Genomic DNA, 60,573 nt, shown 5'->3' on the forward strand with positions numbered 1-60,573 from the left:
AGTCTACTGCAGTCTCTGTGTGGCAGCCGTGTCTACTGATGTGTCTGTGTGGCAACTGTGTCTCTGTGTAGCAGCTGTGTCTACTGCAGTCTCTGGGTGGCAGCCCGTGTCTACTGATGTCTCTGTGTGGCAGCCATGTCTCTTTGTGGCAGCCGTATCTACTGACGTGTCTGTGTGGCAGCCGTGTCTACTGATGTCTCTGTGTGGCAGCCATGTCTACTGATGTGTCTGTGTGGCAGCTGTGTCTCTGTGTGGCAGCCGTGTCTACTGATGTCTCTGTGTGGCAGCTGTGTCTCTGTGTGGCAGCTGTGTCTACTGCAGTCTCTGTGTGGCAGCCATGTCTACTGATGTGTCTGTGTGGCAGCCGTGTCTACTGCAGTCTCTGTGTGGCAGCCATGTCTACTGACGTGTCTGTGTGGCAACCATGTCTACTGCAGTCTCTATGTGGCAGCCGTGTCTACCGCAGTCTCTGTGTGGCAGCCGTGGCTACTGCAGTCTCTGTGTGGCAGCCACATCTACTGACTTGTCTGTATGGCAGCCATGTCTACCAATGTCTCTGTGTGGCAGCTGTGTCTAACGATGTCTCTGTGTCAGCAAAGCTTTCCAACAACTGGGAAGTCTCCTCAGGGTCCTCAGTGCAGAGCCAGCAGCTCTCTTAGGGGCTTCTGCCACCAGGAGACCTGAGGACCTTCTCTGATTATTCTGTAGAGAACCCCAAATTGAGAAAAGAATCACAGGATGTGGTCTTATCAGAGGTGTTTTCAGTAGAATATGAAGTAATGATTTTTCAAAGTCACAGTGACTAAGAGGTGAGGGGAAAGTTTAGCTAGGGAACCATAAGAAGCGTTTCTTTGAGACGAGTCTTAAAACATACACCACTTTATTACATAAATGTGCTTTGTTACTAATAGAAAACAAAGCAAAAAAATCCAAGGAACAAATGTGCATGATTGATTATTTTTAATGATTCTGTGCTATGGTTTGACCACAGCATTAAGAACAAGCAGAAAAATCTGAATTCATAACTAACAAACAGCACTTAGAGCAACATCTTTCTTTAAAAGTATTGCAATTACAGACCTTAGGTCTAAGAACTACATCACCATTGCTCAGTTAAAAGAGGCAGATACATAACAGTTGGAAATATTTTTCTGTATATAACTGGGAATTATGTTGAAAAGAAAGCACAAATGTTTGTTAAAAAAGGAGACTTAATGGCTTCTGATTACCGTAGCTCGAAACCAACTATTTAAAAGCTCAAATACAGTTGTACTTTTTTAGTAAATTGCTTTGTAATAAAAATTAAATGAACTAAATACTGTAAATAATATTGTACATATTTTAAAACAACTTTAAACTGAAGAGTATACAATTAAAAAATATTTTTGAAAGCCTTGAAATGAAAAATAGCTATACACCAGCAAGCACATGGAAATGAACCAGTATTATCAACAGTGAAGTTTAAGCCTCAATTAATTCTGTAGAAAGGAAGCAATGGTGTGGTAACCTCTAAGTCCAGAACATTCTCTTGCTCACCAGTCCTCCCAAGATTCTGAACCTGGAGGGTGGGAGCTTTGTTTCCGACACAAATGAGCCTCAATTCTTAATGCTGATTCCCAAGGTGCACCTGTGGTACAAGAGGGAGCTGAGACCAGTCTGGACATGTGGGCTCCAGAGTACATGAGACCATCATCTGACGGCCTCACAAACACTCAGTAAGAGAAGGGGGCTGCCTTCCAATCCATTCAGCATTAAGAGTTGATGATAGAGGTGTTTTACGATTAAGAATAATTGGCAAAAACTTGCTTTCTGGATGTTAGGGGTATGAGTCCACTGTGATTTTCAAAATCATAACTATATACCACAGACCAAATAAAAAGGTGGAATTAATTAGAATTAACACCATATTCAAGTGGCAGAATAAACTGATATTGTAGATCAGATGGGCAAAATCCCACAACACCAGGAAGGATGCTGACACCCACGAATGAATAGTGGTTTCAGTGAACACGGTGTTATAGGTCTTTCTTTTTCTTTAAAAAAAGTTTTAGAATTGGCTGCGCACCCATAGTTCAGTGGTTGTAGTTAGGGTGCCAGCCACATACCCCGGGGCTGGCCCAGGGCCAGCTAAAAAATAAAACAGCCAGGTGTTCTAGCGGGCGCCTGTAGTCCCAGCTACTAGGGAGGCTGAAGCAAGAGAATTGCTTGGGCCCAAGAGTTTGAGGTTGTGATCTGTGATGCCATAGCAGTCTACTGAGGGTGACAAACTGAGACTCTGTCCATATACTGGAGGTGGTGGATTCAAACCTGGCTCCGGCCAAAAAAAAAAAAGTTTTAGAATATTTGAACAGAAATGCAGAAATCAATCAGACACTGAAAGTACTAAAAGCTGGAAGAGAGGTGGAGTTTAACATACAACTGAAAATGTAATCTCAGCCTGATGGCAAAGCCTCATTTGCATTTTGGGTCTGGGTTACAATAGGACACAGGTAGGAATGGATCCAGGATTCACACAGCAGCCAGCTCTCTTCTAGTGCTAACCCATAACAAAACATTTCTGTAAAAACAGGGTCTCCTCTGAATAGGATCTCTTTTTCCTGAGGTATCTTTCCCTACAATCTCTACTGCTAGTTCATTGGCTCCACAGCTTCAGCGTAAAAGAAAAAGGCACAGAGAGACTTGGGACGTAGGACAGACATGAATGCCTCTGTAGCTGAACAAAGCCCTCTGCTGCAGGCCGACATGCTGACGCACTCTCTGCAGTAGTCACAGCAAAGTCTGCACTCTTCATCGAGGACTAACTAACGTCTCCACTCTATAGCAGGAGATAATGTCTATGCATAAAGCAAGCTGAAAAACATCAACATTTTTTTCTTACTGAAGTACAACTAATGCTGGTCCAACTGAGCATTACTAAAGTGATTAAAATGAGAAGCATCTGGTGGCAACCAAAAAACTGGGATTTAAAAACAAAACTTTTTAAAAAGTTTTTTCACAGCAAAAATGCAACTTTCAATTGCTATATATACGCTGGTCATGAACTGTCGCTTGTTTGTTCAGACTTCTTTCCCTTGTGTTATAATATTGATATTTAATAGGAAAATAAACTACATAGACTTTTATCTGTATGCATCCATTTGCAAATTTCCTTACAAAAAAGGACAAAGCACATAGGCATTCACAAATTCTATGCCATTTCTGTTAAAATTGGTATCTATACAGTATATTACAGTATTAACAATTTTTTGTTCTACCCATTGGGTAGGATATGTGCATAATATATGTGACTTATATACAGCACCTTACAAATAAAAACATAAGAAAAGACAGACAACTGAAAAAGCACCATTGTAAGTGAGGCACAACAAAGGTGGCATTGACTGAGTGCAGGGGCTGCTCAGGTCCTTTGTCTGCAGAGACCAGAACTGACATGCAGAGCTCTATGAAATGACGGGAGGGGTGTGTGTGTGTGTGTGTGCACATATACACACATATGGTGTGCATGGATAGTGTAGTTAATCTGTAGAGTGCTAGCCCCTCTCCCATGTGACAAACACACGCACGCTGAAGGAAGAAAAGGATGAAGGAAGACACTGCTCTCTTTGCAAGACAGTCCCATACCCGCGGATGGCAGCTTCCCTACGCACCCATCTTGCACAGCTGTGGCAGCAGCAATTGTCTAACCCGGCCTGACCAGAGACGTGAGCCATGCAGAGCACACAGTGTGCAGAAACCTTGATTCCTAAAACTCTGTAGCTCTGCAAGCCTAAAAGCATCTTCCAGGGTCCATTCTCTGGTCTCTGGAAGGTGGTGGCAGCTGGCAGCAGGGCCTGATGGAATTGGTGAAAGTTGGATAAGGCACGGAGCCACTGAGAACTTTCACTTGTAATCTGGGGTTTGTGATTTTAATGTGCTACTAGTAGATAAAGCGTTCCTCTCAGTGAGAAGGGAGGCTCCATCCCAGCCAGCTTATCCTCCAGAGCGTCCTTTCACCCTCACTATAGCAAAAACGTGACGGCCTCTCTGGCAGTGCGAGCAGAAGCAGCTCAGCTTACACCCCTAAGTGAAGGCTGGGGGTACATAGTGGGCCCAGGGCACACTCACAGGGGAAGGCTCAGCCCAGAAACCTGGCTTCAGTCACCTGGGCAAGGAAAGCAAAAGTCAACATGAACCAAGCATCCTTCCCAGCTTTCTCCCTCATATACTGCTGAGCTTTGGGAATTTTAACAAAAAACATCCATGGTATACAAGAGTTAAGACCCCTGTTCTAAATAGCAAAATTGAGTAGGCAGGGAAGCACCAGTGCAGCAAACACACCATGAAGGGGCATTCAGGGCACAGCACAGGTGGCTAGGCTCCCTGTGCCACCCACGGTACCTCAGCAGAAGCCTGGGAGCCCACAGGGTTGAGCCACAAGACGAGGGCAGGCCAGGCGCATGTCCCTGAGACAGCAACCAGCGTCTGGCTGAGAATATGTCTGAAGGGCTCTGTGCCAAGCATCTTCCTATGAAGAAAAGCAATTGGATGAGAGATAGAGGATCACCACTGTGGAGGGCACTGAGGGTTCAGATAGGAAGGCAGGGATTGGGATGGAGACTTCTAAATTGGAGGAGCTTTCTGTACGTGCTTCCTTTTGAGCCCCTTTTCATTCTTACAAAGATAAAGAAGAAGATGAAATGGAGATATTCAGAAATTCAAGAAGTACTAGTATGTGTCCCATTTCCTATGCTGGTACCAGGAGGCCTCCCAGCATTTTACCTTTTAAATATTCTCCTCTACTGTCTTGAAATTTCTCGTGGATTGGTTGTGTGGCCATGTGTTTATGTGGGGGAGGCAAAGGCATGGCTTCTTTATCAGAAAAATTTGGACACAAAAATTAGATTAACTCCATAAATGCATATTTGTTTCATAAGCTCTCTTTTCCATCAAGGATTGTATCAGTGTTTAAAGAACACTAGAGTTTCTTAAGTTAGAAGACCATTCCTATACATGAGATTCTAGATGCCTTGGGGTCCCCACTCCTAGAAGGCTCCCTGGGATGAGGGACCAAAGTTGGAGGTATGCCTAGGAGAATTAGTTCCTATTCTCTGTTCTTCCAACAGTGTAATCCTCACTGCAACACTGCACTGGAATCTAGGATTATAAACTTATCACTGATGGCCAAGGCTCCTATAGATTACATCACTTGAAAGAACAGCAGGCTCTACTGTGAAAGTGCCAACTGCCCTCCCAGTACTGCACTGGCCACCAGACCATGGGGCATGAATAAGGCAGCTGCTGCCTTCAAAGGAGCTGCTGATGTCCATCACCCTCCCCTGCATCAAAGGCAAATTGACTATTAATTCAACTTATGACCTTAGCTTTTAAAGTAATTCATTATAGAGGCCCGGCCTCAAAGACCTTTCAAAGTCATGGTTTCATATGTATGTCTAACTATTTAACTTAAAAAGCAATTCTCTAGAATGGTTGAATGGGAAGAACCTCTCCTTTGAAAGACAATTCTAGGTATCTGAATTAAATAATTGTCTTGCCAATACCATGGATGTCTGCAGAACATTCATCTACTTGCAAAGTAACTAAGGAATCTGATTGATGTCTCTGATTGGAGCTCATTCCCGTGACAGGCAGAACAGCAGCGACTGCGAACCCTTTCTGAGCTGGAGATGTGGGGCTCACCTGCCCCGCCAAAGCTGTGGGCTAGGCCTGAAGTAATGAAGTCACTTGCTCACTTCCTCACCTTCGTGTCCTGGGGGAAAACTGACCAAGTTTCCACTGCAAGTCCCCCAGCAAGGCCTGACTCATCTTTCCCCAATGCTCAAGCAGGGGATTCTGTGACAGAACCCCCCTTTTCTCAAGCATGGACATGAAGTCCTGGCTCACAGCTTGAGGGAGGCCTCCAGGGACGGGGAAAGGTCCTCTCTGGCCTCGAGTCAGCCTCTGCCCTGCCAGCAGTCTTCTCCCTGATAGAGGCCTTCCCAGTGTCTTGGAATCCCTACGAGGCCTTCAGATCAGGAAAACACAGAAGGTCTTAGGACAAGCTGCCGGCTATGCCCATCTTTCTTTGTCTCCTGCTTAGAGTTCAGCTAGTTCTGTGGATGTTACTGTGTGAAATGGATGAATAGACATTTCAGTCCTCAAAACAAACCAGCCAGTGGCCTGCCTGCTGCCATACCCAGCAGAAGAGAGCACAAGGACCCAGCTGGAGCAGCCTCTCCGGCTCCAGCAGCCTCTCCAGCTCCCGGCAACATGCAAAGCTGCCTCACTGCAGAATCACCTCCAAGACCCAGACAGACACAGCCACACACACGCCCACTAGGGTTTTCAAGCTGCATAGACAGTGTCACCCAGTCACCATTCCTATTCATGTAATTCCTGGGGCCAGAGAGGGCCCCCCTCCCACTGCAGAGAAGCCGTCTCCGTGTATAACTTTGCCAAGCCTGTTGGCTACTATATCACAAGGCCAGCACTCACATAGCAAAAGGTTTTTTAGTTGTATATAAGGGTGAATACTTGTAAATATCAGGAATATTAAAACTAAGACTAACAATATTTAAAATTAGTTTTCTAGTTGCATTTTAACTGCATGTTGTGCTTTTTATCCTGTGCTGTTAAGTCCCTCCAGTGCCTGCATTGTCCTCTAAATGACTACCTGGTTCTTGCCATAAGGATAAAGGCTGACTGGAGCCCACCATGAGCCTGGGTGGGCTCTGAGCACCGCTTCCTCTACGAGTGCTGTGCTCACACAGAGAGAGGTGATGGATGACTTGTTACCATCAGCAGCGTGGCACTTGTGAGCTCCAGGGGCTTCCGAAGCATAAGAAACCACTGCCAACATCACGCACACACAAGTGCCAGGCAGGCAGTTATCAGGCTGACTGCTGCTGCCTCCTGTTGAACTGACTGGTCCTGCAGGGCTACACTGGGCTGACCAGGAATGGGGGCCATGGGCACACTGAGGGGCCAGAGAGTTCAACAGGCACAGATGCCACCTTGCATTTTAAACAATTTATTGCATAAAGTAAGGTAAGTATCTGAATAAATGTCATGTTATGGTGAAAGAAAAAAATCTAAATTACTGAAGAAATGGCACTGCTGGAGGGTGAGGGCAGCACTGTAGGATACTGGATATTGAAACACATGTGTCAGATTTATTTTCAATAAAATACGCAGCCTACAAGTAGCAGAGTAACTCAAATAACAAGTCAGAAATGCTGAGACTTACTAGTATTTCCTATCTCCCATCTAAAAGTTTCCAAATACTTCAGCAATGCATTGCTATTTGCTGCAATTTTTTGCAACAATGACCTTTTTGATTTACGCAAGTTGGTAAGTATTAGGCTACACCCCCAGTGATCTTATATGAGTCTGGGGTACACTCCAGGACATTCCTTGGGCCTAGTAACAATCCACAGGTGAAAAGACAACATACAGAACTTCCCATACAACAGTTCCCTCATATATATTCAAACATTAAGATAGTGCAACCTTTGAAACACATCATCACAACACAAATTAGCTCCTTGCATTCATTTAACTTCTCCACTTTATACCTTGGCACACAAAACAGGAATTTTGATTTCATATTTTTAAAACAAAATAAAAGTTCCACACCTTGGGAAAAAGCAAACTGGCTGATTCTTCCCCATGATAATATAGAATAATGCTTCCTTCTTTATTCAGTTTATTATAAAACAGGCCACTCCGGCCTCATTTATCTGCAAAGTCTCCCTTCAGAATTAAATAAGTCAAATACCTCTGTGGGTTTTATTTCATGATATCTTCAAAGCATCTCTTTCTGTTTTCCCTGACCACTCCCCGATCCCAACCCCTGTCCCCAGATAAACACTGTTCACGGTCAGACAAGATGGAAGTTTGTATCTTTTCAGTCTCGTTTGCATGCAATTCCCCCAAAAGGAATCGGAAACAAAGACTGGTTTGCTCGTGTGTTTTACTTAGCTGTACCACGTTAAGACTGAACAGCACTGCTCAGGAGGGCCCCCAGGGCCTCTTCCCTCCTTGGTTTCTCGCTCTGTGATTCACATGCATGTCGGAGGGAATCAGACCAGGTTCCCAGGCTTCCTATCCTTGCCTTTGATGGGTACTATTGTGCTCTCCGAATTGCTCTGCTGCAGCTGCAGTCTGCTGCCTCTCTGTGCATTGCTGCGCTGGTGGTAGAGGAAAGAAGACCCTGGGTGGTGGCCCATCACCTCACTGTATGTAGGGGGTGGCCCCTCCATCCTCCCATTACTGCTGCAGGTGGTTGCGCTGATGCCCGAGTTGCTACTTGGTGGGCACGGGCCCCCGCTGTACATGGAAATATCTATCAAATCACTGTCAAATATGGTCCGGTTGGGTGGGGCCCTCACAGACTCCCGGTTGAGCTCCATCTGCTGTTCAGGGTCTCGGAGCTGCAGCGTGCAGGGCCCCTGGTAAGGAGGCGGCTCTTCGCCATCAGACAGGGAGATGGTGGGAGGAAGGTCAATCTCGTGCTGCACGTAGGGGTAGGTGGGCTGGAAGCGGCTAAATCGATCCCTCTGGATAAAGGACGGGGCAGTGAACCGGTCCCTGGACCGTGGGGCATACATGATCTGGAAGGAAAAGGGGAGAGAAGCCTAAAGATACTCTTGGCACAGTGACGACCATGAATGTGATGGGATCAGGGAATTCATGCTTGGTCGGGACTCTCACCAGTGTGAACACCACTTCCCAAACAAAGCAGAGAGAGACTATTCTGGGGCGTTAAAAGCCATACTCTTTTCATTCCTCAATCCTACACACCCTGTCCAACTACAGTATGTCAAGATGGCCAAATAATGGGACACCTGGGTTTAGGGGACCTACAGTGCATGCTGTGTGTGCATTTTCTGAGAATCCAAATAGCTACAGCGGTAATTCTAAGAGTGTCGTAATCAGTGACAGCACGGCACAGACCACACACACCATCACCAGGCCTCGGCTTCCTCACAGGTCAAGTGTGAGCACAGGGCAGGGCCTCCTGCTGCTCAGGCTCTGAAGAGCTCTGGCAACTCTGCTGCAGAATGGCAGTGAGGAGCTCTGAGTTGTAATGGCAAGTGTAAGTTGTAACTTCACACTTGGTACATGAATGGGTAAGGGCACTGAGTCCACTTATCAAGTACTTATAGAAGCTTACTGGCCTATCAGTTATCTTTTTAAAAATTAAAAAATCTAACTTTTATTTCTGGCATCTTTTTTATATCAATATATATTTTAAAATACATATATACACACACATACACATGCACATAATATATACACATATGTATACATGTACACGTGTATGGATACATATGTGCATATATGCATGTAATATATACATATATGTACACCATTTTTTTCTTATTCTGCTGTCAACTTGCTGTTAACAATCACACTGTATTTTTAACTTAAAGGCAAAAAGTTGTCATTTTAACCTCAGAGTTGTGGGGATGAATCATGTCCATACTTGCCAAGGCAATTATGAGAATGGGATCATGCAAAGATCAGTGATTCTCAACATGTTTTCTGTAAGGAGCTTTAGATGAGCACAAATAATCCCCATCAGGTTCCAGGGGAAACCCTCTGTCCCTGCTTTTTGCCATAGTTATAGAGAATGCTGTAGACCGGGAGCGTTATCTCCTCAGCGCCTTCCACTGGTGCTATGGCTGTCACCACCCCCACCCTGACCCCTCTGGCTGCCCCCACGTCTACTCCTTACCTCAGAGGGCCCTGGCTGTGGCACGGAGCTGTCTGAAGGCCACAGGCAGCCTTCCTGATGGCAGGGAGTCAGGGAGGTGAGGAACAAGAAACAGAAAAGAATCATTAGTTTCATGCAGCAGCAGCGCCCGAGATGTTACATACAGCCTGGAAATAGCAGACCTGTTCAAACCCTGGAGCAAGAAAGAACTGGTCCCTTCTGACCCCTCACATATAAAGGGAAGGTTGTAAGCAAAAGGGAAAATAAGAAAGTTTAGGTCTGGCCACGACAGACTTGCAGTAGAGCTAGTCTTGGTCTAGCTCTTTGTCTGTATACTTATATGCTTGAAACATTTCAAAAAGGTCATCAAACCACACTCAGCCAGCCCCAGGCAAGCACACATTATCACAAAGACACGTAGGCTGGCTCTCAAGCCGAAAACCAAGTTCCCAGAGCTAAATGCCCTTCTAGGGTCCTGCAGTAAATTGATTCTTTAGTCTGTGAGATGTACCTTGACATCTAGTTGCTTAAATTTTTTTTTCAAAAATGTTTGGCCAAATTGACATGTGACAAGCAAACATCAGGCATTATATTTTTGCAGGTTTTTTTTGTGTGTGGCCGAGGCCAGGTTTGAACCCACCACTTCTGGTATATGGGGCTAGCGCCTACTCCTTTGAGCCACAGGCACTGCCCCAAACATCAGGCATTATTAAGGGTCATTTTTAATGCCTTGAACCCAAAGCTTTGGCTATTAGCAAGGTCTGTTCCCATAATTAAAATGGGGCAGGGCAGAAACCTGTATTTTTGGATGCCCAGGAATGGGCATATTTGACCTTGTGTGATCACTGTATCTCCTGAGGGCCCAAAGCATAGCTAAGTAAGGGCCTCCATGGTACAACACCCCAGGCTCCTCTGACACAAAGACCACCCTGTTCTGTCCTTTGGCCAGCACTGTGATATAAATACACACCCCTTCATTGCCCAACAGGGTGTTCACCCAGCAATTCGCCTGTTCCCAAGATACTGTAGAACATCATGGAACCAGCAGCAAAAATATATTCTGAGCCAGCTATGTTTTAGAGGAAGGGCAAGCTTAAGGGTCTGACTATAAAACTGTGTAAGGGTCATGCCAGTTCTGGCATGGTGACAGGTGACAGGCAAAGTGAAATCAAACACCCACCCCCTGTGTGGCAGCTGCACAACCCCTTGGGGACCTACTTCCCTGGCAGAGCATCTGTCTACGCTCCAGGCAAAGCATCTCTAAGATTCCTCACTTTGCCCTTGCTGCCCTCACTGCCCCCACAGGGGCCCTTCCCCTCCAGACTGAGGTCTGCCTCATCAACAGTGACCTGAAGATCAAAGCTAGGTGGGAAAGGCCAGACACACAGCCATGCAGTTCATAGCAGAAGGGAGGGACTAACATGAGGGATGTGCATCTTCAGAACATGGCAGTAACTATCCCCAATGGCTTCGTTTCCTTAGAAATGAGCAAACCCAGCAAAGCGTCTAGAAGAGCAATGCACCCCAATGTCCAGCCTCTGGCTCCCCTGCCTCCTTAGAGCTCTGGCCCAGCCCTGCCCTCACTGCAGGGGTCCCTGCTTCTAAGAAAAAAAACCCTTGAAGTAGACCCCACTGGTTGCTCAGCCCTCTCTTTCTGTGTCGCCAGCCCCCTCCCTTATCCTGCTCTGACCAGCTGTCATTCACCTCTGAAAGCCCATCCTTCCTCCCCACAGTCCCTGACCCTCTTGGGGCTGAGGCACAGGCATCAGGTAAGCGGCTGCAGTGGGCACGCCTGGCCCCAGCTTGGTCCCTGTGGTGGGATAGCATCCGCATCTCCAGACTCTCCAGCCCCTAGGGTGACCCAGACAGAGCAGACTCTTCTCTTTGGAAATCACAGCACCCCTGCCACGCGACTGCTGACACACATGCTTCATCTTTTCCCCTAAATGTCACTTACAAACTGACACACACAGCACATGGACACACAGCAGAGCCATGTGATGACAGGATCCACTCTGGCCCTGCGTCACTCCTGCTGCCTCGGGCAACACTACCAGGAGTCCCGGGACTGTTTTTTTTAAATAATGCATTTCCAGGACTTACATGCTTGCCATAGGCATTGTTTAATTTGTTAAATAAGCAACCAAATTCTTTCCTTAATAAACTATTTTTTGTCCTTCTCAGGCAGCCTCAGGAGCCTCAGTTTATAGGGAAACTCAGTTCTCTCTCTCCCATTTGCCTTAAAGGGCATGCTTTTCTAACCGTGTCCCACAGCGACTTCCTGTGGTCGAAAAAGGGCCTAAGAGGAACTCCTGCCTTCCTCAGCACACCTCCGCCTTACCCGGCCTGTGCACAATGCGCAACCATCTGCTCCTGCTGTTCTCAACCAGAGCACCACTGTTTTCTAAACATTTTTCTAGGTGGGATAAAGTGTCCTGCCTTGAGGTCCCCCAAGCCTAGGAAACAAGCCTGGTTCTTTCAAACAGGAAGAGCGTCAGGCACGGGTAACAGAGTTCAGGCCCTTCCTGCCTTGTTGGGACACTGCTGCACATCTGCCAGTGGGTACGGCCTGGAGATGGGGATTTCCTTGCCTAGATTTTGCTTTTTGCAAGAATAATCAGCAAGGCCAGACATGATGGCTCACACCTGTAATCCCAGCACTCTGGGAGGTTGAGGCAGGTGGGCTGCTTGAGCTCAGAAGTTTGAGACCAGCCTGAACAAGAGTAAGACTCAGTCTCTAAAAATAGCTGGGCATTGTGGTAGGCACCTGTAGTCCCAGCTACTCGGGAGGCTGAGGCAGCAGGATCACCTGAGTCCAGGAGTTTGAGGTGCTGTGAGCTGTGAGGAAGGCACAATGCTCTACCCATCACCCTAATACCAGGACAGATTTCTTTGTTCACATGCCCATTCACTACCACGTGTTAAGTCTGTGCAGCTACAATCACATGTTCTCCATGCGTAGACTATCAGTCCTTCCCTCTGCCACCACTACTTTTTCCAGCTTTATTGAAGTATAATTCACAAATAAAAATGATAACTACAAAATAATTTATTTTCTTTTCACTGAGAATGGCCCCTCCCCCAAATTATTCACTTTTATAGGAATTATCTTTTCATGCCTTCACCCACATGGTAGGTAGGGGACATAGTGACTATGAGCCACTGTGCTGAGTGGATTGAGGCCAGCCTCCAGGAAGGCTGTTGTCCCAGTTCTGTGCCCCAGGCTGCTATGCAGAAAAACCAGACTGAGAGACTAACCAGAGTTCTAAAAGTTCTTTAGCCTCTCTGCATGTTTCTTATTCCCCAGTTTTTCCCTGGAACAAAGGCACTGACTATTAAGAAAGGACATACAGGCCCAGCATGGTGGATCGCACCTGTAATCCCAGCACTATGGGAGGCTGAGGCAGGTCGATCCTGTGAGCTCAGGAGTTTGAGTCCTGCCTGAGTTAGAGTGAGACCCTGTCTCCACTAAAAATAGTAAAACTAGCTAGGCATTGTGGTGGGTGCCTGTAGTCCCAGCTACTAGGGAGGCTGAGGCAAGAGGATCCCTTGAGTGCAGGAGTTTGAGGTTGTGAGAGCTATGATGCCATGGCTCTATCCAGGGCAACAGAGTAAGACTCTGTCTCAAAAAAAAAAAAAAGGAAATATAGATTATCCACCAAGAACATAACATTACACAGTGGAGGGTGTGGACCGGAGGACAGGCAGACCCCAAGGTAGCAAAGACCCAGGCGAGAACCCTGGCCCTGCACTCTTCAATATGTGGCTTCACTTGGTCTCTCCAAACAAAGAAGTTGCTGTGAGGCTCAAATGCCACGTCTTCCTTGGCCCAGCACCTTGAGTGAGCACTTGGTAGACAGTGGTCGCCTGTAACTACTAAGCACAATGAAAGAGAGATGATTTTCCACTATCTCTTTTAAGAAATCCCTTTAAAAATAATGAGATCACTGACATTCCTTTTTATGGATTAGTTTTTAAACAATGTCCCAAAGGTGGTATTTTGAATGGAAGGGCTCAGGGCATGCAGATGGCTCATGCCAAGCTGTCTTCATTTCCGATACCCCCTGGAGTTCTCCTCAGGTCTAGAGCTGCAACAACCACTAGCCCCTCATGGGCAAGTTCTCTGAGGCTCCAGACTACTTGGTTGCAACAAAACCCCAGGTTCCGCACAGGCCCCAGGGCCACTGCTGCGTGGTGGCAATCGCACTCTTAGCACATGAACCCAGCGTGGGGAGACTGCCCTGGGCACGGACCTTGCAGCTCATCTGCACCATGCAACTGCTTCCTGACATCATGGGGCCAAATAGGGAGACACTAGACAGGGGAAAACACAACTCTGTAACATTCAATTTTGTCATAAGCTTTTATTTTTGCTTGGATTTTTTTCTAAAAGAAAATCTTCATTGTGAACGAATACACTTGACCCTTGAACAACACAGGTTTAAACTTCAAGGGTCCACTTACGCATGGATTTTTTTTTCCACAAAAAAACACATATTTGTGGGATGCCAAAATCTGCCCATATGGAGGGACCAAGATTTTCATATATGCAGGTGCTGCAGGGCCCACTGAGGGACTGCCACGTTTGGATTTTGGATAAGTCAGGGGTCTTAGAGAGTACTCCCTGTGCGTACTAAGGGATGCTGCACTCTGCTATTTGTTCTTCTCCTGTTAGTGTGACCAGTGGCAGATGATCACTCATGCCCCACTGTCCCTGGGTTGAGTGAGAGTGCTTTTCTTCTATATCTACAGGGTAGACAGAATCCTGGATGGCACTGACCATGCCCAGGGAGATGCTCTCCTCTGACAGTGCCCAGCCTTCGTCCAGAGAGGCACAATGGCATGTGTGGGTAGTTGGTCATCTGAGGCACTTTGGCCTCTCTGAGTTCATCTTAGAAGCTGGCTCCCAGCAAGCACAGCCCCAGGCCCCAGGACCAGGGTCCCCGAGAGCTGGAAGCCATCAGGAGGTTCTGGAGAGCCTGAACTTCTAGTTCTTGCTCCTGTGGGAAACAGACCCAGGACAGCTGCACCCCCAGGACAGCTGCACCCCAGGCTTGGAGATGTGTATTTTCAGGCTTCTTGACACTTGAGGAATCTACTTCACATTTTTTCCCCCTGAAGGGTGAACAAACAGCCACACTGACAGGAAGACTTTCCACAAGCTCAAGCTCTTTGACGCTAAAACATGCATAAAAGAGAAAAACAAAATTGCCTACTTTCTGTATGAACATCTCCAGACAAGGGATGGTATGTGCAGATGTGGAGCATGGTGACTGAATTTTTTCTCTTTAAATCTGACCATATGGCACATTTTTGGGGTGGGGGAGGAAGTGAGAAGTGCTCCCACTATGTTGGTGTCAGGAGGGGGACTGATGTCCTTTGGGTATGTTTCCTTTCCTGAATGGGACCAGTGCCCTAACGAGAAGAGGCCAGAGGGTGAACTCCCTTTCCTCTCTGTGAGGATTTGTGTGATGCTAATGGTCTGCAGGGCTGCAGCAGAGCCTGACCGCACCAGCACCAACATCTCCGACATCTGGCCTCCAGAGTGAGCGGCAAGTGTCTATAGGTCATAGGCCACCTAGTCTTTGGTATTAGGCTATAGCAACCAAATTAAGACTGACTTTAAAGTTTTAGTTTTTACATTCAGGTTTCTTACCCACTTTGAGCTAATCTGTGCTATAAAATGAGGGTTCAGCATGACATCCAGATTTCCTACCATCATTTTTGAAAAGACTGTCCAACCCCCACTGAGTGGTCTTGGAACCCTTGCTAGAAATCACTTGAGCATGTACTCAAGAGTGTTTTTGAGCTCTCTATTCTACTTCATTGGTCTGTACATCTGTCTTTATGCTAGTGCCATATTGTTTTGATTACTATAGCCTTGTAGTAAGTTTTGAAACTGGGAACTGTGAGACCTCCAACTCTATTATGCTTTTTCAAGATTTTGGCTATTTAAGATAACAAGATAATTTTATAATGGATTTTTTTCTGCTTCTGAAGAAAGCATCGAGATTTTGATAGGGATGGCACTGAATCTGCAGATTGCTTTGGGCAATATTGATATCTTAACAATATTAAGTCTTCCAATCCATGATTATGAGATGTCTTTCATTTATTTGTGATTTTAAAAATTTCTTTCAGCAACATTTTCTATTTTTTAATGTACAAATCTTTTACATCCTGGGTTAAGTTTATTTCTAAGCATTTATTTTGATGTTATTATACAAAATTCTTAATTTATTAACTGTTGTTAGTGTAAAGAAATGCAACTGATTTTTGCACATTGATTTTGTATCCTGCTACTCTGCTAAATTTGTTTGTAAGTTCTAACAGTGTTTTCCCCCAGTAGAATCTTCAGGGATTTTTACACATAAGATTATGTCATCTAAGAAAGGAGTTAATTTTACTTCTTTCTTTCCAAGAAAGAAGGAAAAGGTTTCCAGAGGAAAAGCTTTCAGTCATTCACCACTGGATATGGTGTCAGCTGTGGGTTTTCCATAGAAAACTTTTATGATGTTAAGGTAGTTTCTTTCCATTTTATTTTATTTTATTAAGTGTTTCTATCATGAAAAGATGTTGAATTTTGTCAAATATTTTTTTCAGTTTATATTTTGAAGCTAAAAAAAATATTTTTTCTATATCAGTTGAGATGACTCTGTGTGTGGTTTTTTCCCCTTCATTCTGTTAATGTGGTATATGACATCAACTGAATTTCATGTACAGAACAATACATGCGTTCCAGGAATAAATCCCCACTTGGTGGTAGTATTTAATCCTTTTATTATGCTGGTTATTGCTAATACTTTGTTGAAGATTTCTATATGAATATTTAAGAAATATGAATCGTCTATAGTTTTCATTTTTGTGTCTTCATCTGGCCTTGGTATCAGGAATGCTGGCCTCAGAATGAGTTAGTTTCCACTTCAATTTGTTGTAAGTTGGAAGGATTGGTGACAATTCTTTAAGTGTTTGGTAGAATTCACAAGTGAAGCCATATGGTTATGGGCCTTTCTTTGTCAGGAAGCTTTTCATTATTCGTACCATCTTTTTATTAATTATAGATCTATTCATATTTTCTATTTCTTCATGATTCCATTTGATAGGGTGATTCTAGGGTTATCCACTTTGTGGGCATAATTGTTCTTAGTACCTTACAATCCTTTTCATTTCTTTATCTCTTGGGTCATCTTTCATCCACTGATAGGTCTTACATTATCAAAAGTGAGTAATCCATGGCCAGGACTGAAATCTGTGGGTGGGGTCTGCTGCCTCTGGTCCATGGGCACTGTGACCATGTGCGAGGCTACCCCCACCCCCTGACCCCCACTGTGTTTATGCTCTCAGCTAAACTCTCCTTTCCACACACACAGGACCACAGGAATCATTAGACTTGGGGACCAGAAACAACCAGGGAAAGCATGCAATGCAATGTTTTCCAAACTGTGTTTTGCAACCTCTCAGAGAGATGGAAAATCAATTTATGTGGGTCATGGACAGAATTCCAAAAAATAAAACATAACAGAACCTATCTGGGTACCCTGTAAGTATCATTCTGCAAAACTTTTGCCTTCATCGTGCACATGAAGATCGCATGTCCTGATGTAGAACACGTTTTTTCCTGCTCTCCACAGCCAGGGGCAGCTGAAAGGCCTCTGATCTAAGCCAACAAGGGGAACAGGAGGACAAACTGAGGTCCTGTCTCTGCAGCTGACACAGCCAGTATGTGCTGAGCACAGCCTCTGTGGGATATTCTGACTTCTGTCCACGGGTTCCTTCCAGAGAATAGATGTATTATTTGACCTCAAATAGTTGGAAATATATTTTTCCCCCATTTAAGGTTGAGAATTCCAAAGCAGAAATAGAATTGATCTTTGGATGTTCAGCAACACCTCTACCTTCTGATAAAATAAAATTTCTCTTGGTTCCTCCCTTTTCTGGTGCAATCTCTCCACCATCCAAGTCCTTGACTGCCGTCTTTGCACTCTAGATGGCAGCAGCAGCACCGTCATGGAACTGGTCCTCCCTCAGCAGCTGTCACCCCAGCATCCCCGCACTTCCCCTTCTGGGAACCCATCAGCAGCCTTCTTCTAAATGCTGTTTCCCTCCCAGCCCTACTCAATCTAGGGCACATCCCTTAAGAGAAAGATCATCCAGGAAGGTCTTTTGGGAAGAAGAGAAAGGGAATCCTTTCTATCTATAAAACAATACAGTGAAGAAGGTCTGCGCATGGTGCTGGGGGAAGGGAGCAGTCAGACTTAAGAGCAATGGGCCTGGGTGTGAGAAAACTCCATGGGGAGCTGCACCCCAGCCTCAGCAGGCAGCAGGCGCAGCCCCAGAAGGACACCAGGTATGGAGAGGGATGCTTCACCCTGGTCACAACACTGAGCCAGAAGAGAGAATTTTTTTACTTTTTTATTTTTCAAAACAAACCTTTCTGCCTTTCAAGGACTACATAAAAAACAAACTTTACTATCAGATTACTAATGCTATGCCTTACATGTTTGAAAAGTAATTACACATTTGTTTATAAAATTTTCTGTGCATTTTACCTAAAAATACTATTTTTTTTTTTGCCACAATACAAAGTCCTGTGGACACTATTGATTACTGGAACTGCCTTCCATACCAGTTCATGTAAAAAAAAGCATTTTATAACTGCAGCAGTGATACAGGATATGTTCCTATGAAGAAAGGCAGACGGACACAAAGCAGGGCTGCCTTGTCCAACCCCCTCCCCAGAGACAGTCATTTGCCAGGGGGCCGTCTTGTCCTTTCTTCACAGTGCCAGTCTGTACCTTAGAAAACATCAGTGTTAAAGAGTCACTCTGACTTTGTACCAACACTGCACCATTTAGCTCAGTCACCCAAATCACACAGTAGACATAGTTCTAAGTGGATTTTGGTTGGTATGAAAAACTTATCCTCAGGGAACAGAGAGGAAAAAAGGAAGACATGACATCACATTAAAAAAAACACACAAAAAACAAAATACACTCCCACACACAAATGACTCTAAAAGTATCCCAGAACTGCAGTGACAGTTCAGGTGGAAGACCAACCCTGGCTGCTGCCGGGGTCACCTGCTGCTACCAGGGACCTGCCAAGTGACAGCTGTGATCCAGCATTTTCATCCAGACTCTGCCTGGCCTCTTGTTTCTCTTATTTGAAGGGAGATGTTCTCATTTTGAAGTGATATGAAATTATCTATCCTCTAATGCTTCAGCTGGATACACCAAAGGGGAAACCCTATCCAATGACCATGTTGGCAGCCAGATCTCGGGCACAGCCTTGCTCACTCAGAGAGGTGCAGTGTGGCCAGCAGCTGGGGTCTTCCAGTGAGGCACTGACTGCCCCTCACAGCACATTTGTCTCTTGGAAATGTAGTTTCCAAGACTCAGGAAATAATGGAGAGTTGTTACTGGACAAAGGCAAGAGGTAGCCATGGTGCAGGAGTCCTCCTCCCCAACAGGCCCCACCAGCTTTCATCCCAGCAGCAGTGCCAGAGGGAGTCTGTGGCCTTCTTTCCTTTACTGCACCGTGTCACAAACACATTGATTACAATCACATCGCAAGCCCACTAGTTTGTTCTTTTGAACCCTACTGCAAAACAGGTCTCTTTTGTTGTTTCAGGACAGTCTGCAGCAGGCCACAGTGAGCCGGCTCTGCGGGAACAGTGGGAAGGGGCAGCAGTGTGGTGCCCTGCTGCTGTGCCCATCACAGACACCCCTGGGCCTGGGGGCCACCTGCAAGTCCTTCTTGGGAAAGGCTGTAGGGGGACATGGCCAGAGGCGAATGGGTTCTGCACACCTACCCCACCCAGAAAGCCCAGCAGGGGGCTCCTGCTGTGGGCTACCTACCCAGCTCTGCCTATCCTCAGGCCTCCCCCACTGCCAAGGCCAACAGACAGGCCACTGGTGGCCAGTTGAGCTGCAAATAGCCAGAGAGCTCACACTGCCACCCCTGCCCTCTCAGCCACAGGCTCCAGGCCTGCCTGGGAAGATGAGTGGCCATGTCAGGCTGGGCCAGTGAAGGACACGCCGTGCACTGCTGACCCAGACGTCTCAACTCCTGGTCTAGGAGGAATGACCTTTACTTCTACAGCAATATTCTTGCCCATTTTTCTGGAAACCAGTGGCCTTCTTGGTCTAGGCCTGATTGTAGAATATTTTCTCTAGAAAACAACCACTATGTAAACCAAGAAATGCCAACAACATGGCCCCAGTGTCAAGGGGCCACATAGGGCAATGGGATCACACCAAGGGGAGCACAGGCTTGGCCTGAGTGCTCCAGCCTCAGGGCATGGCTCCAAATGCTACCTTTTCAGAGAAGGTGGAGATTCCAATTTTTATGTGAAATATCCTGATTATAAAAGGGTCAGGTTTTGTCAGAACACCCCCTGGGGTGAGCCACACACACCAGCCACACTCCAGCTATGCCTGTAAGTCCTGTGGAGAAAGGCACAGTGGGCTGAGGAGCACTCGCCCCGCACCAGGAGCACCATGCCCACAAGGCCTCGCCCTCTCGCCCAGTGGCCTATGCAGCTGGTGCCTGTCGGCCTTACCAGGTACCAGCCTGTTGCTGCTCTTTCTAGAGCTGCCAGAGGACACGCCCCACGGGGAGACCAGGCACCTGGACCTTTGCAGTTGGTTTAAGCATGGCCACAGCTGGTAATGAAGAGATACCTGCCTTAGTTCATTTTGTTAATTTTTTAATTGAAATTACTGTTTTATAGGTTAAAAACAGCTGGATATCCACAATTTCAGTAAGGGTCCTGTCCCTCTCCTGTTCCTCTGTGTGGGCTGTTGGTATGGGGTTCAGGGTGTCAGGAGGACACCCCAGGCCCTCAGGACACTGTGTCTGGAATACTTATGCACCTTTATTGTTCTCCTATCACCTGGTGGTCTACAATAATGAAAAGAAATCTAGATGGTTTCAAAGCTCTGAATCACATAAACCAGACGCTAAACAGCAAGTTGAGCCCCCTCAGAAAGAACACATAAGGACTAACGTTTCTGATAATTGAAGCCTGGGCTGCTATTTTCCAATTTCATCCAGAAATGGCAGCTTCTAGCAAATTCAGGGCTAGGACCGTGCCACCCTAGGCTCCTCTGGAGCAGACAGAGTCTCCAGACACTGCATGGTGACAGAGACTGATTGGCCTTGAGAGACACATTGTCAGAGACAGAAAGCAAAGGATTGAGGAGGGAGGTCACTGGAGCGTCTGGGGCACTATCACTGCTCCCCTGTGACTGCACAAGAGCAAACCCCATGCACTTCCACAGGAGAGGATGGGGCAGCAGCTGGCCCAGCCACCATTTCTCATAGAAGGACTGTCCCCAAGAACCAAGGGTGCTCAGAGTTCCTGTAGTCCTATCTTGTCAGCTGTTCCTGCTACTGAGGAGAGGCCCCCATGCTCTGGCAGGGAGGCTTCCTCAACCAAACCTCGGCCTCCTCCTTAAAAGTGAGACCCAATTGTGCTGCTGCTATTTCCCTGATAACTATTTTTCCAAGGTTCTAGATTGGGGCAGGGGCAAGGGGTGTGGCACCAAGGCTGCCCACGAGCAGGGCTTGTGGCTCTCAGGAACATGGGGTGCTAGAGAGGGGTGGGGAACTGGGGGCTCACATGCTGACAAAACCTGACACATGGTCACCCCCACAGACTGCTTGGCAAGATGCAGAGCCTGGAAGGCCAGTGGCAGTGGAGCTGTGTCAGTGGGAACAAACCCCTGATGCCACCTGCTCAGCCCCACCCCTCCAGCCCACGGAGGGAGTCGGTGCTCATGGGATGCAGTTGCACAGCCTGGGATTGCAACCTGGAACAGCCCACAGCCAGGCCCAGGCTGGTGGAAGAGATGCAGTGCCCTTCCCAAACTGCCCCGCTGCCCCCAGGACCCCTTCCCCACCACACACATATGGCCAGCAAGATGGAGAGAATGGCAAGTCTGCAGATGCTACTCATAGTAGGAACAGGGTATGACCACTGTGTCCTCCTTAACTTATTCCGTGCCCACCACTGACAGTGTCCACGGAGTGGCTGGATCATAGAGGCCATTAGAGAGACCAGGAGACTGCTCCCAAGGCAGTGGTCCAGACTACTCTGCCCCTGGGCTGTCAGGCCATGTGGACACCTTAGAGCCGGCCAGGCAGACCAGCCGTGGGAGCAGGTGGCTTCTCCTGCCAACGAACGCCTCTGGGCTGGGCAGGCCTCGCACATGGCGGGATGGGTTTGTCCAGTGGCACTGCTCACGTCTGGTCACAGAGTTCTATGTCTGGGCTGCCCATGCATTGTTTAGAGCATCCCTGTAGTACCCTTGGGACAGCAAAAAACCTGTCCAGAAATTGTCAAATATGCCCTTGGGGATAAACTTACCTTTGGCAGATTCTCTGACTGCTCTCCTAGGGTGGTGGGAAGGGGAGGGTGTCCCTTCACAGGGGCTCGGGAGGAGGAGGAGGGATATGGGAGCAGGAGGCTCAAGTAGGTGGGTACTCTCAGGGCAGGGCTGCAGGGAGATGGAAGGTCCCTTCCTCTGCTCTCTTGTCTTTTTGAGAGCCATCAACCAGGCTAACGGTCCTGGTCAGAGGGTGGAGCTGAGCCTGGGCCAAGCTGCTCTGGCGCCCATGTGACGCACACCTGAGTTTTGTGGACACTGCACAGAGGCCCTGTGGGGGTGACAACTCCCACAGTCCCATTTGATTGAGGGGGAGACCCATGCCTTGGAGAGTAACAGCACCCAGTTCTGGATCACTCAGGAGAAGCAGCACGCAGCAGGAGGGCTCCCCCAAACTCATAGACACAGAGGGGCACTGCAGAGAGGGCTTCCCCAAACTCATGGAAATGGGGGTGCAGCAGGGAGGGATTTCCCAAACTCATGGCAATAGGGGTGCAGCAGGGAAGGCTCCCCCAAACTCACAGAAACAGGAGCGCACAGCAAGGAGGGTTCCCTCTAACTCAGAAACAGGAGGGCACAGCAGAGAGGGATCCCCAAACTCACAGAAATGGGGGGCACAGATGGGAACAGAACCACTGCAGGTATACTGCTCCAGACACTGCCTGCTTTCACTTGCTGCACAGAGGGCAGCCCTGGGGGCACCTCTACAGCTTGTGTGACTGCCTTTTTGATTTCAGAAAAGGGAGGCCCTGCTGGCTGGCCAGCTTGCCAGCCCTCCTGGTAGGGGGCCTCACACACACCCCTGCCAGGAACATAGATGACGCTGTTCAAGTAAAGGCACATTTAGATTTTTGCTTTTCTGTCTTTTAAAAATCACCTCCCTGCAGACCTCTTGATTGGTAAGGGTGTGGCTGCATGTGCCAATGCCTAGACCTGAGGCCACAGAGATGGTGACAGCAAGAGGACTGTGCCTGCCGAGACGCGGGGAGAGGGAGGTGACAGAGAGGCCTGGGCCAGTCCGGGAGTGCTTTTTAGGGGACTGGGGGAGCTCTCTGTGACCCCTGTACAGGGACCCTGAGTGTTCTGGAGCTCCTGGAGCAGAAGTGGGGGCTGTCTTATTTTCCCTGAGACTGGAGTCAATGTTCACAGAGAATCAAGGCAGAGCAGTGATGTCTGAGCCTTCTGTGGCTTTGAAACTGCTATTGGGACAATATTTTTCTCCCCATCTCCCTCTTGATACATGGGGAAATTGTGTGCACAAGTGCACTCACAACTTTGGAAGAACTAGCTCTCTCCCTGACAACCCATAGGCAGGAGGATGCCAGAGTGCTCAGCACATCTGGATGGCGCAGCCCTGTGGCCATCAGACTACCCAGATGATAAAGGGTCCTGGGAGCCATTGAGGACACAACAGGACCAGAGGGACTGGTGGGCTGCTCTGGGGATGGAGGGAGGTAACACGATACAGGGAGGCAAGAGAGGAAAGGGCTGTCCCTGGGTCAGGCCCCTCGCCATTGCCCCATCCAGCCTTCACCATAGTCGGAGGGTGGCACACAGCGCCCAGCCTGCTCCTGCCCCTGCTGTTGAAGGCTGCAAAACTCATGGTGCACCTCTTCTTCACCCACAGCTCGCCAGGCCCATGCCCCGTGAAGCACAATACCCCCTGGATGCTATACCCCATCACAACGGCCTCCCTCAGTTAGGGCAGGAGTGAGAGTTGCATGGCCTTGGCCCTGAACAGAGATGTCAAATAAAGATGCTTCCTGCTGTCAGCAAGCCCAGCACTGAATGGGGCAGGGGTGGGGGGGATTCTGCCACCACTAACCACTAACCATAACTGAAGTCAGGGCTGGTACTCACCTGAACTCCCCGCCCTAAACCTCTGGCCAAAGCCACTGGGTCACAGTATGACAGGCCCGGGACAGCATGCTACAGCAGCCCTCCTCTCCCAGGGTCAACAGCACTGCTGTGTGACTACAACCCCAGGAGGCTGCTGGGGCCTTGCCAAGTGGTCTGTCATGGGAGGAGCACCTCCAGGACCAAGCTCCTCACAACACAGACCATTTCACAAACCCAACACTGGTGACAGAGCCCACATCAGAGTGCATCCATGGTGTGACCCCTTGGCCAAAGCCCAACCTGCATGGACCCCAGGAAGCCTGGGTGCAGCTGTGGGACTTCCAGGGGTTGTCCTGTTTCTTCTGTGACCAGGTGCTCACCACACGACCTATACACTTTGCTAAACATTAGAACATCAACAGAAAGTCTCTGCTGAACTGTAGGGACTGACCCGGGGGGCCACCTGCATCCTGTCCTCCTGCACCTGCCTGGCAGCAAGAGCCCAGGGCAGCCAGGCACTCACCTGCTGCAGCCCGTCCTCCTGCTGCCTGCCCTGGCCTGGGCGGTGGATGAAGGAGCGCGTGGAGACTTTGTAGTGATTCAGCAGGCAGACGATCACCACGACCATCACTGTGACCACCACGACAATGATGATGATCTGGGCAAATTCCAGCTCCGCTGCAGTGGGAAAGGAGAGTGAGTGGGTTAGACAGCTGCCCACTGGCCCACACCTGTTCCCCAGCTGCTGCCAGCTCCAGGTACCAGCCTGGCTATGGCCACTAGGCTGTGAAGGGCTCCTGCAAACATCTGGTCCTCAAGAGGACCTCGTGTGTTGCAATGGCCCAGCCACAGTGGAGAGGGGGGCACTAAGGCAGGGCTGAGGCCATGCAGGGCTGGGCAGGGTGTCAGACCCAGGACTATGTGCTTCTGGCCATACATGGCACTGGACCTGGGCTGCTGCCCAAAGCCAAAGCCCCCAGCAGATGTTGTTGCTTTTTTTTGGGGGGGGGGGGATCTTTGCCTTTTTTAGTTTTTTTGGCAGTGATGGAGTTTGGCTATGTTACCCAAGCTAGTCTTGAACTCCTGGGTCCTAAGTGATGCTCTTGCCTAGGTCTCCCTAGGTGCTGGGATTACAGGCTTGAAACACTATGTGCAGCCAGTAACATTCTATGAACACTTTGATAAAAGGGAGACCTGAGAGTGGGGCTGTGCCCTGCAGACTTTGGTGCTCCGTCTGATGCACAGACCTTGTCTTTGCAACTGTGATGTAGGGGACTTAAAGAAATGTGTTCTGCTGGCCCTACAGACCTCTAGAGGTATTGCTGTCACTGTCCCCAGATCCCACGCAGGAATTCCAAGTCCAGGCCAGTGTCACTGTGGGACACTCTGTGCATTGGTCAGGCTTGGGTGCCACCTCCTCTTGAGGGTGGAAAGCCTGGGGCTCCTGTCACCTGCCCCCTATGCCAGATGACACCTCCACTCCCCCACCCAGGGGAGCTGAGAAGGTCTTCCAAAACTGGAGCTATTTCTCCCAATGTAATTGCTCTACAAAAATTAAGTCCATCTTTAAGGTGAAGCTGTTTCTCAGAGCACATCCACTTGGGAACCAGCAGACTGACGGGAAACCAACATTACCACAAAGACAGCACAGCACTCAGGCTGCACCTCCACAGATGAGCCGGAAACATGCCTGCACTGTTCCCAGTCCTGTGGAGGCTTGGTGAGCAGTCAGGTCACGTCTGTGTTTCTGACAGCACCATTACAAAAGGATCCTGGACACCACTGACACTCGCCTCCCACACACTGACTCCAGGCCACAGCACCAGAGGCTGGTGGTCAGACACAGGTGAGTCACACCTGTCAAGGAGGATGCAGGTCAGTGCTCAGGCCTTCCTGCTTTCTGCTCCCAGCACCAGCTCTGCTGAGGACGGCCCAGCTGCTTCACTCAAGCCCCCAACACTGAAAGGGAGGACTAGGGTAAGAGGTGGGCAAGGCTCTCCCTTGCTTTCCCCTCTCTGTGAGGAGGATGGGGCCCAGCTCTGGGGAGCTATGAATATGAAGAAGGGATGGAGAAAGAGGGGAGAACGCTGTCACCGGCTTCCATGTCTTGGACTCAAGGCACAGACCTATACACATACACACACACATGTCTGCCACAGTTGCAGTCCAGGCCAGTGGGGAGGCACATCCTTCAAGGCACCCACACATGCCCAGGGTGGTAGCATGAGCAGGGGCTGAGCTCCCTCCCGAAGAACTGCAGCTGTGTGTGCACCTGCCACCCACACCCTGGGCACCAGAGGGGCTGAGTGAGGGCAGGTGGAGAGATTGGGCCTGGGCTATCCCATAGAATGAGAGCCACATACTGAGCCCAGCAGACCTCCTAGCATAGCCCTGGCAGCAGCAGGAGGCCTGGGGATATCCCCCATCCCTGCAGACATGGGCAACTCGAGGGCCAGGGCCACTCTAGAGCTAGAGTGGCAAGGCCATGTTGGGGGTCACTGCATCCCATGAGTGCTGCTGCTGCTCTGGATGTCAGGGACCCATCTCTAGGGGAAAAGCTCTCCAGGGCTCATAAACACTGTTCCTAGCAGGGCCTCTGACAAAGGCCAACCTTGCTCCTGGTCAGCAAGCAAAGACTTGGGGCCTACGCCACTACGTGGAGATGGGCTATGAGGAGTGCTGTGCTGTTACCCAAGGCACTGTCTTGACCCCTCTACCCCTGCAAGTGACTGTCTTGTGTCTGGGATGCCCTGGCTTTGGCCCTGTGTTCCTCAGGACTCCACACCCATACGCCATGGGACACTTCTCTGGGCACATGTCCAGAGCTGCCACTTCATTCCTTGGGATGCAAAAGGCAGTTAGGAGGTTCAATCAGTAACTTGTGAATCAGTGAATGACTTGAGAGCACACCCCAGCAGGCCCAGATAATAGGCCACCTGCACAGGTGGGAGCCACTGCAGACAGGACTAGGCCCCTGGGGTCTGCAGAGCACCAGAGGTGCCTCCAAGAAGCCCTGAGGTCTGTGCAGGAGACACCAGCACAAGAGCCCTTGCCCCGGGACACACATGAAAGGAAGTGGGGAGCTAGCTCTGTTTAGGGCAGAGACTGCAGATATATGTTGAAGGCTAAACCCTAAATAATGCCCTGTTTTACCAATGCTTATTTTCTGAATAAATAGCAGAGTATTCACAAATTGTCTCTCAGGTTAAAGTATGCCCAGGGATGCACAAACATTTTCTTGATGAAACTTCATTGTTTTATGAACATGGAAAGAGGAGAGTGATGGCGACAGTGAAGGATCCAGACCCTCACCCGGTCAGTTCCTCCCACAGAGGCTGACTTTGCACCCTGCCATTGCCTAAACATGAAAAGCCATGCAGACCAGCGTTGGTAGCAAAGAGAATCAAATTATATTTTCCTAAGTCTATGGGCATTTTTCATATATTATTTTAAAAGTATTTTCATTATAAAAGTAATAAAAACTTCTTGAAAACTTAAACAATACAGAAGGCGACAGAACCCAAAGTTCCCTTTTCCATCCCCACCCATCCTAGGGAAGTGCCCCCACTGCTGAGTGTGCAGCTGCTTCCCAAGTGAAGGGTCATTGTATAAATATATTGTTCAGCTTTTTTTCCACTTAATATATCACAGATGTCTCTAAACAAGACACACATATACCAACTCGCTCTTTATGGTGGCTCTTTGTGCCACAGTATAAATGTACTAGAACTTCTGTTCTCTAAGAAGTGACTGTTCAAGTAGGTGGTTTTCTCTCTTTCCTTGTCTTTTTCTCTCTGTCTCTTTCTTTTTTTTATAGAGATAGGGTCTTATTCTTGCTTAGGCTGGTCTCCAACTCTTGGCCTCAAATGATCCTCTCACCTTGGTCTTCCAAAGTGCTAGGATCTCAGGTGTGAGCCACTGCGCCAGCCTCTTTTTTTTTAAGTTTTGGGCCAGGGCCAGGTTTGAACCCATCACCTCCGGTATATGGGGCCAGCACCCTACTCCTTTGAGCCACTGGTGCCACCCTTTTTTCTTTTTTCTATTATGACTCAAGGATTGTGTGTGTTGCCATGTTATTTGTAGGAAAGATTTCTAAAAGCGAAATTTCTGAGCAAAGGGCATAATCATTTTTAATATCTATGGCTACTGAGAACCTATCTTATTTTTATAAACTTGCCTGTGAGAATTTAGGCTCTCACCAGGAAGAGGGCATATTTCCCACACCAAAAACCAGTCCTTTTAATTTGTTCCAATGTGATGGGCAAAAACGTGCAGCTGTTTCCATTTGTATTTCTCCAAGTCCAGATAATTTCAGATCTTTTGCTGTGGCTATGGTAATTTGTATTTTTCTTCAAGTATTTCATAATCACATTAGTTCATATTAGCTTAATTGTAGTTTTCTCATTTTACACGTATTTATAAAAAGTCTTTACATATTATGCCTGCAAATCTTTGTTACATACATTGCAAATGTTTTTCTCCCACTCTGCCCTTTCTTTAAACTTGGCTGTGAGTTTCTTTATAGATGACTTAAATTATTATGCCATCAAATACTGCCTTTTCCTTTATGGTTTCTAATCATTCTGTTTGATAAGGAAAGCCTTCTTCAATTTTCTAAAAATGCTTTTGCCTAAGAGTTTTGGGGTTTGTACCTTTATGGTTAGATTTCCCTTTGCGCTGGTTTTCATTTCTCTTTTGGTCTGAGACAGTACATAGAATGTTTGCTGTCATCTGAAAGGTATACATCATCTGATCTAAAATCTTATTTAAAAATTTAAGCAAGGTTGAGAGAGAGCTCAGCTGTGTGGAACAGCGTATGGAATGACTCTAAAAATTAAGTTCCCGGCTTGGTGCCTGTGGCTCAAGCAACTAAGGCGCCAGCCACATACACCTGAGCTGGTAGGTCCGAATCCAGCCTGGGCCCGCCAAACAACAATGATGGCTGCAACCAAAAAATGGCTGGGCGTTGTGGCAGGTGCCTGTAGTCCCAGCTACTTGGGAGGCAGAGGCAGGAGAATCGCTGGAGCCCAGGAGTTGGAGTTGTGAGCTGTGATGCCAGGGCACTCTATCCAGGGGGACAGCTTGAGGCTCTGTCTCAAAACAAAAAAAATGTTACGTTCCCACCATCTTTCTTTCAAGGAGAACCACATGCTCTCAAGCTGAGTGTCCCCTGCATTCTTATAAACCAACCACACTTGTGGACCTGCTCTGTCCTTGTGGTAATGCCTGCACTTGTGCTATTGCCCTGAGTTTTCACATGAGTCATACATGGCCTCAGCAGGTATGTCTCCAGCATGCAGGAAGCAGCATCACAGGCACTCAAGTAGTGCAGAACTTGCCTGGCTTAGGTTGAGGTCACAGGGTCACAGAAGCAGGTACAGGGTCCCCAGGGGGCTCCGCACTGAGCCAGTGGCCTCGCAGGAATGCCTAGCCAACACCCTAGTGTGGTAGGAATCTGGCAAGAGCCTGACACCCTGCAGCACTGAGCACCGGGTATCAGAGGCAGCTCTTACTGTAGGCAAGACAGACCCCAGTGATACCCGGGCGCAGAAGCCACCATCCTAACCACTAAGTCTCTAGTACATGTCTGGGTGGCCTGTGCTGCTCCTGAAGCCCCACCATGTGTCGGGGGCTGGCGAGAGCCTGCCAGGGGGCTGCCATCCTGCAGGCATATGGGCAGCAGGCCTTGGCTTTGAACTCTGGGCAAAGTCATCACCAGAAACAGACGACCTCCTTGTCCTTTAATCTCAGGAGACAGATCTTAGAAAGCAAGAAACATGGAAGTTTCACTCTCTTCAGGGCTATAAACACTCTCCCAAGCAGGGTCTAGCACACTCTCCAAGTGGGAACTTCAGTGAACAGAGAGAGGGTCCAAGAACAGGCAGGACACCATCCAGCCCTGGAGGCCCTTGAGTCCCCTTCAGACTCACGATTGGGTGTGTAAGCAGCCCTTGCCCTGCGCGTGCTATCCCATACCTGTTCATTCTTTTTTTTTTTTTCTTTTTTTAGACAGAAACTAATTCTGTCACCCTGGGTAGTGTTGTGGTATCATAGCTCACAGCAACCTCAAACTCTTGGGCTCAAGTGATCCTCTTGCCTCAGCCTCCTGAGTGGCTGGGACTACAGGCGCCCACTGTGACACACCCAGCTAGTTTTTTTTCTAATTTTAGTAGAGTCAGGGTCTCACACTTGCTCAGGCTGGTCTCTAAATCTTGAGCTCAAGCAATCCTTCTGCCTCAGCCTCCCAGAGTGCTGAAATTATAAGCTTGAGCTACCGTGTCCAGCCTCCATTCATTTGGAACAGGAGAATCATATTGCCTGCCTGTGGCCTGTCCTCATGCAGTGGGACGGGGCTGCGCATGGATCAGAGAGAGAGCTGGGGTTTTGATTTGGGGGGTATTTTTGGAAGGGGGCTGTAAAGGGAAGGCAAAGAAGAGAATAACTTCTAGAAAAACTATTAAAGTTTTAAAACCCGCAAGAATAGTAGCATTCTGGGAAAATAATAGGATGCTTTGGGTTTTCATGCGTCTTCTGTGAATTCTGAACACAAACCACTAGTCAGTTTTCCTTGATTTCAATAGCCCTTGATGTCCACAGAAAAATGCCAAAAAACAGGGCACACAGGGAAGAATGTCAGGCCAAAGTCAAATTTTCACCCCTCCTGTCTGGGGCTGTAGTTCAAGAGGCGGCAGGGAGTGAGTCCCGGTGACCAGGAATCCAGCTTTGAGAAGCAGGAGGGAGTGTAGCGTCTTATTCTCTCACTGCACATGGTGATGACAGCAGGGATGGGGTCTCTCTGTTTCCATGGATACGGGTCCAGGGAAGTCCAGCTGCAAAGTGGAGAGTTACAGGAACAGAGGCACAGCAGGGCGTAAGCCTGTGTCCTCCCCCAACTCAGTGGGGGCTGCATTATCCTGGGGGCACGAGCGTCTGCGCTGTGCTCAGGGTGCTCAGCGGTGTGGCTGTCCTTGCCTTAGCTCCAACACATGCACACACTTGCTTGTGGGCAGTTAACACAACTTCCAGCAGGTCCTTCCTCACCACTCACCAGACTTTCCCTATTTTTTCCCTATTTTCTGTGCATTTAGTTGCTCTTTGATCTCCAGACATGTAACATGTGCTCTCAAGCCCTCTAATGAGGCCAGGCCTCGTTCACCCCTGCCTTTCTCCAGACCAAGTAAACATCTTGGTGGGATCCAGAAAAGGTGCCACGTGGAACCTCAATGCAGCAAAGAGTGGCTCACCCCACCCACGCTCCCAACAGCAGCTGCCCCCTCCACCTTATTCCCCAACCAGGGTCTCCTGGGGCCCTGGGGACATGGCAGAATCTCGCCTCCAGACAACCCCTTGCCAGCACACTCCCCAGGTCCCCACCATGGACACCCCTCCACCTCGTGGCTATCTTACATGGCTTCTGCACAACAAACTTGTCTGTGCTTCTGCTTCCTTCCTGTCTCTGTCCTCTTCAGCAGAGACGGGTGTGGTGATAAGATGACTGTCTTTATTTATGACTCTGTGGCACTTTTAAATTGCTGAATGTTCCTAAAGACTGGCTAATTCTTTCCAAAATCCTTACAGAGACCAGGCAGCAGTGGAGCAAGAAGATGGGGGGGAGGGTCAGGAGCTAGAATCTACTTAGACTATAATTGCCTCAAGTTTGTGAACTGTTTAGTATAAAAATACTCTTGAAGATTTTAATGGTTGAAGAAAATTCACACTCATTACACACCATGATTGAGGGGGGAAAATTCAGCCTGTGTTATAAGAATGACTTCGCAGCTTGAAGTTCAGAAGCAAAGCAGTAAGAGCTATCATCATACTGACTACATTACACATTTTGAGTTTTGTTTTCCTCAGAGGTGGATTGGCAACTCTACGCTACAAGCAGAACAACAGGAATGGAAAAGCCTCCCCGCCCCGAAACACCTGGGTTTGGTGTCAGCTGCTCCCTTTATCTCCCTTTATCATCTCCTTCCTAAGCCCCAACAACACCCTTTGAACCCTGTTGCAACTTATCACTGTCTTGTTTGTGCCCATGTTCTGGTTTTCTTCCCCTAGAGAGTGAGCCCTGGGATGGCATCTTGCTCATCTCCAGTGCTCTCAGCCGGTGCCAAGTGCCTGGCACCCATCTGGTGTCCTTCAGAAGGAAGGGATTCCGATGGCCTTGTCTGCCCAAATAGTGTCTTGCACTAGACACTGACAACTAATAGCAGCTGAAGTTTTGCTAAACGTTTTCATATTTTGTGATAATTATTCAACCATTACTACTCTGAAGAAGTGTGAACTATAGCTAGAAAAAGAGTCTCATGGCTGTTATAAGTTATCTGTTAATTTACCTCCTATTTATTCTCCCATATTTATGTAAAACATTTTGCATGATGACAGAATCAGAACATGACACCTAGGCTTTTGTAAGTGGAGAGATGAAAGTGAGGGGCCGCGGTGGCACAGCACACCCCTGATACAGCCCGAGGTCAGCTACAGCCATGAACAGTGACTAGGGGACAAGTCCACAAGTGTCCTGCTGTAGTGACAGCTTCTGAACCCATGAAGGGCCATGTCTTCACCCAGCACAAGGACTCTGCAACATGCACATTAGATCATAGAGTTTTGTGATCACTTAAGAGAGAAATCTGCCTGAATATGTTCCAGTCAAAGATGACTGGCAGGACTTCCTGCAAAACCAGCAGAGAAGGAAGAACAATTTCAAACCTTTTAACAATCTACCCCTCTGCTGTGCTATAAATGGGAAAAATACATACACGAAACTGTAATCCCCCTGTAGGAGTCATTTAAAATCCACCCTCAGCCACCCTCACACTATCACTTTAGGAAAGTGTGCCAGGAGACACAGCCCACGTGTGCTCACCCCCATCTGTCCACTGGCTGCCCCTTGTTTTCTTCGGCTCTCTGTCCCCTGGAGTCACAGATCTCTTTCCTTACAGCTACTGTCACTGCTCTGATGACCTAAAAAACTATTCGGTGAACGACTCACATCCTGAGAAATAGATCTTTTCTTTCAAATGCTGTTTTCAACAACTTGGGGTTAAAAAAAAAAAGAAAGAAAGAAAAAGAAAACAAGTACCCATTAGATAAGTGACAGCATTTCAAGGAGAGGTTTTAGCCTCACATAAGGAGCATTAGAATAGAAAACAAAACTCCAAAGCAACAAACCTGGGCATTTATTCCTAACGTCTTCCATAGGAACAAAAGAGAAAGGAGAAGCTGAGATGCATCTTCCTCAAGGGAGCCCCAGGCCCTCATGCTCTGAGCAGACAGACCCCTCAAACTTCGCAAGAAAGAGCTTCTCCTCTGCTCAACTCTGCCCTCAGAATAAACTCCAAGGAAAGCCACAGCAAACCCAACCGAGCAGACACCATCCACATTGGGCCTTGGAAAATGTACCTTTTCTTAAGAACAGGTCTTTAAACTGAGCCTCCTGCAGTGTGCTGCTGTTCAGGTGGTCACTGGACATAATCGATGCCTCTGCAAGTGGGGGTCCAAGAGTGACACAGCCCCCCGAGTTCAAAGCATCCCCTGAGTGCCAGGCAGCCTCCTCTGCATGCAGCTCAGGCTGCAGGCACAGCCAGCATGGGGTGTGGGAGGTGAGAGTGTGTGAATTTGTCTCTGCACTCCCCCTCTGCAGCAGCGGGCCAGCCCAGGTGCTAGACTCAAGTGCTGTGGCTTTGACCGCAGACTGTGGCTACCAATTATCAACTGCCACCAACAGAAATCAGGAGTTCTGCAGCAGGAAGCCGGCAGTGTCGCCAGGCAGAGAATAAGCCCAGGGTCTCCGGCCCCAGGACTAGCTTAACACCATGTACTGCTGTTCACTGTCACATTTCTGATCTAACGCTCAGGCGAGGGGGCTGCAGCAAGATGGTCACCTTGTGCCTGTGCCTTCAGTACTATTTCTGACAGGTAGACATCAGCCAGACAAGGCAGCTAGGGAATCTGCAAATCTCTCTGCAGGAAGCTTTCAGAGTGCTTACCCAGGCGACACACAGTGGGCAGTTCCCTTGCATTACGTCCACATGCTTCTTCACATGGGCCGGTTCCAGGAAACCCACAGAACCCCTTGGCCAGCAGCCAGGCTAGACACTGCTCGCCCAGAAGTCCCTAACTGACGGGAGCAGCCCACACAGCACCTGCGGCTGAGGTCCCGGCCACGGCAGGAAGCCCTGCACCTCCACCCTGTGCTCCTGCTTCCTTCCATCTGGCCATCATCCCTTACTGTACCATAGCACAAACACACCACGGAGAAGCCTCCTACGTCAGGACTCCTCTCAATCGTCCTGCACAGTGTTAGTTTATGAGGTTCAGAAATTAGAGGAAGGAATCCCAGGCCACGACAAGAGCTGATTCAAGCACCAAAGCAGAGAAACATCTCAGGAGGGAGCTTGTCCTGGTTGGTTTGGTGCGAGCCTGCTGTCCCCAAGCTCTAAACAGTTCACTGCATATGAGTGTAAGACATCACTGTGCATCCGGATGCCCCTAGGCTGTGCGAACAGAATTCAGAGCAGGCTGCATGTCTGTCATGGTTTTCAGAAAAAAATCACAGAGTGTCTTTGATGACAAGGGCAGCATGCTGTGGTGATGCTGCAAATAGCCCCAGCCGAAAGCACTGCCTGTACCCAGAATAGCCTTTGTTTTTCCTTATTTAGGGTAAATAAGAATGACACGCGGGCTATAACAATCGTCTGGCTTAGGAGGAGTTGTCAAAGCAAAACTAAACTCTGCGAAAAGAGGACAGTGGTGTCAGTAGCCTGTCCCTGCTATCAGCCAGGACACGTCACCTGGGGCACAACAGCGGGGACCTGGCACCGATGTCACCACTGGGTCCTCAGCTGGCCATGCAAGAAGACATTGCTCTCTCCTCTTCTAACTACTGGAGCCAGGGAAGGAGCAGAAGAATCAGCAAGGATCACCAGAACCCTTCGGAGAGCTCATGTATATAAAAAGAAACAGGAGAATTTCAGCAAGAAAACTATCAGTGGTCTATGTTTACACTGGTGACTGGAGATGGTGTGATTTTTCTTGAGCAATTTCCGAGTTAGGAATGTAGCTGTCCTCCCTCCGTGCCACTGTCCTCCGCTTTCTTCTCACAGTTGCCTTGCTGGGCACAGGGGAGGGTCTCAGGTCCTCTGGGTGGGGGGACCTGTGCCCAGAGTGGAATGCTCCTCAGAGAGGAGCAGCTACAGGAAGAACTGAAACCCGCCCCCCTTCAAGTCAGCCCCAGGTTTCTGGCTATGCCATGTCCCAGGGCTCCCTGCTGTCTGGAGACTACACTTCCTACTGGAGCTTAGTCAGGTGATGAGAGTCCTTACAGAGTAGTGCTCAGAGGTTGCACATGACTGTCCTGTACATCTGTTTTGTAAAATTAGGGATTTAGTCAACTTCACAGGACCTGAAAATCTCTTCTGACCTTCGCTGATGGATATATTTGGATTTTAAAACAGCTACAAATAGCTAGTTTGGGGTTTAAAATGAACATTCATTATTTAAAATGAATACTTCATATATGTTTTTTTTTAATTGATATATTTTTCATTTTAACAGCCACAAGGTATTCCACTCTTAAAATACTGACTTTGTTTGGCCAGCTTTCTGCTCACTGGGTATTTGGGGCACAGGAGCCACTCTTAATTAAGTTTCTTGTTCAGTGAACTTAATGTTCTCACTGCTTAAAAAATCACTTAATGTTCTCAATCCGTTTAAAAAATCACTTTAAAAAGTTTTGGCTTCATGGATAAAAGTTTATTTTTAAAATGTTGCCCATACCTCAGATACATACATGAGTACATGCTGCCGGCCAGCCAAGCACTCCTAGAGGGTGTCAGCTGCACATCTGCCAACCAGTGTCCAGGGATTCTGTGCAGGGCAGACTCGGAGGGTATGTCCTATGCCACCTGTTTAGTGCAGGCACAGAACCTCCCTGAGTACCCTTGAAGGGCTGTCAGGGCAAATTCACCATGGGGGTTCTTAGATTTCGTTCTTATCCCCTGAGGAGGCTGCTCCAGGAGGAAAGGTCAGAGGTGAGGTGGTAATTCAGCTCACTCTCTGGCCACAGAAGCATGTACTCAGCTAGACTCTTTAATTGGCAGGTGCCAATATTTCTTTTCCATCAGCCTTGAGCAAAAGGGTGTGGGAGAGACAAAGCTTGCCGGACACGGTATGAAAGTGCAGAAACATCTGTACTCTGGACTCTGCCCCACCATCTTCACATCACAACTTTAAAATGAGTTCTCTGAGGGGCAGACCAATTTGACCACTGTGAGTTTTGTGTAGTGAGTTAAGTATCTTGATGCTACATGAGGTGCCCACCTGTGCAGCAAGGGCCTTGAAAATGGGGCAGGGTCACCAAAGATGCATTTTCACAAGACTTTGCTGGTGGCAAAAAGGACTTGAGACTGTCATGGCAGCTTCATGATTTCCTCCATAAAGGTTTTCAACCATCTGACAAGTACTTACTAAGAGCTGGCAGTCCTCAAGAGGAAATACAACTGGACCCTCAATGTAATGCTACAGAAAAGCATTTCTGGGGGGTGAACTTGTCTTGGATTCCACCTAAAGGTACAGGTTTACACAGAAGCCTGACAGGCTCTGAGGATCAGGCTCTGAGGATCCACATGGGACAGGCTGGGGCAGGGGCTGCCAGGTCAGGGATTCAATACCTATCTCTCCAGGTATGACAAACCTGAGCTCCAGAAACAAATTCTGGGTAGTGATGGGGGTGCTCTGCTACCCAGGAATCTGTCACACACACCCAGCTAGCAGCTAGCCTGGCCTAGCCTCTGACCCAGTCCCCTGGTGTGTCAGTCATGCCCTGCTACCGAGCCCATGAGTTATATTCACAATAGATTCTCAGAGATGTGATCTCTTGGAGAGTTAGAAACACCTTTTCTGTGGTTATGCAGCAGAAGCCAGCATCTATAAATATTTGTAAGGATTTACTGCTATGTACTGGGCATTTCCAAGCCCTGTGGCAATCTTTTATCTTCAAACCAACCCTGTGAGGAACAGTCTTCTTACTCCCATTTTACAGATAAAGGAACTGAGGCTCAGAGAGGGTGACCCTGTTGTTCAAGATCAGACAGCTGGGAAGAGGCAGGCCAGGAAATGAGCCCCAGCAGTCTGCCCTGGAGGCCCCACCACTCACCAACTGTCAGCAACCACTGTGGTTGGGAATCCCCTGAAACTAACCAAAGGATATCAGTGGATCCATGGGAGTACTTTGATTTTTTTTCCATGATTCAGCAGCAAGGGGATGTGTGAACTGGCAAACCCATGTCAAGGGTCTGTCTATCCACTTATGCCCAAGGCTCTTGGAGCCCTTTTATACGCCACCCCCATTAAGACTGACCGCTCTAACCATCACAGATTCCCAACTTGAAGGTTTACGACTATGCTATAAATTTTTACTCTAAGATAAAATTCTCCCCATAAAAATTAAGCCCTAGAATTTGGCCTTTAGAAAACAAAACAGTACATTTTATGTAAGTTTCTTATGCTTAAAGTCATAACTTAACATTTTAAAAGAAAACAAACTTTATGCTCTCACAGACCTAAAATATGATAGCAATTTGTTATTTGTAGACATTAGCCTATAGAATGGAATAATTTACTAATGTGTCCTTAGCACTTAAAAAACTGTGACACAGAGAAGTCTTTACATAGAAATGCAAATACCTCACGTGTCCTCCTGTGGTAGAAATGGTAGCCAGTCTAACAGCATGTGTGAGCATATAGACCTAGCAAGCCCACAAGGTGGATTACATATTTATTAAATAAATTAGGCCAAATGAAACAGCCTTAAAATCACTTCCTAATATGCAGTAATACCCCTGTCCTAACAGACTTGAGTCTGCCTCCTATTTATAGTGTCTACACCACTACAGTGCTTCACTTCTTCTAAGGGAAAAGAGGAGTTATATATTATTGCATGTTTATGGTGGGACAGATTTTCATTATGGCTAAGCCACTTCCTCTTAAATGGATTACACATCTTTGAAAACTGAAGTTACTTTTTCCAGCCCTCAGGAAAAGAGAGGCAACATAAAGGTTTTATGGAGGGTAAGTTCAGAGACCAGTTAGACCCATGTTTGTGTTTTAGCCCGGCTACTGTGCTCGATAGTGTGGGGCCTGCCTCCTCATCTATGAAATAAGGCTAGGAGGGCTTATACCAGGGGTTGGCTGGGAGCATAAAATGATGCATCTAACCCTGGCTACTTAAAGTGTGGTTCAAGGACCAGAAGCAGCAGCTTCCTCTGGGAGTTTGTCAGGACAGGACCTTTAGAACCAAGGCCTGCATTTTAACAAGATCTCCACTGAGTCACATGCACAGTAAGTTTCATGCACAGGGAAGTTTCAGAAGACCCAGTCTATGCCAGACAGCTGGCTGGATGGAATGAGCAAGCTTGGGGTGGTGAGACTGTAAGTTGTGCAACTGCAAGGAGGACATGAGATGGAACCTGGGTCTCCTGGTTGTTCATTGCCACCATACTTGGCAAGCAAGCTTATGTGTACATGTGTGTGAAATAATAAGGCTGCCCTCCCAGGCTGACGGTGGGTGCCCCCTGCCATCCTCCTCTGTGTGACAGTCTGTTACTCATCTCCCACACCCATCAGAAGAACAGGTAGGGCTGGTAGTGCTGCCAGGGCCATGAGCAGGGCAAGGTTAACTGGAGGCTCTGGTGCTGGGACACAGCTTTGGAGTCCTGCATAAAAACTCCAGAAGTCCTGCACAGTGTGAATGTTGACAGAGTGGTCTGACTTTGCCCTCTAGAAAAACTCTCCAGGAATGAACTTTTCTGAAAAACAGAATTATGAAGACACCACAGCACTATCCCTGTGAGCACAGTCCTGTCCTGCCCTCCACATCCCACTCTCCTACCTAGAGAGAGCCAAATGCGAGGAAAATGGGGTCCTGGCACTTAAGAGTCTTGGAAACAGTGTCCCACTTCTGCTGCACACTCTTTGCCTGCCTGCCAGCTGCTGGCACACCCTACAGTGTCCTCCCTCCCAGTAAGGCATGCGGTGATGCCTTGTGGAACAGATACCACATCAAGGGAGCCCTCTGGGGCTGGAAGACATCCACTTCAGCCTCTCACAATCCAGGGGAAATGCACACTAATCAACATAAAAAGACACTGAATATTTTAATATTTAAAATGATTAATGTGGTTATTTAGGAAAATATTTTATTTTGCTTTTCAAATACATTACATTTCTCTATTTTATCCCAAAATTTGAAGGCTGAATAACCCTCACAATTCATCCTATTTCTGGGTAGACCATAGAAAATAGGGCTCAAGATGTTTATAAACTCAGGTTCTAGATACTGTTCTTTTACTTTTCCTTTTAACTCCACAGAAGTTTTAACTGCCCCTTGAGACCTGGTAACCCCACTTTCACTAGACTGCCTCTAGTCCAGGCACACACTGAGCACTCCTGCACACACAGGGCACACGCGTCTGCACCGCTCACTGCTGCGCTCTCGTGGTTGTAACTCTTGTAGCTGTGAGGGGAGGGCCCTGGGCAGTCACCAGTGTTTCTTGTGTGATCCAGCTGTCGAGGAAAGGTAAATACTGTTGTCTCTGAGCTCCTCTTTGTCTGGCTTATTCATTCCAGATGTGTCCAGGTAGTTCTAAGACCCTTAGCTTTGGCCAAAGCATTAATTTCAAAAGTTGGATAAAGCCAAGGCACTGTATTGGGCATATACTAAGATAGACACCAGAGAAACTATGGGCCCCCAAATCAGCTCATACGTCAGATCTATATAGCTATAATCTGCTCCAACCTCTGGCATTTCAGGACTAGCTCAGCACACAGAAGATGCTTTACAGACAAAAGCACATCACATTCAGATGGTCTTTGAAAGTTCCAGTGCAGAGCTAATGCTCATTCTGTCAGTTCTACAGCTGCATCCAACAAGCATGGAGCGCTCTCCATGTGCCAGTCATCAGGACAGGCCAGGGGACAGAGCACCAGCTAGGGATGTCCTTATCTGCATATACAGAGTCACGTGGCACATGGCAGGTGCTCAGTGTGGAGCAGGTGACACACCAGCACAGGGCTGCATCAACCCAAATCCTGACAAGAACAACTAGCACGCAGGCCTCACTCGCTGCAACTCCTTAGTTAGGCCACTAGGACATGAATCCTAGTTGTTATCCTAATCTCACCAATGAGAGAACTGAGGTACAGAAACGGCAGGTAACTCGCCCAAAGTCACACGCCAGTAAGTACTGATGCCAGGCATTGAACCAGGAAGTCTGGCTCCAGGGTCTGTTCTAAGTACTAGGTCAGGTTAACTCTAAATGTAGCAGGTCCAAGGATGACCCCAGAACCAAATTCTATTTTTAGAAGGGTCCTGATCTACAAGTCCCATTTAAAAGGCTAAAGGAATGAGTTGCTTCTCTGAGCCCAGGCTCCTAGCAAGAGCTGGAGGTCAGAGAAGGAAGTCCTCACAGATCAGGGAGACACTCTTGGAGGCCAATCCCACCATCAGGCAGTTTGCCTGTACATCAAACTAGAACTGTTGTCTTATAAGTTAAGGTTATTGTCTTTTATCCTTTTCCTTTTTTTAGGCCCTGAAAGATTTATGTTCCATACTGGTAGTTCAAAAAGGTAAATGAAAAACTTATTTACAAAATCAGGGTTTTCAAGAATAAAATATCCTCCCCGAACACTTTTATTTTTTACCATTTCTAGTTAATTACATCCACAACCCTTCTTCTTCTTTCTGATTCAAAAAGTCATCTACATTTAGAGATTCAATGGAGCCTATTCCAATACTGAAAATCATGGTGAGCTTGAAGAGGTTATTCAACGCAATATATCTTACCCATTTGTGAACTGAAAAAGTACTAAAACTAAATGATCATTTTTAAATGTATTATGATATTAGATTTCTTTGTTTAAAATGAGAAATCTTTCTATATGGGCAACAAAATCACTACCTGGAAACACAAGGCATTTAGGGATAACTGTGAGGCCTCTGATGAACCAGAAGTCATGAAGACCAGGTGGGCTTTAAGATGACGTCCTGCCACCATGAAACCAACAAGACTCCAAACGTCAGGAGGGCAGGTGCCCGCCCTCGCCAATGGCCAGAGAGTGCCTTTTATGTCGATAAGGAGAGATGGGGTTCTGTTTGGATTAAAAGTGACCTTCGTCAAGTCTGTCAGTCTCAACAATAGTAAATACTCACATTAGGAAAACAGTAAAATAGAGTGGCAATGATAGAGATAACCATAGTGTTCTTGGGGGGACTTTCTGGCAGAAACACACCAAATTTTAGTTATACAAGTAAACCTGATTTTAAAAAAACTAAGGTCAGAAATGGTAACACTCAAAGTAACTTTACAACTTTTTTCTACAGTTAGAAATATTTCCAGTCTATCACCATTAATCTGCTGAAAGGCAGGACTCCTGGCCAAGTTTGGCTGCAGGGTGGCAATTTGGTCACACATGCTCTCCTTGATGACTTGCAGCTCAACTGGCCAAACAGAAAATGGTGAACCTTATTCAGATCCTAGATAGATGACTGTGAGTCTCAGGCTAGAGGTCCTCTTGTGCCATCCTGCCTGGACACTTCAGCGTTAGCCCTCTCCATGTCCAAGAGACCCAGCCCCAGGAAAGCAACTGCAAATTGGGGAAGATTACAAAAAAGTAACCATTCTAAAAGTCCCTGAAAAGTGTCCAAAGGGAGACAGCAGGTTATGAGTGTCTTGTATGCAAGACAATCTACTACCTCTCTTTAACAACAGCCTTCATGCTGCAGATGACCTCAGGAAGAAACAAAAACCAAATGTAATTTCATAATTGCTATTCTAATTGTCTGCTGACATTAAATGTGAAACTCAAAAAAGTCTCTCACAGCAAACCAGTTTCTATAATGAAAGTCTTCAATTTAGACAAATTATTAATCTTGATATTCCCGAGAAAAGCCTCAAGAGTTTTTATTTCTATGGCATCATTTTAAAACTGTTAAAAGAGAGAAGAAAGAGAATTCTACAGTGACCAAGATAAGCCCAGGATTTTAGCTCTTTCTTCTTCTGAGGACTTTAAGTTAAGTTGAAGGGTAATGGAGCATCCTCACAATTCCTTAATCAAAGCTAAAACCCACACCTTACTACTGGGTTAGGATCTTCTGCTCCTTTTTATTCACACCTAAAGAAACATCTAAAAACTAAAACCACTGGGAATTATGGGGAAAAAACAAGCACCAGCCTCAAGGCCACTAACTCTCTTCCACTCATAATAAGGAGACCTCTGCAGTAAAAACAGTTAAGTTGGTCTTCCAAGTTACTTTTAAATGTAAGATGATTTGTCAACCCAGAAACCCAAGCTTAGACTCCATCTCCAGTGCAATCAAACCACAGGTTTCCCTGAGCTTTTAACATGTGGCCAGGACTGGTGGGTACAGAATGAATGCCTGTCCTTGAGCCCCAGACCCCAGGCACAGCCTGGCACCCAGAACACGGTTATGGGTTAAACTGTTGGCAGAGATGATAAATGCTGTAGATTTTAAGATTTAGAGAAATCCCTGAGGATCATGCTGGTCAGAGGAGGGACTGTAGCAGAGGGGGTCTTCCGCAAGGGTAGGCCCAGCAGGGCTGTGCCAATTCTGAACACACAGCCACAGACATATAGGTGGCAGCTTGCAAGTGCCATGCTCCAAATTCTGGGCCACTGGATTCCTGCCATACCTGAGTGGGCTCCCTGCACATGTGCATGCACACAAACACACATACAAATTCATGACCACCCTCACGCCCCAGGCCTGCCTGTCTCCTTCTGCACCTGCTTGAGGGTCCACCAGCGTGGGACAGGCCCAGCACCCCTGCAGACCTCTACCTCATCACTCCCCGAGTTTCATCACCTCTCATTTTCTCCTAAACTTTCTTTTTCCTTCTCTTGAGTTTCTTCTATCCTTTTTGACTTTTCCTTTCCTTCTAGCTTCACCACACTTCCAAGAGAAGCAACACAGAAAAACCACTGGTGATGGCAGCAGAAACTGTGATTAAGAAATGAGAAATATTATTGCTGCAACTCTCTCTGGGTCTCCACTGAGGATACACAAACAAAACCAAGTACTTGTAGCCTCGTTGGACAGAGCTTTAGCACCTCGTGGGGCCACATGCCTCTCCCGCATCTCAAGGGCCCCATGCATGCAGACAAAGTGTGAAGCAGAGAGAGCAGTGCAGCACCTCCAACCACTGCCTGCCTTCTCCCATCCAGAGTACTCTGAACAGATGGCAAGACCCCAGGGCAGGAGTCTCCAACATTAGAGATGGCTGCATGACAGTGGAGCAGCCAAGCTGGGTGAGCGCACCATGAACAGCCCCAACTCTGCTGGCCATAGGGTTAAGCCCAAGACGCTTTCAAGGACCTGGTGGTAACTACATTCACTGTGAGTGGGCTGTGTTAACAGCACAAGAACAACTCACTCCTGCACACAGAATCAGCCTGACACAGAGAGTTTTCAGAAATGGAAGCTGGTTACAGAAATCCCCAGGTAAGTCACATGGGGAGAACTTCTTGCTCCTTCACTTGGTGAGATGACATTCAGCTATAATGCACTTTTCTAAAAAAAATCTTCATTTTTTTTTTTTTTGGTTTGTTTTTAACGTCCTTTTTATTATTTATTTATTTATTTTTATTAAATCATAGCTGTGTACATTAATGCAGTCATGGGATACAATGTGCTGGTTTTATATACAATTTGGAATATTTTAACCAGTTTGATGAAAATGAAAAAATCTTCTAAAGGCAGGAAGGAAACTGAAATTTTAAAAATAATGTTTCATTTTGATGATATATTTGAAAATATGTTCATTAATGAAAAGATAAAATTACAAAAATTTCAGAAAATGAAGAAATCAATAGATTTGTCACTCAGCCTCCAAAAATAATTAACTGCCTCATTTGCAACAGAGAAACTAAAAAAAAAAAATGACTCAAAAAGGCAAGAGAAGGAAGCACCTGCTTGCCTGAAGTGACCGAGGAGCCACAGGCGTGTCCCCACATGGAGACACCACTACCAGTGTGCATGTCATCAGGGTTTCAGCCTCAGCAGGAACACACCAGTTTCTGCACACTATTTTCACAAAGCTTCTCAAAATTTCACTGGAACAGGACAGAGAAGTCAGTCTTGCAAGAATACTGTTCTCATATACGAATAATGTCAGCACCATGTCCTCCAAAGGAACCTAGAAAATGATGCAACTCGTATAAAGAGCCTTTCTGGATTCCTGATATTCTAAAACTCTAAAATAAAGACATCATTAGCAACTTAAAGAAACGGTCATCTAATTTATCCCAAAGAGATGCAAGATTAGCTATTACTATTAAACTTATTTTAGGGTTAAATTTTCCAGGTTGAATGTGATCCCTTCCCTCTTTCTGTAGATGTCCTGAAGGTAAGGAAACAGACAAGGCATTCAATATGAGTGAGCAAAGGCCTAGTCGGAAACAAAAGATTCTAAATATTGAAGAAAATAGCCACACTAGGGTATTGGCCCCAGAAGGGACCAAAGGACCCACAGATCTATACAACCAGCAGTTACCCCTGCAGATGAAGGTTCCTCTGCAAATCCTACTCTTGCTTGCCTCCCAGGAACAGGAAAGTGGTCTTGTAAGGAAAAGCAAGTAACTGAATTGTTTAACCCTCTGTCTTAAATACTGCACACCACGAGACCAGGCATGGAGCTGGGGAGCAGCAGGTCCTAACCTCCCTGTGGTGGGCTGAGGATGGCCATGGCCATGTCCGTAAAGGATGTTGGCCTGTTGGCTGCTCTCAGTAAGACCAGAAGAGAGTGATTCTCACCTCCCCTGCCTCTAGTACTGTGCCTGGCACCTGGTAAGGGCTCAAGAAGTATTTGTAAACTAAATGAGAGACTGTCTAATGCAGACAGAATCCCAGACGCCTGGGGCAGTGGTTCTCAATGTGCAGTTCCAAGACCAGCAAATATCAGCATCACCTGGGAACTCATCCACCCAGATCTACAGGGAGCTCTGGGCCTGAGGCCAGCAGCCTGAGGTCTAGGCAGCCTTCTGACATACAGCAAACAGTGAGGACTTTCTGCACTATGGAGGCAGTGGTGCTTCAAGACTGGAAACCTCCAAGAAGAAAATGAACACAGGGTAACATTTAGTACTACCAATTTCCTAGGCCATCTGATTTCTTTGGGCCTGTCATTCCCATGACTCTGGACTTGTAATCTATTTTCTTTGCAAGCGGATATAGCGTTATGTTATGTTACAGGGACACCTAATGAGATCAACTTCTCCCTAAATTTTAAGGAATCCAGACTCTTTTGAGATTAACTTGTCAAGAAGTTAGATCCTTGAGCATTCTGGTGTGTATATGTGTGTACACGCGCACTTGCATACATATTTCAGAGCTCTGAGGCTTCCCTTACAATGGCACAACCACTATTGTAATCTGACTTCAACCAGCCATCAGCAAAAAGAAAAAATGCTAGCTGAGCCTCAGAGCCCAAGTCAGTTTCTGTACTGACAAGGGTGTCCAACCTGCAGCCCAGGATGGCCATGGATGGGCCTAACACAAAATCATATACTTCCTAAAAACATCATGAGTTTTTTTGTGTGTGATTTTTTGGGTAGAACTCTGTGCAGTTCTCAAGCATGAACTTTGTAGACAACTTTGTGTCACAAGGTCACATAAAATAAACATGTGCATTCTCACTATCTGTAAACATGTGTGGCTTCAATTTTATGCAGTGTGTGGCTCCCAGTGTGTTATCTTCCAAGCACAGACATTGACACCATCAGACATTATGTGTGCTTGTGGTGACCTGGCAAGTCAGCAATTATCAATAATATTTCAACCTACCAATGTAACATTAGGCATTTAGTGTTATTTAACAGTCAAGTAAACATTCTTATTTGATCATTTAAGTACTTTCACACCTCAGCAGTGCCTCACACATTACCCACTATGATTTACAATGGGCTTCCCCTTCACCTTGCATGGGCAGCCGGGATGTGGAAGGGCCCAGGCCTTGCTCTCTATTTTCCTATCAATTAATTTTCATAATAAAAGTAAATAGAATCCTTATTTATTATTATTTTTTAATCCCAGCATGGCTTCAACAACATCTCAAAAGAAAAGAGAATCCCCAAAATGAAAAATTACAGAAGGAAAACTGTTCAATAAAAAGTAGACAGAGGAAGTCACTCTGCTTAATTTGCAGGGAATAGTCATGGTTTTAAAGACTAATTTGAAAATGAATTACATGCAAAACATGCTGCCTAATTTGATGATTATGAAAGATTGTGTTGTAAGGACAAAACAGTAGAACTGAAAAAAAGCCTGCTTTCTCAACCAAAATTTTGACAGAGCCTCAAGCTATCCCCCTGGGTAGAGTGCCGTGGCATCACAGCTCACAGCAACCTCCAACTCCTGGGCTCAAGCAAGTCTCCTGTCTCAGCCTCTCAAGTAGCTGGGACCACAGGCACCTGCCACAACGCCTGGCTATTTTTTGGTTCTAGCCATCATTGTTGTTTTGGTGGGCCCAGGCTGGATTTGAACCCGCCACCTTAGGTGTATGTGGATGGCGCCTTAGCCACTTGAGCCACACGCGCTGAGCCAACCAAAATTTTCTTTAAAAGTTACAAGTCAGGGCGGTGCCTGTGGCTCAGTGGATGGGGCACCAGCCCCACATACCAAGGGTAGTGGGTTCAAACCCAGCCTGGCCAAACTGTAACAAAAAATAGCTGGGCATTGTGGTGGGTGCTTGTAGTCCTAGCTGCTCGGGAGGCTGAGGTGGGAGAATCGCCTAAGTCTAGGAGTTGGAGATTGCTGTGAACTGTGTGATGCCACGGCACTCAACCTAGGGCAATAAAGTGAGACTGTCTCTACAAAAATAAATAAATAAATAAATAAATAAAAATAAATATTTAAAGGAAGTTACAAGTCAGATTCTGTTATATGGTAGTATATTTCATAGCAAAAAAAAAAAATTACTGATGTTGAGTTTATTAAGCAATCTATGCAAAACATGGCAACCTAGGATCAGGATGCCCTAAATAAAAGGGGAATATTTCTAAAATCAGTTTCTCTCACCAGATGACAGACAGTTGAATTGAAAAAACTGGAAAATCTATCAAAAGAAGTTTGGAGAATAAAGCTACTAATCTAAAATTGTATGCTCTGGTGATGGATGACAGCACTGATGCTACAAATATGGCTCAACTTGCCATTTTTATTAGAGGTGTTGATGACGAATATGATGTCACTGAAGAAAAGGCTTTTTTAGTGCCATTAGAAGACAAAACTAAATCAAGAGATTTAAAAACATGTTAGCATGATTTTCTTTGCCCACTGCCAACATATTTGGTATAGTTACTGAGGTGCCCCAGGGATGGTAGGTAAAAGAGAGGGACTTGTAAAATTAATAGAAGACAATGCAATTGCCACCTAAAACTCACATTTAATGAAGTATCATTACATAGTACATCAAGAAAACTTATGTATAAAAGCTTTAAAAATGGATAACACGTCATGCAAACCATCATCAAGACTGTGAATTTCATAAGGACCAAGGGATTGAATCATCCACAATTCCAGGAATTCCTGAAAAGCACTGATGCTGACTACAGCGACATCATTTACTTTCCAGAAGTGAGATGCCTAAGTTGAGGCTAAATGTTAAAAGGATTTTATGATTTCTAAGATGTTATCAAGTCATTTATGGTATCAAAAACCAAATATGTGCCAGAACTGGATGATAAAAACTGACTTGCAGATTTAGCATTTTTTAGTGGATTTACCTGTTAATTTAAGTGAGTTAAACGTGCACATTCAAGGTGAAAACCTACCTGTCTATTCAGTGCTTCAGATCACAGCAGCACTCCAAACGGCAAGCTCAAACAAAGGCAAACAATTTTATACATTTAAACATGTTGGCTAAACACAGTCCCATGAGCAGCGAAAGATATGCAGCCTTGCTTTTCAATTTGATACAAGAATTTGAAAACAGATTTCAAGATTTCTGGGAAAATAATGTTTTCGTGCATTTGTGAAATAAATTTCTTTGTTTCCTTTTTTTTTATTAAATCATAGCTATGTACATTAATGCAGTCATTGGATACAGTGTGCTGGTTCTATATACAATCTGAAATATTTTCATCAAACTGGTTAACACAGCCTTTATGTCATTTTCTTAGTTATTGTGTTAAGAGATATATTTTTTACGTTTAGACAGATTCACATGTACCCTTATAAGATGAGCCGTAGGTGTGGTCCCACCAATCACTCTCCCTCCACCCATATTTCCCCCACCCCATCCCTCCCTCTCCCCTTTCTCCATATTCTTGAGCTATAATTGGGTTATAGCTTTCATACTTAGAGAACAAAAAATAGACCTGCCATTTGATCCTATAATAGGATCCTCTACTAGGATACAGTAGATCCTCTACTAGCTATATATCCAGAAGACCCCAAATCACACTACAACAAAAATATTTGTACCAGAATGTTTATTGCAGCCCAATTCATAATTGCTAGGTCATGGAAGAAGCAAGCCCAAGTGCCCATTGACCTACGAATGGATCAATAAATTGTGGTATATGTACACCATGGAATATTATGCAGCCTTAAAGAAAGATGGAGACTTTACCTCCTTCATGTTTTCATGGATGGAGCTGGAACATATTCTTCTTAGCAAAGTATCTCAAGAATGGAAGAAAAAGTATCCAATGTACTCAGCCCTACTATGAAATAAATCTCTTATCTGCCAACTTTCAAATGGGTACACAGAACTGCAATCTAACCTTCAACTCAAAAACTGATCATGTCTCTTTACTGGACTTTTATAGGTCCTATCTGCCCAGAGACAAATACCCCTCACTTCACAATTGCATCTTATTCACATCAATGCTTTTTGGCAGCACCTGCATTCATGAGCAACTATATTCAAGAATGAAGCACATTAAGAGTAAAATTAGAACCAAAATATCTGATGAGCTCCTCAAGAACTCACTGAGAGTTCCAACTTCTTCCCAACCAGACATTGCTGCATTAGTTTCTCAAATACAATGTCTGATATCCCATTTATTTCATGTTATCCACTTTTACTTTTATAATAAAAATATTTTAAAAACCCTAAAGATGCCTCATTACTTAGATATGTATGTTTTTTATGTGATTCAATCCTGTCTATATTAGTGATCACAAGCTTGGGACCTGCTTGATGATTTTAAAAGACTCTCTGAATGGGCTCCTGCATAATTAGGATTATTATGTGGGAACTTTTTTGATTAACTCTGGTGAAGCATATCATGAAAATTATGCATGAACCATTTTTTTGTTCATCAGCTTTCGTTAGTGTTTGTCCATTTAATGTGTGACCCAAGATGACTCTTCTCCTTCCAATGTGGTATAGAGAAGCCAGAAGAGCCAACACTCCTGATTTATTAGGTACTTTTTTTCAATTCTGAGGTGACATTAACTTTAATTTCAAAGACTGTGCCATACTTCCAACCGTCATTCACTCCAATTCTTCAGCTGTTTGACATTAGCTAGATTGTGCATTACAAATATTTTTTATCTGTTTCTTTAAGGGAAAAAGTAGGGGAAATCTGAGGATTTGACAGACAGGTTCATTTAAGAGGAAGTAAGTCTGCTGAGATTAGCTAACTTTCAGTTCCCCATTTAATCTTTTCCCCTAGCTGGGTTCAATGTTGACATATTTTTCTTCCAACAAGCTGATTTTCTATAACAGATTACCAGGAACCACCAATCTCCACATAACACCAGTTTGTGTTACGTAACAGATATTTTGGTTGATGTAGCAATTGTGCTTACATTTGGAGAAAGCTCGGGAAAGCAGTTGTCTGCATCAGTAAAATACATCACTAAAATTAAATGCTTTAATTTTCCTAATGAGCTTGAAAGAGGGAGGGAACCAAATGCGCTTTCAAAAGATAATCTCTTGGAAGAGGAAGTCTATGTGGAGGCTTAATCAAATCTGGGGCAGAAGTTATGTTGCCAGAATAACTAATCATCAAAATGACCCTCTTGTCCCATAAAGCACAGTAGATGTGGACACCGTCCTCCTGGAACTGGCTGCGCACCCGGCGGCAGGCATGGTCTTCTTCTCTTCTCTCTTCACCTTAATATTAAAGACCTCAAAATGACCCCTTTAAAAAACAAAACCCAGAAGGGGCACAATAGTAAATTAATACAGCTTATAGTATTCATGCTGGAAGAAAGAGAGCTGGTAACAGATCTGTTCCTGATAAATCAGAAAGAGTCCCTGCTTTCTCTCTAGCAAAGCTGATGCACTGACCAGACAGGTGGATGTCAGGTGCTCCAGCTGTCTGGGTGCCATGGAAATCAAGCCATGTGCATTTGACCAGTGGCAACAGGGCCAGACAGGCACGTGGCTCATTCTTATTCCAGCCAGGGAAGGGCCTTGTCTGCCATCGCCTTTTTTCTATAATGCTGCCGCATTTGTCAAGGCCGATGTGTGCAAGATAAGCACTGTCCTCATCATCTAACATTTCATCAGGCAGCAGAACTTACTATTGTCTACGGCCATACCACCCTGAACACGGCCGATCTCATCTGATCTCGGAAACTTATTATTGTTACAACTTAAGTCCTATTCCTTCTAATACATGTGATACTAACTAGATTCTAAGCATCTGGAAGGCCGTGTTCATCCTGGAGGTCTCAGCAACAGAAGGAGACATCAAACACATGGCAGCCCAACAATCCAACCCGCACCCGGTGTGTGAGTCAGATGGCCCCTCTGCACATCACATTGCCACTGCAACCTTGGACTGAGAGCATATGCCCTGCCTATTTTATACAGTTGTTTATTGGCTTTTTTCAGACAGTCTTACTCTATCGCCCTTGGTAGAGTGCATAGCATCACAGCTCACAGCAACCTCAAACTCTCAAACAATCCTCTTGCCTCAGCCTCCCTAGTAGCTGGGACTGCCACAACGCCCAGCTAATTTTACTGTTTTTAGTAGAGATGGGGGTCTCACTCTTGCCCAGGCTGGTCTCAAACTCCTGAGCACAAGCAAACCACTTACCTCAGCCTCCCTGAGTGCTAGGATTACAGGTGCAAGCCACTAGAACTGGCCCATATAGTGTTTTTAGAAGAAAATGAGATAATACAAAAGAAGCACTAAAATGATAATTACATGGATTTATACGATTTCATAATAGCATTACAAAAGCAACTAATTTTTAGATAATAAGTGGCTACTCTGACTAGTCCATACACTTTACAGTAAGAGTTATAGTTAATAGTAGGTAAAACAAAAGACCTATACAGACAAGACAGATCCTTGGCATAGGAATCCATCAAGGTTTGAGTTAGATGAGTTCCAAGGTAACATAAAGCCATGTGGCAGGCAAGCTGCCAGGAGAGACATCACCGTGGCCAGGAAGGGCCTGCCAGGCCACATCTCCCTGGGCTCATGGCACAGGATACTACAGGCCACGTGCTGCCAAAGGCCTGCTCACATCCGCTCAGAGAAACCCCATGGACAGAGCAGATGAGCTGCAGACGCCACCCAAACGCCTGGCCATGGGCCCAGCTGGCAACCCTGAGAGGGAACCACAGCTGCAGGCCCCCCAGAGCTGTGCACTCTCTCAGGGCAGTCTAACTGATGGTGTTGCTGCCCAAGACGCAGCACAGAGCAGACATAACACCTGTCCCCTCTGTTCCTCCTCAACACACTTCTGCTCTTCAGGCTGTTCATAGGCGATAGAAACTGGCTCCAGCTGAGGCTTCTGTGCTGGGCAACTGGGCAGACTGTGTCAGCTTTTTTGTTCTTTCCCTCACTTTTGGCAGGAATCACTGTACCCATCTTTACAAAAGAACATGCTGAAGCTGAGCAGGATAATGTCACTGGACTAAAGGCATCCAGAAGCAAGGGCCTGGCTCTAGCCCAGGCACACAGGCCCCCAGGCCCCGGGGGCTACACCCCCTTAACAGCCCCTCCCTGTGGACAGGCCATGGAAAGACGTCTACTTTTTTAAAAAAATCCCTAAACCATCAAATGCTGTGGTCTATCCCCTACGTCCTCCCACCACACACATGCATGCACACTCATGCTCAGGCACACACAGGTACAGTCTGAGTGCTCAGATCCAGCCGTGCAGAATGTCCTCGGCCCAAACGTGCCCACCAAGACAGGTTTGCAATGTATATTTTTAACCACTGATAAGGGTCCAGGACACAGAACTGAAATTACCAGGTTGAAATTATTGGACAAACTTCACGGAAAAGGATGGATAGAAAATGAATGGGAAGCAAAACAGAAGCTAATGCAGAGATGCGATTTTATAGCTGGATGCCCTCCAGTTTCTTTCTATAACTACATGAATCCCTTTTTCATGTTCCCAAAGAGAAGTCTCCAAGGAGCTTAGGTGAATCTACCCACAGAAGGCAAGAGTCCATGCAGCTCAGCTGTTTGAAGTATGCGAGGCTGTCTCCAGACAGCTGGGGGACAGGAAATGAGAGGCTTCCAGAAAGCCTGCACTGCAAGAAAAAAAAAGCAAAAATGTACTAGGGGGGGAATACTCCCAATCTGAAAATTGAAATCCAAAATCCTCCAGAATTTGAAACTGTTTGAGCACCTGACACCAAGATAACTCATTTTATATATGTGTGAATATTCCAAAATCCAAACTTCCGGTCCCAAGTATTTGCATATAGAACACAAATCCAGGTATCAACCAACCAACATCCCAGTAATCATCCAATTTCAAAACTAAAAGTTGAAAAGCCATCTATAAAGGACAAATTTGTAATAATTAACTGATGCTGCTTTTACCTTTGCCAAAGACTCGAAAAAGGAGCTATAGTTTAAAGACATTTTAATACGTTCATAAACCAGAAAAATAGAGAATCCCCAATTTGTGACCATAATGAGGTCTGGAGTCCTTCCTCTGGACAAAGCTGTGACCCTATCAACCAGGAAAAGAGATGGGTGCTGGTCAGTCCCAGGAGAAATCCCAGGGCCAGGACATCACACCACAGCCCAGGCAGATGCTCTCATTGCCACTGGAGCATATTTCAGGAGCATCTTCTGAAACTCATGAAGAATCATCTCCCCTCCTGTGGGGATGCTGAGGGACCCTGACTGTCCAGATGCAGAGTCCACACTGCCACCCCAGAGGCACAGAGAGCTTCTGACAGAAAAGTTAGGGGATATGAGAAAACTGCCAAGGCCAGAACAGAAAGGCCATATAAGTCTTGGCCAAGAGGCTGAGCAGGAGTGACCACAGCTGTGCCCAGACCCAGGCACTCCCCAGCTCTGTGGGGTCAGAAGCTGGAGCTCCATCAATCAATGGAAAGTCCAGGTAAGGTTCCTAGCAGGGTCTGGACGTGTGGGTGATGTGCAAAGCCCAATGGAGAGAATGGAAATGGGAAGACAGGTGGCACAGCATTAATAATGGAGGCTCCTTTATGGTTGATGTGTGTTGAACTAGAGGAAGGGAAGAAGAGGGCAGCTGAGGACAGGAGGGTCAGGGGCCTGAGCACTCCTGGTGCCTGATGGCCCATATGAGAAGGGATGCAAAGCCAGGCCATACCACACGCAAAGTCCTGCTTCTACCGAGTGCATAGGGATGGCCAGACTACACTGCACAAGGTCAAAAGTCAGCTCCTTAGAAATGGGAACTAATTTTTCCATAGGAGGATGATGTCACAAATAGCAGGGTCCACGTGTAACTAAAATGATGCAGGCAAAGGCAGAATTTCATTTGTATTTACAGAGAAATTTCAGTGACTTTTCCTGGGAAACTAGAAATGTTATCATGTCCAATGTTATCATGTCTCCATGAGTTCAAATTTGAAATTCAGGACGATTCCGGGAATCTTTGACTATATTTGCATTTCTCATCCATGGCAATCAGCAGCCAACAGAATGTGCTTCAGCTACCATGTGGAGATGAGGAATTCTCCTACCGAAGTCATCCATGAAGGGCAAACACTTAAGCTCAGTACAGGCTAGAGCTTCAGGTTCAGTGATAGGGAGGAGTCAATTTCTACTAAGAAGGAACTGACCCATTTAGACATTTCTGTGTGCAATCAGATTACTATCAGTTAATCATTATTCAGTAATAACTATATATATGAGAATAAAACTACTGTAACTAGATAATTCTTTTGTGAGCATTTTGTGATTATTTCACACACTTATAAATAACCAAGATCATTTTAAATGAAGCACATTACATTAAAACTCATAGCAGCTTAAGGTGCACGCTGGTCTCTAACTCAAAACAGAGAGCCCTGGACATCTCAGCAGTTTGCTACATCTTCATGGTTTCTATTAATATTCCGCTTGCTTATACTATATATTTACCCTGAGTTTCAAGGTTTTTTAAAATCTCATCAAAAAACAGAAGTTGTTCCAAACTAAATCTATTCCAGGCAGTTGGTAAGCCAGCATCGCTGTCTGGTCCACACCACATGTTCACAGACACAGCCACCACATTTCTCCCATCATTTCTCCTGAGCTGGACCTGTGCTGCTTCCTGTGAAGCCTAAAACTTGTGCGTGCTTCTTCTTCCCTATCTTTCCACTCTTGTATCTAGCACTGTCCTTGGCAAACATCTGGAGGTGAACACTTAAGAAGATGGCGGTTCTGGTGATGACCATGTGCTGGGCAGGAAGGTTGCTGGCAGGAGTGGGGGACCCTTCTATCTCCTGAGACAAGCAGGACCCAGACTGGTCAATTTAGTTTTAGGGAAAATTTCGAGATGATCCAGAGGAACAGAAGTAGAAAGCGGGGTAGTAGGAAGGAAGACCAAGCAGCAACTTCAGAAGAAGCTCTATACATTTATGTTTGTACCAGGTGCTTTTAACTGAGACCCCCAGGGATGGGTTTCTGGGCTGGGCAAACCCCATAACTGGATGTGAGACATGGCGTATCAGCACAGACCAGGATGAAGGTCTTTGGCCTGCATCAGATTCTGGAAGCTTAAGGCCCACTAGTTATTAGGGAAAGGCACCCCACTCTCTCTCACCCCCCCCCCAGGAAGCAGAAGCAAAGCACTGACCTGCCCCCCACAGCCCTAGTGGCACCTGGCAATAGGAAGTGCACCGTCTCCACGTAATAGTAGTGAGCACAGCTCAGTTTTAGAGATAACAGAGGAAAGCCCATCCACGATTCCACAACAAATGTCCCGATAAAAGTGTGCTATGTTTTTAGGGGTTTTTTTTACCTGGAAAGAAAGTAAACATCTATTTTCAGGCAATCTGATTTTGTTTCCTTAGGAGGTATGCCTCACATCACCAAATATATTAGAATTTGCCTGCAGCAAATCATTGTGCAGCTGGTAAGTGGCCAGCGCTTTTCCTGATTAAGGGCTGCCCTCCTCACAGTCACCAAAGATGAATTCACGTTTTAGTTTTTTAAGAATAAGAACATCTCCATTTTGGGGGTCTTCCTCTCGATTTTCCTCAAAGTTTTTTCTTTTCTTTCTGATTACAAATGACTGAGTCATACTCCCTCTGCCCACATCTCTAACATCAGCATGTGAGGCCAGCCTAGGAGGGCACAGGCAACTCCCTGGGGGCCTGTGGACCCTCTCAGTGCCAGTCGCCACCAGCCTCCACCCTCTCAGCTCCCACAGGTGGGCGAACGTGCCTTCTGCCCATTATGCAACCACAGAAAACATTACTCTCATCTCCCAAAGTTACCCATTTTCTTTCCAGTCAATGCAGGCAGGGAGCAGCACAGCAAGTCTGCTCTCTCTTCACAGGCCTGTTGGTTTTTACTGCTACATCCAGATCAACTCACATGGCTGAGACTTGCAGAGATATGAGCCTAGCCTTCTATAAATTCATATACTTTTAAGAAATGCTGAATCACAAAGCAAAACCAAAAGTGCCACCAGGAAATGAGACATTGGGAACTTTAGCTGTGGGTGTTTGTTTGGTCAAGACACCCAACAATACTTTTTAAAACCTATGCTACAGATTCCTTTACACAGAAAACTCAAAAAAACTCAGCTGCCCAAACAGCAGCTTCCTGGGAGAGCTTAGATGCCTGTCCTCCTGAGACACTAAGGTCATGGCATTCCCCCTTACACAGTCACCAGGTACCCTCCTGCCACTGCCCACAGCAAAAGTGAGAGTTGTGAGCTCCCAGGCCAGTAGAGCACCATGAGCAGGGCAGAGGGTCTATATCCTGTTATGAAAACAGAGCAAAGGATTGACTTCCCAGCCAAGCACCATACTTAACATCCAGCTCGGGTGTTTATTAAACATTTTAAATCCCATAGAGTCTAAAACCAGAAAAATCAGGATGTGTCCAATTATATAAACAAGGTAGGAGACCAGGCAAGGGACCTACTTTCCTAACACTTATACTAACTTTTGGGAGATAGAATATCCACTCCAAAGATTCCAAAAGAAGCAGGAAGCTTTTTGTCTCTAAAACTTCACAACAGTTTGCAAGATACTTCTGAGAACACCTTGCACTGGGAGATATCCCTCCTTGACTATGGCCCTTCAAAGGCTCCCCCAGGAAAGGTGGCACAGGAGGTGCTCATGTGCAATGCCAGGGCTCCATCAGTGCCAGAGCCAGGCTGCCAGCCCTGAGACAGAAGTGCCAGGAAGGCTGCCGAAGGTGCGGCAGCATACTGCACAGTCCAAGTGTGGGGGCCACTCAGATGCCAGGTGCAGGGTGTAGAGACGAGTGGGACATGGTTCCCACTCCCACTCCCTGGGAGTCAGCGTGCCAGTGGGGAAGACATGCAATTGGATACACCTCTGTATGACAAAGATCCGAAGGGATCTGGACAGTGCGCTGTGGACAGCAGAGCTGGCAGCCACTCAGCCAGGGCCAGGGCAGCACAGGAGCAGGGAGGGCCTCCTCCATCAGCTCCCCAGAGCGGCAGCCAGCCATGCTCTGCTTTCTCCTATCAGACTTTCTAGTACACACACACACACACACACACACGTAAAAGGTAAAGATAACAGATGCTGCTCTCAGTGCCCATTGCTCAGTGGTTAGGGCACTGGCTACATACACGGAGGCAGGCAGGTTTGAACCTGGCCCAGGCCTGCTAAGCAACAATGACAACTACAAAAAAAAAAAAAAAAAAAAAAGGCGGGCATTGTGGGTGCCAGGAGTCCCAGCTACATGGGAGGCTGAGGCAAGAGAATCACTTAAGCCCAAAAATTTGAGGCTGCTATGAGCTGTGATGCCATAGCACTCACTGAGGCTGCAATAGTGAGACTCTATCTCAAAAAACAAAACAAAACAAAAAACAGGTGCAAAACAGCCACTGCTGCAGTTGATGATGGTTAAATACACTTTTGCAATTCTGGCCATCCTAAAGCTTCCTCAGTGATCGAGGAAGAGCAGGGAGCATGTGACATGACTGAGGCCGCAAGCTCCACCAGCCTCAGTGCTCCTGCGGCTCTTGCTCCTGTGTCTTCATCCAGGGCCCAAATTCTCCATTTTGGCTATTTATGAGGCCCTCAAAGCTCACACTAGTTAGAGACAGAAGCCTGGAAAAAAACAAAGCCTCTCTTTCATGAAGTTCCTGACCAGGAAACTGAGAGGGGCAGGAGAGATAGAGCGTGTCACCCAGAGAGTTATGTGGCCTCTGCTCTCTCCAGAGAGTCTGAACCTGCGGTCTTGTTTTCACCAGGAGGTTCTAAACATCTGAGGCTAAATCTGTTGTCACTCTCTCTGCCCTAAGTTTGCTTTTCTGAAAATAATTCTACCAAAAAACTATTGCCCTCCCCCTCAACCTGGCAGAAAGTGACTTCCAATCCCAGGTGTGTTTGCTCACACTTGGAAACCTCTCTTGTCACCTCTAACATTAACCCAGCTTATTCTTAAGAGTCCTAAAAAATGTTGAGGGTAAAGTTTATGGGAGAGTCGCAGTAAAAATTTCCCACACAGACACTGCAGCCTCCCAGCTTCTCACAACACATGCGCATAGCAGGAGGGCACAACCTGTCTACACAGAGCAATCCCCTGTGCCCACAAACTCGCCAGGGCCTCCTCAGCCTCATCCAGTCTGGGCGCTGCCCTCAGTGCTCCCAATGTGAGGACACTGCAAGGCAAGTCCTATAGCTACAACTCTTACAGTGAGTACCAGTAAAAAAATCCCATCCTATGAGGAGTGCACTTAAAATTATCACCTTTGGACAAAAGAAGGGTCAAACAAGCTACCCCAACACACTACCTACATATTACCAGGACTTAGGGGCCCTAATTTAACTAAGAAACAGTGGGCTCTGTCATGGAGACACGTCAGCAAGAGGCACCCCTGAGGCCTCTCAAGATAGCACTGAGCAGATCTGCTTCCCTCACTGGCAGTTCTGTCTCTGCTTTCCTTCTGCAGCTTCTTACTCAGGGAGTATTGAAGTGAAATAAAACGTTCAGGGATCTTCTCGACAAGGATTGAAGGATCTCTAAATCCCCTAAGGCAAACCCAAACGTGAGCAGAAAGGCCGACAGGTTCTTTCTACACACTAAACCAGAGCTCTCTTCCCCCTTCCCCACCAGCACTGCCGTCTATGTGCAGGTCACCAACTAACACCTGGGCGCTGAGGACACTCACACAGAAACCTCAGCAACCACAGAAGGACAGCCAGAGAGAGGCAACAGAGGGCCTGGTTTCCGCTTTTACTGGACACCCATCAAGGAAACCCTCTGCCCTGCAGTGTACTTCCCTGCCCCCAACACTGTAAGTCCTCACTGACCACCATCCATAGGCTCTTGGAAACTCCCACTTTCAAAAAAAAAAAAAATTCAGGTTAATAGAAGGGTACATACAGTTAGGACACATTGTTTTCACTTGTAAAGTTTGAGTCGTAGGTGAGTCCTTCACCCAGGAAGTGTACCATATACCCCTACATTGTACCCATGATGTGGGAACTTACCAAACCCTTCTCCCCTTCTTGAATTGAATTGTGCTTTTTTCTTGTGTGCCCTGTAGTTTTTGATCTACTGGTTTCAGATTAGTACTGAGTACATGGGATGCTTGCTTTTCCATTCCTGAAATACTTTACCTAAGAGGAGAGTGTTCTCCAAATCCATCCAAGTAAATACAAAAGATAACAGATCTCCATCTTTCTTTATGGCTAGATAGTAAGTTTTCCGTGGTACACATATACACCACAGTTTATTAATTCACCCCTGGGCTCATGGGCACTTAGGTTGAGTCTACATCTTTGTGATTGTAAACTGAGGGGCTATAAACAGTCTAGTGCAATGTCCTTATGGTAAAATTATCTTTTTCTTCTGGGTAGATGCCTAATAATGGGACTGCAGGATCAATGGAAGGTCTACTTTTAGCTCTTTGAGGATTCTTCATACTTCTTTCCAAAGAGGCAGTATTAGTTTGCAGTCCCACAATAGTACATGAGTGTTCCCTCTCTTCATATCCACACCAGCACCTGCAGCTGTGGGACTGTGATGTGGGCCATTCTCACTGGGGTTAGGTGAGATCTTGGGGGGGGGGTGGTGGTTTTTATTTGCATTTCTCTGATGATTAAGGATAATGAGCACTTTTTCATATGTTTCTTGGCCATTCGTCAGTCTTCTTGAAACTGCAACCCTAAGTGTCACAACATAGAGCAGGAACTCAAATAACCTCCTTACCTTAAATGTCATTTCCTTTTTTTTTTTTTTTTTGAGACGGAGTCTCAAGCTATCCCCCTGGGTAGAATGCCATGGCATCATGCTCACAGCAACCTCCAACTCCTGGGCTCAAGTGAGCCTCCTGCCTCAGCCTCCCAAGTAGCTGGGACCACAGGCGCCTGCCACAACGCCTGGCCATTTTTTGGTTGCAGCCATCATTGTTGTTTGGCAGGCCCGGGCTGGGGATTCGAACCCGCCACCTTAGGTGTATGTGGCTGGCGCCTTAGCCACTTGAGCCACAGGCGCTGAGCCTAAATGTCATTTCATTATGACATTAGTGAGGAAAAAAAACCTGGCTTTGTAATAGATCATTTTGTTCAAAGTTCCATTTTCTAAGAACCTACTGACAATGAAGACTTATTGAACAATTAAAACACTGGACTGATTTAAAGAATGAAACTTGAACATTCTTCACCCACATGAATAGTGACTAATTTGCAATAGTTTATGAAGAGTTGCTGGATGTTGTTTTCAGAACTCAGGCAACCTGGGCACATGCAGGGCAATCTCAAAAAAACAGAGCCACTGTCCAGTAGGATGCACATTTTATCTGACCTGGATGGAAATGACCCATGACCAGAGGCAGTGAAGTGGCTTGGAGGGAGTATGCTGCTCAGTGCCCCCAACAGTGGCCATGTGCAGCCTCATGTGTTTCGTGTCTTGTACAGGACTCTTGGAGGTGGAGGGAGCTCCTGGGAAATGGCGGCTGCATTTGAACTTAGTGACTTCAGCCCTGACCAGAAGGGCTGCACTGACTAGAGACGGCACATTTATACACATTTGATTTTCTAATTTTCAATGAGAACCTGCATTGCTGGAGACATGGAAGTGGGAGGAAAGAGAAGATCAACTCCACACTTGAAGAGGTGCTGGACATCTGCGTGAGACACCTGCTGGTGTCCCAGTGAGGCTTGGGGTCCCTGCTCGCTTCTCCAGTACAAAATCCAGAGTGTGCCCTCCAGTGCGTATACCACCTTCCACTGC

General features: G+C 46.5%; 1 protein-coding gene across 1 annotated transcript; it reads right to left on the reverse strand.

The window, feature by feature from the left end:
• Positions 1-6,990: 6,990 nt before the first annotated feature.
• On the reverse strand, positions 6,991-33,476 carry LDLRAD4 (low density lipoprotein receptor class A domain containing 4). The gene is made up of 4 exons (XM_003800467.3): positions 33,328-33,476; positions 24,446-24,600; positions 9,716-9,769; positions 6,991-8,588 (listed from the first exon to the last, which is right to left on the reverse strand). Exons 1-4 carry the CDS (start codon positions 33,395-33,397, stop codon positions 8,058-8,060), a joined length of 810 nt encoding a protein of 269 aa, XP_003800515.2. The 5' UTR covers positions 33,398-33,476; the 3' UTR covers positions 6,991-8,057.
• Between the last annotated feature and the right edge of the window lie 27,097 nt (positions 33,477-60,573).

Source organism: Otolemur garnettii, unplaced genomic scaffold (assembly GCF_000181295.1).
Source record: "Otolemur garnettii isolate 467f Iridium unplaced genomic scaffold, OtoGar3 scaffold00176, whole genome shotgun sequence".
Classification (NCBI taxonomy): domain Eukaryota; kingdom Metazoa; phylum Chordata; class Mammalia; order Primates; family Galagidae; genus Otolemur; species Otolemur garnettii.

Excerpts from the sequence above, each read along its gene's own strand:
- LDLRAD4 (XM_003800467.3), bottom strand. The coding sequence starts at position 33,397 with ATGTCCAGTGACCACCTGAACAGCAGCACACTGCAGGAGGCTCAGTTT. Across the intron at positions 9,770-24,445 it reads AGGAGGACGGGCTGCAGCAG|GAAGGCTGCCTGTGGCCTTC; the intron begins GTGAGTGCCTGG and ends CCCTGCCATCAG. Across the intron at positions 8,589-9,715 it reads CACAGCCAGGGCCCTCTGAG|ATCATGTATGCCCCACGGTC; the intron begins GTAAGGAGTAGA and ends TTTTCCTTCCAG.